Genomic DNA, 72,089 nt, shown 5'->3' with positions numbered 1-72,089 from the left:
GTAGCGTTGTTGTAGTTAAATATAGCTTCTGATGTTTCAGAATTTGGTTGTTGTCTCAATAGCAATTAATTCATTTGCACATTGATCTTTTTGAGAAGATATGTCATAATTACCTGTTTCTTCAGTTTTTCAAAATAAGTATTGGTGATTTTCTATGTTGCCATAAACCCATTTCCCCTACAATTGTTATTGATCTAGTTTGAAATATTATAGGATGAAAAGAAGTGTTCTTACTTGGAGTGGGTTGATCAAGAGCGGCCATAGTCTTTGAAGATGTGCCTACCAAAGCGCTGGAGCATGTATGAGGAAGAGAACAGAGGTAGGCTTAGAGAAAGTGTTGGCAACGCTGAAGAATATTTGAAGATGCAGGATAAAAAGAGGAAGGTGGAGAATGAGCTCAGATTTTTTAAATCATACTTTGCTAAGATGGTGTTGGCGAAGGAGGAGACACTTTCCCAGTTCGACAGTGCAAAACAGGTTCTTACTGAACTGAAAGCAGAGGTGGATAAGACGTGCGTGGATGATCTCGATTAGGGAAATGTATATATTGTTCTAATATTGTTCTGATGAAGTTGAACTAGCTATATGTTGTACTGTGCTGTTTTCAGGTAGCTATCAGACTGTGATGTTAAAATATATTTATGTGCCTGATATGAAATTGGCAAACAGCTGTCTGATATGAAATGTGAATTTGCCTAATACTAGAATTATTAATGGTAAACTAATAAACCTGTTAAATAGGTCATTGGACTTTCCAAACGGTTCTAGCAGTAAAAACGCTTGTGATGGATAGCCCAATACCACAAAGTTTTCTTCATCACATCGTGTGTGATGTAGTTGATAAAAGCAAAAGGTTAAAAAAGGCAGAGCGTGTGTGATAGTTACACCTTTCACACACGAGCCTATACATAAAACTTTGTGGGATGTACATACGAACAGAAACATTTTCCCTGGATTGACTATGTGGGGTGTACATAAGAACGGAAACGTATTCCTTGGATTGACTGTCCGTGATATACATATGAACGGAAATATTTTTCTGGGATTCACCGTGTGGGATGTACATACGAACGGAAACGATCGGGTTTGATGCCTTGCCCAATCACACATGAGCTCATTTTGCCCCAGCTTGTGTGCCAGGAGGGCTTATCGCCGACGGTTTTTGGGTCGTGTGGGAAGGACTCCCCAATCGCCCACACTCACTTGGCGACGGTTCCAAATGCCGTCGCGGAAAGGGTTTAAAAACCATTTGTATAGCATCGATGTGTACTAGTGTCTCACCCTTCCACCATTGCTAGCCTCTCTAGTACCGTGCAACTTTCGCCGGTACCAAAAACCCACCATATACCTTCCTCAAAACAGCCACCATACCTACCTATTATGGCATTTCCATGGCCATTCCGAGATATATTGCCATGCAACTTTCCACCGTTCTGTTTATTATGACAGACATCATCATTGTCATATTGCTTTGCATGATCTTGTAGTTGACATCGTAATTACATGTCGCTCTTGAGTCATTGCACATCCCGATGCACCGCCGGAGGCATTCATATAGAGTCATATTTTGTTCTAAGTATCGAATTCTTGAGTTGTAAGTAAATAAAAGTGTGATGATCTTCATTATTAGAGCATTGTCCCATGTGAGGAAAGGATGATGGAGACTATGATTACCCCACAAGTCAGGACGAGACTCCGGACGAAAAATAAAATAAAAAAAGAGGCCAAAAAATTCGAGAAGGACCAAATAAAAAAATGAGACAAAAGAGAGAAGGGGAAATGTTACTATCCTTTTACCACACTTGTGCTTCAAAGTAGCACCATGATCTTCATGATAAAGAGTCTCCTATATTGTCACTTTCATATACTAGTGGGAATTTTTCATTATAGAACTTGGCTTGTATTTTCCAATGATGGGCTTCCTTAAATTGCCCTAGGTATTCGTGAGCAAGCAAGTTGGATGCACACCCACTTAGTTTCTTTTTTGAGCTCTCATAAACTTATAGCTCTAGTGCATCCGTTGCATGGTAATTCCTACTCACTCATATTGATATCTATCGATGGGCATCTCCCTAGCCCGTGGATACGCCTAGTTGATGTGATACTATCTCCTTCTTTTTGTCTTCTCCACAACCACCTTCTATTCCACCTATAGTGCTATGTCCATGGCTCACGCTCGTGTATTGCGTGAAAGTTGAAAAGGTTTGAGAACATCAAAAGTATGAAACAATTGCTTGGCTTGTCATCGGGGTCGTGCATAATTTAAATATTTTGTGTGATGAAAATGGAGCATAGCCATACTATATGATTTTGTAGGAATAAGCTTTCTTTGGCCATTTTATTTTGAGAAGAAATAATTGCCTTGTTAGTATGCTTGAAGTATTATTGTTTTTATGTCAATATTAAACTTTTGTTTTGAATCTTATGGATCTGAACATTCATGCCACAATAAAGAAGTATTACGTGGATAAATATGGTAGGTAGCATTCCACATCAAATATTCTGTTTTTCTCATTTTGATGCCGCTTGAAGCTATGTCGGTATTTCCCCAAAGAGGAAGTGATGATGTAGCACAGCGGCGGTATGTATTTCCCTCGGATATGAAACCAAGGTTATCGAACCAGTAGGAGATCCAAGCAACACAACGTAAACATCACCTACACACAAATAACAACTACTCGCAAGCCGATGTAAGAGGGTTTGTCAATCCCTTTCGGGTAGCGGCGCCCCAAGATAGGCAAACGGACATGAGATAAATTGTAGTAGATTGATAGATTGAATGCCAAATAAAATAAATAAGAATAAATTGCAGAAAGGTATTTTTGTATTTTTGGGATTAATAGATCTGAAAATAAAAGCAAAGGAAAGTAGATCGCAAAGGCAAATAATATGAAAAAGAGACCCGATGGTCGTAGGTTTCACTAGTGGCTTCTCTCGAGAAAAATAACAAACGATGGGTGAACAAATTACTGTTGGGCAATTGATAGATCTTAAAATACTCATGGCGATATCCAGGCAATGATCATTACATAGGCATCACGTCCAAGATTAGTAGACCGACTCCTGCCTGCATCTACTACTATTACTCCACAAATCAACCACTATCCAGCATGCATCTTGTGTATTAAGTTCATGGAGAAATGGAGTAATGCAATAAGAACGATGACATGATGTAGACAAGATCTATCTATGTAGAGATAGACCCCATCGTTTTATCCGTAGTAGCAACGATACATACGTGTCGGTTCCCCATCTGTCACTGGGATCAAGCACCATAAGATCGAACCCACTATAAAGCACCTGATCTTCCCATTGCAAGATAAATAGATCAAATTGGCCAAACAAATCCCAAGTATTGGAGAAGAAATACGAGTCTATAAGAGATCATGCATAAAAGAGATCGAAGAAACTGAAATACTTTCATGGATATAAAAAGATAGATCTGATCATAAACTCAAAGTTCATCGATCCCAACAAACACACCACAAAAGAGTTACATCATACGGATCTCGAAGAGACCATTGTATTGAGAATCAGGAGAGAGAGGAAGCCATCTAGCTACTAACAACGGACCTGAAGGTCTACAAATAACTATTCACGCATCATCGGAGAGGCACCAATGGAGGTGGTGAACCCCATCCGAGATGGTGTCTAGATTGGATCTGGTGGTTCTGGACTCTGCGGCGGCTGGATCAATATTTCATCGACTCCCCTAGGGTTTTGGGAATATTGGGGTATTTATAGAGCAAAGAGACTGTCCGGGGGCACCCGAGGTGGGCACAACCCACCAGGGCGCGCCTGGGCCTCCTAGCATGCCCTAGTGTGTTGTCCTCTCCTCGGAGCACCCCCCAGGCGCAGCCAGGGCCCATTATGTGTCTTCTGGTCCTTAAAAAATCTCCGTAAAGTTTCATGGCATTTGGACTCCATTTGATATTGATTTTCTGCGATGTAAAAAACATGGAAAAAATAGCAACTGGCACATGGCACTATGTCAATAGGTTAGTACCAAAAATGATATAAAATGACTATAAAATGATTATAAAACATCCAAGATTCATAATATAACACCATGGAACAATCAAAAATTATGGATATGTTGGAGACGTATCAGCATCCCCAAGCTTAACTCCTACTCGTCCTCGAGTAGGTAAGTGATAAAAACAGAATTTTTGATGTGGAATGTTGCCTAACATGTCATATCATATTCTTTTCTTTATAGGATGGACATTTGGACTTTTATATTGTTCAAAGCAATAGTCTATTTTTGACATGATAATTTAAATACTCAAGCATATCAACAAGCAACCGTGTATTTCAAAATATCAATGCTAAAATAAGCTATCCCTAGCCCATCATGCTCAACCATTGATCCATTCATGAAACACACTCGCATATTAACTACACGCAATACTCAAGTACGATGATATTTGCCTCCTAGTTGGTGCTTTTATAAGAGAAGATGGAGACTCACATTAAAAAATAAAAATTGCATGAAGTAAAATAAAGACCCTTCGCAGAGGGAAGCAGGGATTTGTAGAGGTGCCAGAGCTCAAAGCGAAAAATTAGATATAAAACATTTTGGGAGGTGTATCCATCCCACCAACGAAAACGACTTAAGAGTTCCCAACACTTTCCATGCTTAGATATATCATAGGCGGTTCCCAAACAAAAAATAAAGTGTATTCCTTTTTCCACCATACTTTCACTTTCCATGGCTAGCCGTATCCACGGTTGCCTTCCATACCAACACTTTCCAAGGAATTTATTATTTGACAACATAAAGTAAATTCATTTTTCATTTCGGGATTGGGCATCCCTAATACCTTTTCCTTACTCTCGTGCAATAACAAGTGAAAACACTCATCATGAGAATAACACATCTAGCATGGAAACTATTAGCCACCCCTCTGCCAGGACCCCAATCCTAAGTCACACCGATCTAGCATATAACACATCATATCGCTTTGCAGCCTCACACACGGTATCCCCATGGGTGCCACCTTACTTGGCCCATGACCGTTTGCGCCTTCTGACTCACATATACGATAGCGTCGCTAGCATCCATATGACAGAGAACTTGGGCCGACATGTCTATCGTAAACCCAAGGTGGCACTAACTTACAGGGACAGGCATACATGACCTAGCAATGAACGTGTCTGTCGATCATCAACGTATGAACCCAAGTCGTAGCAAGCTACAAGGACATAAAGGAACAACACGTGACATTTCCCCGAAGGGACAGACACAGGAATGAAGAAGGACACATGCCGGCCAGCCTAAGTGTTTCGGAGTAGTAGCAAGCTACCATGGCTTAATGGAAGCACTAGGAGACATTTCCTCATAAGAAAGGCTACCAAGAATAAAAAACTAGGTTGTCGGATCCCACACATACCAAGCATTTCAATAACATACACATAATATGCTCGATATGACATGGCATCACAACAAAACTCTATGATTCAAAGTATTTATTCATTAGGCTTCGAAGAGCCAGATATTACAAAATGGGTCTGATGACCCAGCATTCAAGTCATACAAGCAACAAGCATAGGAGGAAGCATAAACATGTATGAGTACAAACATCTGAAAAGAGAGAAGGCTAGTAAGCCTATCTATCTACAAGATCGTAGCTGAGGTAACAAGCTAAATGTCAAAGTCCACGCAGAACAACTAGTGAGACTGAAGTCTCTCTGCAAAAACATAAATTAAGTAGACGTGAGTATAAATGTACCCAACAAGACTTACATCAGAACTAGCTACATATGCGTTTGTATCAACAAAGGGGGTGGTGGAGTTTAACTACAGCAAGCCAGCTTTGACTCGGTGGCTATCCTGTACGACGACTGCTGGTAATTCTTTTGAGGTGGTGCACACGAGTCCACATATTCACCATATCAATACACCACTATGGGTCCGCTCCCGTCTCCATACGAGAAGGCCCTCCATAACACTCACGCTTATCTTGTGCATTTTAGAGTATACACTTACACTTGTCTATGGACTACATAATCAACCAAGTAATCCTTTACCGAGGACGTGGTTATTCGAATAGATGATATTAACGCTGCTGGGGTGTACTTCTTCACACATGCTCTCTCCACTTACCGCCATGTACACATCATGTATCTCGGCAACCTTCAAGGGGAAGCCTGGCGAGGGTGTCGGCCATGACCTGACTAACCACACAAGTCCCTAGTCCAGGTTTATTGCCTATTCAGGTTCCATATGCAGGGAGTCCGGCCGAGGATTCCACTACGGCCCCGAACGATGTTTGCATGGTTCCCGAGGCACAAAACGGGCGTCCCGGTACACCGTGCCATGTGCCTACCGCATCACAGCCCACCCCTCGGGTCAGCACTGTGCACGGCCTCCAGCAGACTACAAACACCAGAAACTACTTGTAACTCCTGGACAGAGGACAGGGGCGGTTAATAAGTCGAGAGGGTCCATTGGTTTTGGGCCCAACGTGTGGTAGTAGATGATCTTAAATCACATACACAGATCTCAGTTCCTATGGATGGTTCCAATGAAACAACCCACCATGAACTCCTACATGGCCTCTCATCGATACCTTTACCAAAACATGTTCACACACAGTAGGACATGTTCATCACCATTCCAATTCATCCCCGATGAATTGGACCTGACTCAACTCTAAGTAGTAGCAGGTATGACAAACAAGCATGAATGAGTAGGCACATCAGGGCTCAGAAAACTCCCACTCATGCTAGTGGGTTTCATCTATTTACTGTGGCAATGACAGGTCATGTAGAGGAAAGGGGTTTAACTACCGCAGCATGTAGCAGTTGAATCGTTGTTGTCCTAATGCAGTAAAAGAGAGCAGGAGTGAGAGAATGGGATTGTATCGGAATGAACAAGGGGGTTTTGCTTCCCTCGCACTTCTGAAGATAGTTATAGCTCTTCATCGGTGTCATCGATCACATCGTCGAAGCAACGTCCACTGAGAGGGGACAATCACCAGCAACAGAGAGGAAACACAATCAATGCGATTTAACAATATGATGCATGAATGTGACATGGCAATATGCTGTGATTTGAGCTAATGCAGCTAACAATGATTTAATTGGAGTTGGCTTGAGCACTAGATTCAAATTCAAACTCCACATAAGACATTTCAAATGCCATTAGTTCAAAATGTCTTATACAGGAACTTTAAGTTGTTCAAACATGCATGAAAAGGCCATAAACAGATTCTTTCGGATTTTTTTGATAATTTTTCATATATAAATTATTTCATTCTCAGCTACGATTCTTTTTCTATGAATTTTAGAAGTTTTAGGCATTTCCTAAAATAAATGAATCATTTATGATTTATTTAAAACTCCAGAAAACAATTACTGCGTCAGCATTACGTCAGGCTGAGGTCAGTAGGTCAACTGACCAGGTCTAGGTCAAACCTGACATGCGGGTCCTACTTGTCATTGACATTGTGGCTAAATGGTGATTAATTAAACCTAACAAAACTAATTAAGAGGCACTGGGGCCCATTGTCAGTGGCCTAATGTTAAACCAACGAGGTAATTGGCCTAAGCTAATCACTGCCACATCGGTAGTCGCCGGAGTTAGGCCGGCGATGACCAAAAACATGGCAGAGGTCATCCGGATTTCGCTACGGCCCACGGTTTGAGGCAGGGTTTGGCTCGTTGGAACACCCGCAGCGCGCCACGTCCAACGGTGGTTGTGGCCGGAGCTGAGGTGCTCTGTAGCGGTAGTGGCAACGATAAGTGTGGTGGCTGGAGTTCGGCCAACAGCGGTTTGGGCAATGCGGGGCACGGAAGGAGCCGTGGATGGTCGTGTTCGACTCGCGGGAGTGCGGTGAGTGCAGCCATGAGCTCGGACGCGAGCTTGCGCGGCCGTAGCCATGGTGGTGACATGGGCAGCGGCAGGGAGAACTCGGGCTCGACGGTGGGCTAGCTAGGGTGCGCTATCTAAGAAGGGGACAGGGGAAAAGCAATCAGGCTCACTAGGGGGCAGAGGAGAAGGTTAGCGGGCTCGGGGACGCGTCGGAGAGGGAGCACGGTCGCCGGCGATCTTGGTGACCCGAGGAGGAAGAAGATGTCGGGGACGGCACACTTGGGCTCTTCTCATCGTGTGGCTCGCTGGAGACGACGTATGGGTCGACGGTGGAGCTCGAGGTCAGGTCGGAGAGGTACGGGGAGGCTGTGGTCGCGGTGGTGCTCGTCGGCGGTCTCGGCGCCCATGGACAAAGAGAAGGGAGGGAGCAGAGGAGGGGATGAGGAAGAGCGACAAGCGAGAGGGACCGGGGTGGCGCGTGGCGGCTCCTGGAGCCTCTGCTGCGTCGGCAGAAGGAGGAGGTGGCTTCGCGCGTGGACGCGCGCGGCGAGCACGCGCCCCTCATCCTCCTGGCGGGAGGTTAGGGATGACTGGCTGCTGCTGGTGGGCTGGGCCGCCAGGTGGCTGGACTACCAGGTGGGCTGCACAGGAGGTAAGCCCGGGTAGGTTTCCTTTCTCTCTCTCTCTCTGTCGGTGTACTAGAATAGGGGTACCCTAGTACCCCGAACTTGTGCATGGGCATTTGCAGCACCCCGCGGCAAAGGCTTGCCGGGCGAACGCCAAGATCCACCAAGGTTCCCTTGGAGCCATCCAAGAACAAAGTATTTAAGCTAAGGAGACAAGACCCCGGCAAGAGGAGCTTGCCGGGAAGGCCAACCAAGGCGCTCCAAGGAACTTGCCGCGACGCGCCACGCGCTCCGGCAAGGCAGCAAGGCCCCGGCAAGAGGAGCTTTCCGGGAAGACTAAACAAGGTACACCGAGGCCTGGTGAGCGACGAGCTTCTGGGCCCGGCGAAGATAACGACAGCGGCAAGGTGCTTGCCGCGGCAGGCGGCCACTCTGCGTCCACGCTCCAGCGCATCCACCAACGTGTCGCTCTGGGGGCCTCTCCGAGCATGCGTGGCGGGAGGCTGTGCAGCCAGCGGTGCGTAGTGGCCTGCGAAGCTGACAAGATCGCCATCGTGGCGAACGGTGGCGCCCCTAACGGTCCTTTTCTGCACTGTTCGGGCGACTCAGACGGGCATTGAATGCCCTTGTCCCCTGCCGTCAGGGTTAGGTAGGGTGCACTGTACAAGCAACTGTATCAACTACCTCGGTTTTTACGTTTTTACCCTCCTCTGCGTTGCCACCTGTCGGTGACCCCTTTAGTGTATAAAAGGAGGCCCATGCGCATCGTAGAGGGGGTTCGGTTCGGAGCCTCGGACAATCGGCTTCGATTCATTCGTAGCCCAGAAAACATCACACTCTCTCTGTGGAGAGCAAGAACACTAGATAATACAACCAGACAAGCAGCAGTAGGAGTGTTATCTCTCCGGAGAGCTCCGAAGCTGGGTAAACTACTCGTGTGCCTCGCCTCGATCTGCTGTTCGTGCGACCTCCGCCCCCCGCCAAACCGAAAGGGGCCCGGTCTGCCGGCCCCATAGGTGTTCGTGGATCAGTTCTCCCCGACATCTTTGGCACGCTAGGTAGGGGGTGTTGAGATTGTGTGAACCAGATCCGGCGTTCACACAAGCTAGATCCTTATTCCCTTCATCAACATGCCACCGAAGAAGAAGACTTCGGCGGCGGCCGCTCCATCCACGTCACTTCCGCCACCGTTGGAGCAAACGAGTGGTGGGATGGACGCCGGCGGAAGAAAGGACGTCAACGAGGAAGCCCATGATGCCGCCAGGTCCAAGAACAAGGCTGCACAAACCTCGGCAACTGTACATGTTCCACGCCACTCTCAGGAGGCGCAAGATCAATAGCGTCATGGCACTAGCAGCGCCATACGCATGATAGCCCAAGACCAAGCTGGTGGATCTCGGGGCGCTCAAGACCAGCATGCACGCCAGCGTGCTGGCACGAGCGGGGCACGGTCGCCTAGATGGGATACTGCTCCTTCTAACATAGTTAGAAGTTCGAGCACGTCCCGCTCCTCGCATCGTCCGCCACTGCTACCCACCACTCCAGCAGAAGCTTTGGCACGAGCTCAACTTCTCCTAGATTACCCTCCGACGTCGGACAAGATCGACGAATGGAGGGCCACCATTCAGAGTCTCATCGGCTTCGCCAACGGTGAAACTCCACGGAGGCCAAGCACGTCTCCGCCGCGGCAGGACCGCCGGACGCGAGCCGGTGGCGACGAAACGGGCGGAGGTGCAACTACCATGCAATCACCACCCCGAAGGCCAAGATCGCCGACTCACCGGATCCACCTCGACAACGACTCCACTGCATCATCGGATCCACGAGCTCGTCGTGATCAGCGCCAAGTTCTTCATGATCGACAACAAGAAGACGCTCGAACCTGCATCGAGCGCCGAAGAGAAGCGCGACGTCAATCCGATAAGCGCGCTGGGCCCTCTGTTGACATGCATGCGCCAGGGGAACCAGGCGATCTGCCGTACGCGGTAGGTTGTCCTGCGTTCACTCGTGAGCTGCGGCAAGTCCAGTGGCCCAGCACAAAGTACTTCAAGCCAGATGTACCGGAGAAATATGACGGCAAGACGCATCCGTCAGAGTTCCTCAGCATCTACACCATTGCGGTACAAGCTGCCGGGGGACGAGATGACAAGATCCTTGCCAACTACTTCCCGCTGGTGCTCAAGCCCAACGTCAGATCCTGGCTCATGCACTTGCCGGACAACTCCATATCCTCTTCGGCTGATCTGTGCCATCAGTTTGTCGGCGCCTTTACCGGCAGACACAAGCCTCATGGCCAGGAGAGTGATCTTCATCTTCTCGCCCAGAAGGAAGGAGATCCCCTGCGCAAGTACATTCAGAGATTCAGTAGCATGCAGCACAACATCCCAGACGTCCACCCTGCCGCGGTGATCAGCGCGTTCCATCAGAACGTGCGGAACCGCAGGATGCGGGAGGAAATGGCGATGTGCAAGATCAGGGACGTCAGTGAGTTATATGCACTGGCCGACAAGTGTGCGCGTGCTGAGGAAGGGAGGAGACTCCCCGGAGAAAATATAGGAGCGGGAGGATCTGACAGTGAAGATGCTGCCCCGACAAGGAAAAACCGGCGGCGGAACAACAGGAGGAGGAAAGGCAAAGAAGTGCTAGTTGTTGAGCAGTCCGGCAACGGTGGCGGCGCCAAGGAAGCCAAAGCTGGTGAATCTGATAAGGAGGTTGCCGCGGAGGCAGCAGTCGCCGACAAGCAGGACGGCCCCAACAAGCAATATTGCAAGATCCACCGCACCAAGGGCCATGATCTCCAGAACTGTAAGAAAGTCGAACAGCTTGTTGAGCAACAGAAAGCTGAATACGAGCAGCGCGACAAGGAGAAGGCCCAGGAAGGAGCCGGTGGATCCGGCAAGAAACGTCCCGGCCGAGGAGGACGCCGCGGCAAGGCCAAGCAGCGGCAAGGAGACAGACCTCCTCGCGGCCACGACAAGGATGAAGATGACGGCAACGATGAAGATATTGATGATGAGGAGACTGATGAGCAGGAGTTCCAGAAAGCCACAGAGGTCCTGTGCGTTGACGGTGGTGCTTCTCTGCATGCCTCGCACCGCCAGCTCAAATAGTGGGTGCGGGAGGTTAATGCAGCAGAACCACCCGTCGAGTCACGCAAGCCTCTGAAATGGTCTGGCACGCCTATCATCTTTGATATTGAGGACCACCCGGATCGCATAACTGCGGTCGGGTGCTTGCCGATGTTGGTTTCACCAACAATCCGCAACCTCAAGGTCACTAAGATGCTAGTTGATGGCGGGGCCGGCTTGAACCTGATCTCCTCCGCGGTGCTCCAGAAGCTCCAGATCCCTGACAGCAAGCTCGAAGAGACCGGCACATTTCAAGGAATCAACCCGCGAAGGAGCAAGCCAAAGGGAAAGATCACGTTGCCGGTAACATTTGGCAGTGAGCTGAACTTCAGGACCGAGAGGGTCACGTTTGACGTTGCTGACTTTCCATTACCTTACAATGGAATCCTTGGCCGTCCGGCACTCGCCAAGTTCATGGCAGCCTCTCACTATGCGTACAACATACTGAAAATGCCAGGCCCAATAAGTGTCATCTCTGTCCCTGGCGACAAGAAGGATGCTCTTATCTGTGCCGACAAGATCTACCGGGAAGCCGCAGCCACAGCAGAACAAAGGACACTTGCCGCTGAAGCTCCCGGGGGGAAGAAGAAGACCAAGACCGGAAAGAGCTCTGATGCCCACTCCGGCAAGCGCACTTCTTCGGAGTGCTGCGCTACCGTCGAGGACGCACCATCGAGCTCCACCGGCAAGTGTAAGAAGGCAATGGCAGCTCCACCTGAGACTAAGAAGGTGTCCGCCAAGGAGGATGGCACTGGTGGTACCTTCACCATCAGCGCCACTCTTGACCCCAAATAGGAAAGCGCGCTCGTTGCTTTCCTGCAGGCGAATGTCGACGTGTTTGCGTGGCAACCGTCTGATATCCCCGATGTTCCCAGGAAAGTGATTGAGCACCACCTTGCCGTCTATCCTCATGCGCGGCCCGTCAAGCAGAGAGTCAGGAAGCAGGCAGTAGAGCGCCAAGAATTCATCACAGAAGAAATCAAGAAGTTGGAAGCAGTAGGCCTTGTCAGAGGAGTACTCCATCCCACGTGGTTGGCCAATCCTGTTGTTGTGCGCAAAGCTAACGGGAAATGGAGACTTTGTATTGACTTCACTGATGTTAATAAAGCTTGTCCCAAAAGACCCATTTCCCTTGCCGCGTATTGACCAGATTGTTGACTCCACAGCCGGATGTGATTTTCTTTCATTTCTTGATGCATACTCAGGATACCATCAGATCTTCATGGCAGAAGAAGATGAAGAGAAAACTGCATTTATCACCCCGTGTGGCACGTACTGCTTCGTATGGATGCCTTTCGGTTTGAAGAATGCTGGTTCAACATTCGCAAGGGTAGTCCACCATGCTTTTGAGCCACAAATACACAGAAATGTGGAAGCTTACATGGATGACATAGTGGTCAAGAGCAAGAACAAGGCGACCCTGATTCAAGATTTAGACGAAACATTTGCAAACCTGCGCAAGATCAACCTCAAGCTTAACCCCGAGAAGTGCGTGTTTGGAGTCCCTTTCGGCAAGCTTCTCGGGTTCTTCGTGTCTCAGCGGGGAATTGAAGCCAATCCCGACAAGATCAAAGCCATTGAGCAGATCAATGCACCAAAGCGCGTCAAGGATGTACGAAGGCTTGCCGGTTGCGTGGCTGCTCTCAGCAGGTTTATCTCTAGATCTGCTGAGCGCGCCCTGCCATTTTTCAAAATTTTGAAAAAGGCAGGTCCAATGAAATGGACTTCGGAAGCGGAGGCTGCGCTGCGGGACTTGAAGTGATACCTGTCCTCCACTCCAACGCTTGTCGCACCTAAGCCGCAAGAGAAGTTGCTGTTGTATATAGCGGCAACCAATCAAGTGGTTAGTGCTGCGTTAGTGGCGGAGAGGGAGGCGGATGATGAGCCAGCAACCATGGCAGATCCATCCAGCGACAAGTAGGGGGCTTCGTCGACAAGCTCTGGTCCCGACAAACATGGGTTTGCACAGGAACATGATAAGATGCCAAGGAAAATGGTGCAGCGCCCAGTTTACCTTGTCAGTTCTCTTCTGCAGGGGGCTAGATCAAGGTACTCTGGTGTGCAGAATTTGCTTTTCGGCCTCCTCATGGCCTCGAGAAAGCTGTGCCATTACTTCCAAGCACATGAGATCACAATCGTCACTCGCTTTCCGCTAAAGAGGATACTGCAAAATCCAGAAGCAACGGGCAGGATTGTCGAGTGGGCGCTAGAACTGTCAAGCTTTGGTCTCAAATTTGAGAGCACTTCAACTATCCAAAGTAGAGCATTGGCAGAGTTCATAGCAGAGTGGACGCCAACCCCAGATGAAGAAATTTCGGAAACGAGCATCCCCGTCAAAGAGGCAAACAAAGAGTGGCTGATATACTTTGATGGTGCCTTCTCGCTGCAAGGCGCCAGTGCAGGCGTGCTGCTTGTCGCACCCACCGGAGAGCACCTCAAGTACGTAGTCCAGATGCACTTTCCCAAAGAGCAAGCAACCAACAATACTGCAGAGTATGAAGGATTACTTGCCGGTCTCAGAATCGCAGCAGACCTTGGGATTAAGAAGCTCATTGTCAGGGGTGACTCACAGCTTGTCGTCCAACAAGTGAACAAGAACTACCAGAGTCCGTTGATGGAAGCGTATGTTGATGAAGTGAGGAAGCTAGAAGAGCACTTTGACGGCCTACAAATGGAGCATATCCCAAGAGCTCAGAATGATATTGCTGATGGCCTGTCAAAGTGCGCCGCACTAAAGTTACCTATGGAACCAGGGATCTTTGTGCTTAAGTTGACTCAACCATCCGTAACGCCCTCAACTGGACAAAGCAAGAAGAGGAAGTTGGTTTCCGGCGACTACTTTCCGGCAGAGCTCCTTGAAGCCGCCGCCAAGAAAGTCCCCAAGATCAACACCAAGGATGCTGAGGGGCAGTCTGCTCCGGCAAGCCTTATGGTTTGTTCCGTTGAAGCAGACGCTCCCGACAAGTTTTGCTCCGGCAAGCTTGCCGGGGAACATCAAGCTCCGGCAGGACCACAAGTCCTTGCCATGGAAGCGGATGTTCCCGCAGCAGCAGATGCGCCCTTAGTCCTTGTTGTCGAGCCACAAGCTCCAGCATGGGCACAGCGGATTGTCCACTTCCTTCAAACAGGAGAACTTCCCTAAGAACAAGAAGAAGCGGAAAGAGTAGCCCGGCAGTCAAGTATGTACCAGTTTGTCGATAGCATACTGTACAGAAGAAGACTCAACGGTGTGAAATTGAAGTGTATTCGCCGGGAAGATGGGCAAAAGCTGTTGGCGAAGATACATGGAGGCATATGTGGCCACCACATTGGCGCAAGAGCTCTTGCCGGCAAAGCTTTCCGGCAAGGTTTCTTTTGGCCGACAGCCCTCCAGGATGCAACTGCACAAGTAACCAAGTGTGAAGCATGCCAGTTCCACTCCAAACAGATACACCAGCCAGCTCAAGCTCTCCAGACAATCCCTTTATCCTGGACATTTTCGGTCTGGGGGCTCGATATCCTCGGCCCTTTCCCCCGAGCTGTCGGGGGCTTTGAATACTTGTATGTCGCAACCGACAAGTTCACAAAGTGGCCGGAAGTGCAGCCAGTGAGGAAGGTGACAGCACAGTCAGCAGTGAAGTTCTTCAGGTCGATTGTTTGCCATTTCGGGATCCCTAACAGGATCATCACCGACAACGGCACGCAATTCATGAGCCGCACCTTCATGCAGTACGTCCAAGACCTTGGTGCCAAGATCTGCTTCGCTTCTGTTGCTCATCCAAGAAGCAACGGTCAAGCAGAGAGGGCAAATGCTGAAGTGCTGCGTGGGCTCAAGACCAGAACTTTCGACAGGCTGCACAGGTGCGGAAGGAACTGGATCGAGGAGCTGCCGGTGGTTCTTTGGTCGATCAGAACGACCCCATATCGAGCCACTGGCCAGACACCTTTCGCTCTAGTCTATGGAGCAGAGGCAGTTCTCCCCACGGAACTCGTATACAGATCACCGCGAGTGCTCGCTTATGATGAGCTTGAGCAAGAACAGTTGCGGCAAGACGACGCGCTGCTCCTTGAGGAAGATCGTATTCAGGCTGCTGTACGAGCTGCTCGATACCAGCAAGCTTTGCGCCGCTATCATAGCCGCAAAGTTAAAGCCAGAAGCTTCGAGGAAGGCGACCTTGTTCTTCGGCGCGTTTAGACCGCCAAGAATTCCAACAAGTTGATGCCGAAGTGGGAAGGCCCTTATCGGGTGAGACGAGTCACGAGGCCTGGTGCGGTCCGCCTTGAGACCGAAGATGGCATTCCAGTGAACAACTCCTGGAACATAGAACATCTTCGTAAGTTTTTCCCATAAGGCGCGGTTGCCGGAACCCATTCCGGCAACCACCTTTTGTACAAGTCTTGCCGCTGTTGCATGTAATCCTTTGTACAAAGCCGGGCGCAGATCCCGTGCATAAGTAAAACCCCATGTGCTCTGCACAGCTTGTCCATTTCATGCGTTAGTTCCTTTCTTGCATGTGATTATCTGACACTTTGTGCAGCACCTACATCCGGTAAGCAGTAACGAGCCGAAGAGCTCCATATTATTATTTGCTCTTCTTTCTTTTTCTTTTAAAGGAAAAGAAGGTTCTCTCGCACACAAGTTTGCCTGGGGGGAGGAGAAGATTGTGGTATGGGCCAGGCGTCGTTCAAGCAAAGACTTGCCTTACCGGGAAGCAAATGACAGAAAAGCTAAGTTGCCAAAGTTTGAGCGATCACTTTTTTAAATTTTTGAGTTATCTTCCTCGAACGACCCTACTTTGTATGGAAAACCTATGCGCGGAGGAACCAACTCGTGGCTAGTTGCGCCCTTACTTTGTTTCGAGTCCGCTCAACAGCTTAAGCATGCTGCATCTAGTCGCGACAAGGTTTCTTGTCGGAAGTAGCGCCGCCAGCAGGCTGCTGAAGTTCCGCACTCAGCGCTCGCGGCTCGGGCGCCTGCGCCGACAAGTTCCCTAGAAATGTAGGGTAAAAACATACAAAGGAAGGAATCTAGTAGAGGAAATAACATTGCAATTGATAACAGAAATAAAGTTATATTACAAGATAACTTGTCGCAGCTCTAACAGACTGTTTTCATAACATGATTAGCAGCGACAAGGGAAAAGAAGAAATGGGCGGCCTAATCTACGCGTCCGCCCTCGACTCTCTTGATCTCGCTCACCTTGTCCACAATGGGTGCGACAAGGGCCTTGAGTGCGTCCAGATCGGCGTCAGGCGGCAAGGACCTGAGGACGTTGGTGAAGCTGAGGCCTGGGTTGCGGAAGGCCACCTTCATCAACACCTTCTGGAGAACCCCAGCGCAGATTTTGCACGACTCGTCGGCCAGCTGCTTCGGGATCCTCTCCCGGAGCCGCTGGAGTGCCGTCGCCACGCCCTTGAAGAACAGGCTGAGCTTGGCGCTAGGTTGAAGACTCTCGTCGGAAGGATACCCAAAGTCCTCCATCCCCAGCTGCGCCAGCTCCTCGTTGATGACCGCGGCAATGTTCACCAGACCCTCAGTCCAGTGCTCCAAAGTGTCTCTGAACGAGTTCTGGGTAACTGCAATGCTCTCTAGCAGCGCCGCGTCGGCCTTGACCTTCTCCGACAAGGTCTTCTCCCGCTCTTTGGTGGCCTCCAGCGTCTGCGTCAGCGTGGCCAGCTTCAGCTCCAGGTCTGCTTTGGAATCCTTGGCGGCGCTGAGCTCCTTGCCCCTCTCAGCGAGAAGGCCTTGCAGCTCACCGTGGGCGGCAGCATCCTTCTCGCGCTCACGCTTGAGCGCGGCAAGCTCCTCGCCGCTCTTCCCAATATCGGCCTCCAGCTGCGCCACCTTCTCCTCTGGCTCTTTATTGGCGGCCTCTGCAGTTGCCGCGGTGTCCTTTGCCTCCTTGAGCGCCCCGCCAAGTGCTCGCTCGCGCTCGGCAAGCTCTTCCTCGTAGCTGTCGAGGTGGGCCTTCCGCTGCACTAGTTCACCTTCCCGCGCGGACTGCTTCTCGGCGGCCAGCCTTTGTTCCTCCTCAGCCTCGGCCTTCTCGAGAAGAAAGGCCGTGCGCTCCTCGTCGACTCGCTCCCGCTCCTGCGCCAGGGACCGGAGAGCTTCTTGATTTTGGCCGCGGAGCTCCTCCGCGCGCTTTTCCATGTCAACTCCCGCCTTCGCGACAAGCGCTTCCCGGGAAGCCAGCTTGGCTTGCCGGGTGCGGTAGAGTGACAGCAGCTTCCGCAGCAGCTGCTCCTCCTAAGCCTCGCCGCTGCTGCTGCCGGGCGCGTCATCCAATGACAGTCCAGCAGAGGCGAGCACCTCCCCGTCAAAAGTCTCCCCCTCGACCGGCGCCCTGGAGCTCGACGCCTAGGGTAGCTTGATGAAGATATTGTCACCGGCCTGCAAGTAGGCACCGGGCTGGGGCTCCTCGGAGCCCGGCTCCGCAGAAGCGGCAGAGGGTTCAGCGGTCAGCGCAGCGCCCGGCGATCCTGCGGCCTCAGGGTCGTCAGTGCGATCACCCGACCCCTCGCCGGCTTCCGCAGCAGCAGCCCCGGCGGCCTCCTCGCCGGCGGTCTCATCAGCACCGGCACCTTCCTCGCCGGCGCCCTCGGTCTCCATTGGCTCAGCCGAAGATGGGTCTGAAGAACGAAGAAGGGAAGAAAATCAATCAAAAATCCAAGAAAGAAAAAACAGAAGAAGCAGAACCCAAGGGAAAGTTTCTGGGCAAGTGAATTACCTGCGCCAAGATCTTCAGTTGCGGCCTCGGTCGCCGCAGGATCAGCAGTGCCGTCCCTTGCCGGAGAGTCCCCCCTTGCCGGAGAGCGCTCCCTTGCCGGGGACTCCTCCCTGGGCAGCGCAGTCGAAGCAGGTGGCACTTCGGGACCGGCCTCCGGGCGCTCCTGATGAGGCTGCTCTGCTCCTGCACAAGTCAACAAGCAAGATATCAACAAAGGAAAAAGCACTCAAGCGCGCCCGGCAGCAGAAGGCTAAATTATGAACTTACGCTGGGGGCTGCGTTGGGGGCTGCTCTGAGGGGTAATTGCCGGGTCCGTCAAGGTGATCTCGGGCCCACCTCCTGCTGACACGATGGGGTCATCCTCGATGACGATCACCGCGGCCTGGGCCAGTGTTCTGAAAAGAAAAGAGTCCAGATTGGATCAAGTAAGATACAAGATATAAACAGCAAGATTGAAGGATTATAAGAGCACCAAAGAAACTCACTCTTCTTCCTCCTCGTCGGAGCTGAGCACGGAAAGATCGAAGTCCGGCCCTCCTCCGGTGCGGCGAGGTGGAGGAGTAGGATCCCTTGCCCGCTTGGCAGGGGTAGTGGCGGTGGCCTGGGAAGATCCCGCTCCAGTTGCCGCTGTTGCGTGAGGCGCTCCCGCGGCAACATTTCTTGCCGCGGTGGAGCGCGTCGCGCGGCTCGGTGGCTGTGGAGCCGGCTGCCGCCCCGCTGCGTCCCCGGCCCTGCGAAGGCGCCTCCTTGGCGGGGCCGGGGGCTCCGCCTGCGGCAAGTTCTCTGAAGGCTCAGCCTCCACCTCACCGGCCTCGCTCGACTCGGCTTCGGAACCGGCAGGCTCCTCCTCGCCCATGAACTCCGCGCGTTCGGCAAGGTTTGCCGCCTCTGCAGCCTCCGCCTCTTCCACAGTAAACCCAAACACACCAGCAGCAGCTGCGGCCGCAGCCTCTTCCGCCCTAGTAGCGATGAGCTGCAGCTCCTCGTCGGTGGTGTCACGGGTGAGGCTCTTCTGCTCGTCAGCACGGACCGGCACTTCCTCCAAGGTGTTGAAGAATGCTCGCACAACGTCATCCGCAGGCTCTTGCCAAGTTGGGACGATGCCGTGTGAATCGCACAACGGCATCATGGCGCGGATCCGGTCAAGCGAAGAGTTATTGCACAAAGGAACTACGCCCCTCGGCAGTGTGAATGGGTGCTGGGGGTCGCGTTTGAATAATTAAAAGAGCATTGCGTCCAACTCCAAGACAGTGAAGTTGTAGTTGAGGCCCGGCCGCAGCCTCATGATATCCGCCGAATTCTTGAATTCCCAGGCGGGCCTCCCCCTCTCCTGCAGGGGGGCAATGCGGCGACGGAGGAAATATGCCCCGACAGCACCTATGGTGAGCCCGGCAAGCCTGAGGCAAAGAATCCTAGTGATGGCGATCTTCAGCCTCTCGTCTTCCGGGGCCACGTTGCTCCAGTCATTGCCGCGCACTATTGGACTTTGGCGCACAGCGGTGAAGGACTGCGGATTCTCCTCAACGATCCAGCACCACTCCGCTCTCCACTCCTCCCACTTGCTGCGGAGCTCACCCTCCAAGTACGCCTCTTTCTTGCCGACTCTCGAAACCCAGGCAATCCCTCCGGCAAGCAGCTCTCCTCTCTCTACTCGAGGTATGAAGAAGTGGCGGAAAAGGGCAACACTAGGGTGGACTCCGACAAAGTTTTCGCACAAGTGTGCGAAAACTGCCATGGTCAGGATAGCATTGGGGGTGAAGTCAAGGAGGCGGAAGCCATATGTGTTCATAATGTCACAAAAGAACTCCGAGAAGGGCGGGCAGAGCCCGCAGTAGAAGAATAGCGGGAAGAACGGGTACCCGTTTGAAGCCAACTCCGAGGCAGCGGCTGGGAGTACCCTCGTGCGCGGATGCGCACGCGTCTCCGTCGCCCAAAAGAGGTAGAAGTACTCCCTCAGCTCCTGCACGCCGAGCTGGGGGGTGAAGATCGCCCGCTCCTTCCGTAGCGCCGCAAGCCACTGTGCCTCGGCCGACTTCACACCCTTTCCCTTGTCGGCTTTCGGGGCCATGGCGGAGGTGGTGGGGAAGGTCGACGGCGTGGTGATGCTGGTGGCAATGAGGGGGACGGAACGCTGCTCTCTCGGCTTCGAGAAGAAGGGGGGAGCGGCGGAGTTTGTGAAGAAGGAGTAGCAGCAACCAGCGAGGGGGAACGAACTGCCCCTGTTTCCTCTGCTTATAAAAAGGGACGGGGTGGACGTTTCGGCCTTCCAAATAAACAACCACCCACGATCTCTCCCACGATGCCGCATTCAACGCGTGCCATTATGGGAGAGTGCGGTGGATACGGAACAAGATTTGGCATGGCCCAGCCCGCGTGTGCCCGTGCCCTGTCTTGGGCCTGGCCCAACAGCGCTCGGCACCGTGTCTGGCCCAGGCCCGGGGGCTCCTGTCGGTGTACTAGAATAGGGGTACCCTAGTACCCCGAACTTGTGCACGGGCAGTTGCAGCACCCCGCGGCAAAGGCTTGCCGGGCGAACGCCAAGATCCACCAAGGTTCCCTTGGAACCATCCAAGAACAAAGTATTTAAGCTAAGGAGACAAGACCCCGGGAAGAGGAGCTTGCCGGGAAGGCCAACCAAGGCGCTCCAAGGAACTTGCAGTGACGCGCCACGCGCTCCGGCAAGGTAGCAAGGCCCCGACAAGAGGAGCTTGCCGGGAAGACTAAACAAGGTACACCGAGGCCCGGTGAGTGACGAACTTCTAGGCCCGGCGAAGATAACGACAGAGGCAAGGCGCTTGCCGCGGCAGGCGGCCACTCTGCGTCCACGCTCCAGCGCATCCACCAACGTGTCGCTCTGGGGGCCTCTCCGAGCACGCGTGGCGGGAGGCTGTGCAGCCAGCGGTGCGCAGTGGCATGCGAAGCTGACAAGATCGCCATCGTGGCGAACGGTGGCGCCCCTAACGGTCCTTTTCTGCACTGTTCGGGCGACTCAGACGGGCATTGAATGCCCTTGTCCCTTGCCGTCAGGGTTAGGTAGGGTGCACTGTACAAGCAACTGTATCAACTACCTCGCTTTTTATGTTTTTACCCTCCTCTGCGTTGCCACCTGTCGGTGACCCCTTTAGCATATAAAAGGAGGCCCATGCGCAACGTAGAGGGGGGTCGGTTCGGAGCCTCAGACAGTCGGCTTCGATTCATTCGTAGCCCAGAAAACATCACACTCTCTCTCTGGAGAGCAAGAACACCAGATAATACAACCAGACAAGCAGCAGTAGGAGTGTTATCTCTCCGGAGAGCTCCGAAGCTGGGTAAACTGCTCGTGTGCCTCGCCTCGATCTGCTCTTCGTGCGACCTCCGCCCCCCGCCGAACCGAAAGGGGCCCGGTCTGCCGGCCCCATAGGTGTTCGTGGATCAGTTCTCCCTGACACTCTCTCTTTTCTTTTTGTTTCGGTTTTACTATTTCTTTTATTCTGTTTTGAATTAGTAAAAATACTAATTCATTTTTAAAACTTCTGAGACAAATTGTGCACACTATTTGGATTATTCTAAAAGCTCACAACTGATTCCAGAATACTTGGAGCATTTAATATATTTATAGAATTCAAATGCCCCAATTCAAACATAATATGGATTAATTCCAAAATCCATAAATGTCCAAGAAATATTCTCATCATTTTTGGCAGAGGTTTTCACCTTTATCAGAAATTATGAACATTTGCAAAGGCATTTTGGGTTCATTGAAAAAGATTTTATTTGAACCTATTTGAGTTCTTTCTGGTGCTAGGGTTTGATCAGTCCCCATTTCAACTTTAACAAATTGAAACATGATGCATGATGCTAATGCAAAGATAGGCAGGGTTAAAGCTAGGGCTGTGACACCCTCACAGCTCCGCGAGCGAAACAAACACACAAAAGATAAGTTTATTTTGAAAATTAGAGATGGCACATACAAATTTGCTTAGAATGGCAAAAGAATACTGCATATAGGTAGATATAGCGGGCTCATGTGGCAAAACTGGTTTAAAGGTTTTTGGATGCACAAGTAGAGATCATACTTCGTGCAAAATGAAGGCTAGCAAAAGATTAACAAGCGACCAACCAAGAAATGAATAATCTCATAAGCGAGCATTAAGCATAATTAACACCGAATAATGCACCACAAGTAGGATATAATTTCATTGCATAACTATTAACTTTCATTCTTGCATAGGGAATCACAAACCTTAACACCAATATTCTTACTAAAGCATGATTACTCATCAACATAACTCACATATCACATCATCATATCTCAAAACTATTACTAAGAATCAAGTTTGTTTTGTCAAACGATCTTCATGAAACTTTTATAATATCTTTCTTGGATATCTATCACTTTGGGACTAATTTTCATGTGTTGCTTTTCATAAGCTCAAACAAATATAAGTGAAGATCATGAGCATAATATTTCTTTCTCTCAACTTAATTAAAGTGAAGCAAGTGAGATTTCTTGAAAATTTTACTAACTCTCAAATAAATATAAGTGAAGTAAGAGAGCATTTCTTCAAAAATACTAAGCACACCGTGCTCAAAAAGATATAAGTGAAGCACTAGAGGAAGTCCATAGCTCATAAAAATTTAAGTGAAGCAAAGAGAGCAATTCTAACAAGTCATGACATAATTTTGGATCTCTCAAATAGGTGTGTCCAGCAAGGGATCAATACTTAAAACACAAAATAAAACAAGCAAAGACTCATATCATACAAGACGCTCCAACAAAACACATAGTATGTGACGAATAAAAATATAGCTTCGAGTAAAATACCGATGGTCGTTAGAAGAAAGAGGGGATGCCGGGGCATCCCCAAGCTTAGTTTCTTGCTCTCTTTTGGATAATAGCGTGGGATGTCGGGGCATCCCCAAGCTTAGGCTCTTCTTACTCCCTATTCCTTCACCCATCGTAAGATAACCCAAAACTTGAAAACTTCAATCACACAAAACTCAACAAAACCTTCGTGAGATCCGTTAGTATAAGAAAATAAATCACTACTATCAGTGTTGTATCAAACCAATTCATATTTTGTTCTTGCATTATATCTACTGTATTCCAACTTATCTATGGAAAAACTCATCAAAGAAAACCATAGAGCCATCAAAATAAGCACATAACGCAAAGAAAACAGAATCTGTCAAAACAGAACAGTATGTAGCAATCTGACTATTTCAAATACTTCTTTAACTCCAAAAGTTCTAAAAAATTTAGGACAACCTAAGAAATTTGTATGTTTATCTACTACAAAAGGAGTGGCTATTCTATCGCTCTCTGGTTAAAAATGAGAATATTATCGCGAGCGCACACGTTTCTATTTTTTCAGGAAGATCAAACAACTAACACCCAAGAAGATCCTAAAGGCTTTACTTGGCACAAACACTAATTAAAACACAAAAAACACAATCAAAACAGTAGAATAATTGTGCTAACACTCAAGAATAGGAAGCAAAAAGCAAAAATAAATTTTATTCATTGGCTTGCCTCCCAACAAGCGCTATAGTTTTACGCCCTTAGCAAGGCATAAAGCAAGGATCTATGTTTTGTCATCTTTGGTTTGAGATCCATAAGATGCTCTCATGATTGATTCATCAGGTGGCCTAATTCTTGTTCTAGGAAAGTGTTCCTTACCCTTACTCAAAGGAAATTGGAACTTAATATTGCCTTCTTTCATATTAATCACGACAACGATAGTGCATAAAAACGGTCTACCAAGAATAATTGGATAAGACGGATTGCAATCAATAAAAAGAAAAATAAAATCTACGGGCACATAATTCCTATTTGCAAGAATAAGAACATCATTAATTCTTCTTATAGGCTTTTTAATATTAGAATTCGCCAAGTGCAAATTTAAAGAGCATTCTTCAAAATCGGTAAGACCAAGCACATCACATAAAGATTTCAGAATGGTAGAAACACTAGCACCCAAGTCACACAAAGCAAAACACTCATAATTTTTAATCTTGACTTTGATAGTAGGTTCCCATTCATCATGCAATTTTCTAGGAACTGAAATTTCTAACTCCAACTTTTCTTCTAAAGCTTTCATCATAGCATCAACAATATGTTTAGTAAAAGTTTTATTTTGTTCATAGGCATGGGGTGAATTTATCATGGATTGCAACAAAGAAATAAAATCAATCAAAGAGCAACTATCATAATTAAAGGTCTTTGTAATCCAAAAGAGTGGGCACATCACTAGCTAAAGTTTTGACCTCTTCAAACCCACTTTTATCAATTTTCTCAACAAGATTTTCACCCTCCGAAATATTGGGACGCCTTCTAGCTAAAGTTGACTCTTCTCCAGTCCCTTTTTCATCAATCTTAACTTTACTAAACAAGGAATCAATAGAAGAAACACCAATCATTTTAAGATCTTCATCATTTTTATCTTCTAATGATATTGGTTTAGAGGTTACTTGATTTAGTAAGGTGGCTTGTGCATCGGACATTTTTCCTAGCAAACTTTCAGCAAAAGCATACTTAGATTGGAGATTGCAAACTTCTCTACTAATATCATCAAGTTGTTTTCTGATAGCATCCAGCACAACAGAATTCTCCTTAAGTTCTTCCTAAAATACTTATTATGCTCAAATTGTGTAGTCATATACTCCTTAGTACTTTTCTCATCAACCAAACTATTGGGGTAAGGAACAACATAATATTTTCTTTGAGGCATCATGACTACGCAAACAAGAACGCACACAAAAACAGATCCGGCAAGGAAACGGAAAACGGAAAAAGAGGGGGCAAATAAAATGACAAATTTTTGTGAAGTGGGCGAGAGGAAAAAGAGAGGCAAATGGCAAATAATGTAAACTGCGAGGAGATGAGATTTGTTATTAGGAACTTGGTATATGTTGAAGATCCTCCCTGGCAACGGCGCCAGAAATTCCTTTTGATGTCGGTTGAAGCTACGTTGGTATTTCCCCAGAGAGGAAGGGATGATGCAGCACAGCGGCGTTAGGTATTTCCCTCAGATATGAAACCAAGGTTATCGAACCAGTAGGAGAACCAGGCAACACAATGTAAATAGCACCTTCACACAAATAACAACTACTCGCAACCCGACGTGTAGAAGGGGTTGTCAATCCCTTTCGGGTAGCGGCGCCCAAGATAGGCAAACGGATGTGAGATAAATTGTAGTAGATTGATAGCGAACGCCAAATAAAATAAATAACAATAAATTGTAGCAAGGTATTTTTGTATTTTTGGGATTAATAGATCTGAAAATAAAAGCAAAGGAAAGTAGATCGCAAAGGCAAATAATATGAAAAGGAGACCCAGGGGTCGCAGGTTTCACTAGTGGCTTCTATCGAGAAAAATAGCAAACGATGGGCGAACAAATTACTATTGGGCAATTGATAGAACTTCAAATACTCATGACGATATCCAGGCAACCATCATTACATAGGCATCACGTCCAAGATTAGTAGACCGACTCCTGCCTGCATCTACTACTATTACTCCACACATCGACCACTATCTAGCATGCATCTATTGTATTAAGTTCATGGAGAAACGGAGTAATGCAATAAGAATGATCACATGACGTAGCAACGATACATACATGTTGGTTCCCCTTCTGTTACTAGGATCAAGCACCGTAAGATCGAACCCACTATAAAGCACCTCTTCCCATAGCAAGATAAATAGATCAAGTTGGCCAAACAAAACCCAAATATCGGAGAAGAAATATGAGGCTATAAGAGATCATGCATAAAAGAGATCAAAGAAACTCAAATACTTTCATGGATATAAAAAGATAGATCTGATCATAAACTCAGAGTTCATCGATCCCAACAAACACACCGCAAAAGAGTTACATCGTATGGATCTCCAAGAGAACATTGTATTGAGAATCAAGAGAGAGAGAGGAAACCGTCTAGCTACTAACTACGGACCGAATGGTCTACAAAGAACTACTCACACATCATCGAGCAGGCACCAATGTAGGTGGTGAACCCCATCCGAGATACTGTCTTGATTGGATCTGGTTGTTCTGGTCTCTGTGGCGGCTGGACCAATATTTCGTCGACTCCCCTAGGGTTTTGGGAATATTGGGGTATTTATAGAGCAAAGAGGCGGTCCAGGGGGCACCCGAGGTGGGCACAACCCACCAAGGCGCGTCTGGGCCTCCTACCGTGCCTGGTGGGTTGTGCTCTCCTTGGATCACCCCCAAGTCACAGCCAGGGCCCATTACGTGTCTTCTGGTCAGAAAAAAAATCTTCGTAAAGTTTCATGGCATTTGGTCTCCGTTTGATATTGATTTTCTGTGATGTAAAAAACATGGGAAAACAGCAACTGGCACTTGGCACTATGTCAATAGGTTAGTACCAAAAAATGATATAAAATGATTATAAAACATCCAAGATTGATAATATAACAGCATGGAACAATCAAAAATTATGGATATGTTGGTGACGTATCACATTTCCCTACTCGAGGACGAGCAGGAATTAAGCTTGGGGATGCTTGATACGTCTCCAACATATCTATAATTTTTGATTGTTCCATGCTATTATATTATATGTTTTGGATGTTTTATATGCATTGATATGCTATTTTATATTATTTTTGGCACTAACCTATTAACCTAGAGCCCAGTGCTAGTTCCTGTTTTTCCCTGTTTTCGACTTTCGCAGAAAAGGAATACCAAACAGAGTCCAAACGGAATAAAACCTTCGCGATGATTTTTCTTGGACCAGAAGACAACCTGGAGACTTGGAGATGAAGTCGGAGGAGCGACAAGGCGGCCACAAGGACGAAGGGCGCGACTACGAGGTAGGGCATGCCCCCTACCCTTGTGGGCCCCTCGTGCACCTCCTAGCCTAATTCTTTCACCTATATATACTCTTATATCCCGAAACCACCAGACCAAGCCATGAAACACTTCTCCACCACCGCAACCTTCTGCACCTGTGAGATCCCATCTAGGGACCTTTTCCGGCGTCTTGCTGGTGGGGGATTCAATCACGGAGGGCTTCTACATCAATTCTATTGCCCTTCCGATGAAGTGTGAGTAGTTTACCTTAGACCTACGGGTGCATATATAGCTACTAGCTAGATGGCTTCTTATCGCTCTTTGATTCTGAATACGATGTTCTCCTCGATGTTCTTGGAGATCTATTCGATGTAATACTCTTTTGCAGTGTGTTTGCCGAGATCCAATGAATTGTGGATTTATGATCAGCTTATCTATGAATATTATTTGAATCTCCTATGAATTGTTTTATGCATGATTTCATATCTTTGTAATTATCTTCGAACTATCGATTTGGTTTGGCTAACTAGATTGTTTTTTCTTGCAATGGGAGAAGTGCTTAGCTTGGGGTTCAATCTTGAAGTGTCCTTTCCCAGTGACAGTAGGGGCAGCGAGGCACGTATTGTATTGTTGCCATCGAGGATAAAAAAAGATGGGGTTTTCATCATATTGCTTGAGTTAATTCCTCTACATCATGTCATCTTTCTTAATGTGTTACTCTGTTCTTTGTGAACTTAATACTCTAGATGCATGCTGGATAGCGGTCAATATGTGGAGTAATAGTAGTAGATGCATAATCGTCTTGGTCTACTTGACACGGACGTGATGCCTATATTCATGATCATTGCCTTAGATATCGTCATAATTTTGCGTTTTTCTATCAATTGCTTGGCAGTAATTTGTTCACCCACCGTATTATTTGCTACCTTGAGAGAAGCCTCTAGTGAAACCTGTGGCACCCCGGGTCTATTTTCCATCATATAAGTTCTATTTTCCATCATATTAGTTTCCAGTCTACTATTTTGCAATCTTTTACTTTCCGATCTATAAATGAAAAATACCAAAAATATTTAGTTTAATGTTTATCTATCTCTATCAGATCTCACTTTTGCAAGTAACCGTGAAGGGATTGACAACCCCTTTATCGCGTTGGGTGCAAGTTGTTGTTTGTCTCCTACTGGATTGATACCTTGGTTCTCAAACTAAGGGAAATACTTATCTCTACTTTGCTGCAACACCCTTTCCTCTTCAAGGAAAAAACAAACACAAGCTCAAGAAGTAGCACACAACAGCTGTCTGTTTTGTAGCGGCAGCCTTAGCCTTGATGGAGGCCGCCCACGACCATGTCAAGGCCGCCCACGCCTAGCTCGTGGCGGTCACTGCACAAATCGAACTAAGCTTCTCCGACAACGGTCGGCAACCCACGGCTGAAGAGTTGGCAATCACCAGGAGCGTTCAAGCAACCATCCGTTCCTCCACTACATACCTTGCCACGACGGAGCCTGTCCAAGCCCAGATCGCGGCCGCCCACGCCCAGCTCATGGCGGCCTTTTTTCCAAAGAGATGGCGGACGTGGATGGCGAGATGCTTGCCGAGTATGGTGCGATGGATGCCATGGAGCCCCTTCCCCAGGAGAGCGTCGGGCGCGAGCTGGACATGGAGGAGGTGGCAGAGATTGACGAGCACCAGCCATAGTAGTACTCTTTGTTTTGTTTAATTAAGAGTGTCAGTCTTTAATTTGTTACAGTAATGTTTAGGTCAGCTAGCTCTGTTTAATTGGTGAACTTGCTCGATTAAGAAGTGTGGGTGTGCTGTAGTCTCCTTTGTGTACCCAAATTATGCAATGACATGGATGACCACTGTAACCAGAGAAATTCAAACAAAAATTGCTGGTTAGAAGACACTGGAGGTCACCAAATGATGATAATCTTTGTGTTATATGTAATGCATATGTCCATGAAGATAGAGCACACTTGTTTTTTCAGTGTAACTTCCGCTGCAGGGTGTGGAATTATCTCCAGATTGATTGGACACAAGGGTCTGATATCCAACAATGTATATTTCATGCCAAATCCAGCTTTGGGCATCCTTTCTTCTTTGAGGTGATGCTCACAGTAGCATGGAACATCTGGATCTTAAGGAATGGGAGGACCTTCAGAGGGGAGCAAGCTCGTTTTGCCACATGGAAATGTAAATTTGTTCATGATATTCTTTTGTTAGCTCATAGGCTTAGTGATAGCATTATAAGACAACTCATAGCTTGGGTCAATGCCCTTTTGTAAGTATAGGTAAGTCTAAGGTAGGTCTTTTTTCTTGAACTTTGGCACTCTCTCAGTGCTTGTAGAATGTTGGAGTGTTTTATATTCTTTTAAAATAATAAAGGGATGCGGGGTTTTACTTGACAGTAAGTATTCAAAAGAAATCGAACCAAAATTTTTGACGTTCAAACTCATCACACACGAGTTAAGCTATATGAATCGTTTGTGATGTTCACATACCGTACACAGTGTTGAATAAGGGACAGTGCCTGATGACACTTTGTGCGCCAGTTTTTTCACTGAATCGATTCAAAATTTTCGGTTCCGCAGAAATGTCTAACTCCTTGCCCCCTCCTCCTTACCAAAAGCCACATTTCCCTGTTTCCGCCTTCCTTTCCATGTTGAAACCTTCACTCCTTGCTTGCAGCGTTGTCTCCTTGCCGGTGACCCTCCTTCATGCTGCTCGGCCTTGTCTATCCAGGCAGGTAATCCACAACCAACCCCCATCCTCCTCCTCCTTCCACATCCCACATGCCCCGACTGCCAGCGCGACACCTTCCACCCAAATCACCGACCCCTCCACCAAATAAGCTCCGCCCTAAGCCATGGTGCATGCAGTATAGGCAGGAGCTCAAGGAGCATTAGGCAGCGGAGAAGCAAATCGCAGCCGCACGCGTGGGCAAGGTCATGATGGCTGCCATTCGTGTCGACCCCCAGATCTTGGAGGAGCACTTTGGCATTTTCTAGCTGCGTCGGTTAAGCATGCTCAGTTTACCCGTTTCATGTGCTGCTCCTGCCTTTCCTTAACAAATTCTAGTGAATTGTGCTATCTAATTTTACCATGCAATCTGTTGCTCTAGTGTATATGTTCTATATGTTGTGCAATGTGGTGCTCACTTATTAAATGTTTGGTTAATTAGTTGTCATCTTCAGTTAACTATTTGGTTCAATTCTGCAAATGTGTTGTTCAATTGCTTAGGCTGCAATTTTGCGTTGTCTTCCATGTGAGAAATAAATTAAATTTATCTTTACAAAATATATGATAAACTAATACAATTGCTATATTTCCAAGTTGTCAAGCATGCTTGGTTTGGTTAACTGTCTGATCTTCTAGTATGTTATACATTGTGCATTGTGGCGCTTAGTTAACGTTTGGTTCATTTGTTGTGGTGTTTAGTTAACTGTTTGGTTCAATTCTACAATGCGATGTTCAATTGTTGTGGGTGCATTCTATTATTATATACCATGTGAGAAATAAATCAAATTTGGTTGTACTAAATACATGAGAAACAAATACAATTGCCATATTTCCAAGTTGTTAGGCATGCTTGGTTTGTTTAACTGTCTAATCTTCTATTAGGAGTATGTTATATTATGCAATGTGGTGCTCAATTAATGTTTGGTTCATTTGTTGTGGTGTTTAGTTAATTGTTTGGTTCAATTCTACAATGCGATGTTCAATTGTTGTGGGTGCATTCTATAATTGTATACCATGTGAGAAATAAATTGAATTTAGTTGTACTAAATACATGAGAAACAAATACAATTGAGATATTTCCAAGTTGTTAAGAATGCTTGGTTTGGTTAACTGTCTGATCTTCTATTAGGAGTATGTTACATTGTGCAATGTGGTGCTCTGTTAATGTTTGGTTCATTTGTTGTGGTGTTTAGTTAACTGCTTTGTTCAATTCTGCAATGCGATGTCCAATTATCATGGGTAGAATTTTATATTGTTGTGCATATGAGGAATAAATCGAATATGGTTGCACTTAATACATGAGAAACATATACAACTATTATATTTCCTAATTCTTAATCATGCTTGGTTTGGATAAATGGGTTTCCATGTGGCTTGAATTAATATGATGAATCTGCCATGTTCTTATTTTCATCAACATATTTTACTGATAGAATGCGAACCCTCACTTAACCTGATTACTAACTACCTTATATGTGTCGCAGGGAAACAATGGGAAGCACTAAGGTTTACAATCGAGGTTAGCACATGCATGGTCCTTTGTCTAATAGCACATTATTGTGCAATGGCAGGAACCATTCTAATATTGAGGTTTTTAACAATTTGGTCTTGTACATGTAGGTCCTGCTATCAGAGGTTTTGACACACTGTTCGACCCTTATTGCATATGGGGAAATGAGTTGTCTAGGAATATCGGTCAAGTCAATAAACTCGGAAAGATTGTTAGGATAAAGGAATTAGCAACAAAAAACAACAAGATCTTTGTCTGCACAATGAAGAAGACATCAGTTCACTACAAGATGCTACAAACTATTATACCTTGCCTTTTTTTATTCCTTTGTCCCATTTCCAATATAGAGAAGATATTTATGCACATCCTTGTTTTCAGGCCTTTCCAAAGCAGTTCACTAATGATTACCTCTCAAACCACCTCTATGGTCAGGAGGCGAGGAAGGTTTTCATACAACACCCATGGTTCAATATTGAAGTGTTCCTGAAGAGGATGAAGGATGGATGGTCAATCATCCACAGGCACTGGCCTAAAGTTGCAAAGACCTTCAACATCAATGATGGCTCAATATTCGCCTTCCACTTCAACAGTTTTCCAGATGCGATGCATTTGTCTGTGTACCGTCTATGATGCTAATTTTGAAAGGTTCTAGATGTTGCATGTGAAACTTGGTGTTGGTGCAGTTGTGTAATGGGGTAGATAAGTGCTGAAGCTATATGATGTTGTACTTTGATGTATTTCAATTATGAGATACTACTTCCTTAATATGGAACTGAAATATATTGTGCGCTCATTATGAAATGTCAATTATATTAATAAATGGATTATTAATAATAGGGAAATTAGCCTGCTAATGGCCAATTAGCTTGCTAATTGGGTTTTTCTATTGCAAACGGTTATTGAGAAAAGACTGTGGGCGATGACCTCAGGCAATGCACATAGTTTCTAGGAATAAACTGTGTTGGATCAATGAACAATCACACACGACATTGTTTTGAAAATTGTTTGCATTAGGCCACCTTACGCAAATGTTTGCCACATAAAAAGTGTCTGTGATGGACAACCTTTGCCACCCAGTTTCTTCTACGCACCGTGTGTGTTGCATTCAATAACACAAACGATAAAATTGTTAATATTTTGTGCAATGGCAACGCTATCACAAACGATTTAATGGGGAAAATTGTGTGTGATGTAACTGCGAACGGAAACGTTCTCCTTGGAGCGACTGTGTGGGATGTATATATGAACGGAAACATACTTCTTGGATTAACTATGTGGGATGTACATACTAATAAAAACGTATTCCTTGGGTTGACTGCGTGGAATGTACAAACAAATGGAAATGTTTAGCAGGGACTGACTGTGTGGGATGTACTTACGACCGGAAATGATTTTGCATGTATAATTGTAATTTTTTTAGCACTACTGTATGTATAACCATATTTGATCACTCGCTGGTCGCACACAACCTCATTTTTCCGAGAGTGTGTGCCAGGAGGGCATATCCCCGACGGTTTCTGGATCATGTGCAAAGGACCCCCCCGATCGTAGTCACTCACTAGGCAACGATTCATAACACCATCGCCGAAAGGGGTTAAAAACCATTTGTATAGCACCTCATTGTAATAGTGAATGCCATCATCATTCCCTTCCTCGAAGATAAGTGTGATGTACCTCCTACTCACCAATACCTTCGTGCAAAGCTTTCACTTTTATCCTAGGAAGGAACCACCCATTGTAGAATTTAACCTTTATGATGTACCTAAGGAAATGACACTATATGATTTTTGCAATGTTTGCAAAATACCTTATGAGGTCAGTCATAGTGATCCACGTCCTAGAGACATGGAGGAATTTATCTTTAAAACTATTGTGGGGGAAGACAGAGGAGTGTCAGAAGCGAGATTGGCTAGTCTACATTTTCCCTTTTTACATTACTATGCATTATTTGTCGGGAGATGTTTGACTGGTCGATGGGAGATTGGAACGCTAAGTGCTCCTGACCTTGCTATTTTGGGCCATGCTTTATATGCTGATAGAACTTTTAGTTTGGGCACTACGGATGCTCGACCCTTACATAAAAACCGTTCAAAGGGTGTTATTTATGGTGGTATCTATGCCTCCTGCCTCGCTGCACATTTTGAGATCCCTATTAGACATGATGAGGCAGAGGAGATGCTACTACCTACTCAATATTTAGACTATGCTAGTATGGTGGCGCATCATTTTATTGACAACAATAAGCACATTCGACTTCGTTACAACTTAGTATTTAGCCAGGGGACTCATGAGATTATTACTTTGCCTGCACCTTCTTTATTCGAGCTTTATTCAGGAAGGTACACTATTATGTCCGAGGACATATATGCATACTGGGGTCTGACACAACACCTAGTACTTGAGCCATATTTGGAGCCTTTTTATTAGTGGAAGCCACAGGAGCTCTCCAACTAGTGGAACCCTTAGGACCCCCCTGTACTATCCAGGGGAGGGTTACTTCGAGCCTTGGCCATAGACCAACCTAGGCCAAAAGCCTATGCTTGGGGGAGTATGTATTTCTCACCGAGATTGCATTCATGTTCACACATTCATTCCAGTTGTCTGTGTTCATCCATTTTCATTATATAATCCATGTTAGTTTTATTTTGCTTTCTTCTCATGTGTTTGAAAAAATTGTGAAAATCCAAAAATATTTCTCGCTTCTTTTTGGTTTTTCTTTCTAGTTTAAATTAGTAGTAGTATTAAAAGAAAACCCAAAAAATCCCATTCTTCTTTTGCTTGTTGGGAGCTTTCCCTTGTATACAGTTTTTCTCATTTTCGTTTTTTATTTTGTTGTGCTTCCTTCAGAGAAAACAAAAACTCCTAAAATGTTTCAGTGTTTATTTGAAATTCTTTTCTTTTCTTTGGGTCGTCGTAAGGAGAAGACCATGATGAAAATGTTGAGAGGCTCTCATATGCATTATTGTTGATCTAACAAAGAGCCCAAATTACCTTGTCTTCTCCTTTGAATAAATGTTTGCAGATTCCATCTTAGTACATGGCACGTGCACTCTTATTATTATTCACATCATTCGGTCGTGCAAGTTAAAGGAAATAATGATGAAATTTAATGAATTGATTGAGGTGAAGAAAAGCTGGTACGAACTCAACCTATTTTGTTTTTGTAAATATGATTAGCTTGTCGTTCTTTATTCAGCCTATTATGAATAAACATGTTTGCAATGAGAATTAGAGATCATAGTTACTCGTGCCATGCTTAAATAGATAGGAATGGATAATGGTTTATCTTGTGTGTCAACATGCATTTAAAATGGTTACGATGTAGTATGATAGGATGATATCCTCCTCTGAATGATTCAAGTCGCTTGACATGGCGCATGTTCACGCATGTGGTTGAATCAGAACCAACATAGCCTCCACGATATTTATGTTCATGGTGATTTATGTCCTACTCATACTTGTACCCAATATTGATTAATCTCAATGCATGTTTATGACTGTCGTCGCTCTCTAGTTGGTTGCTCCTCAATCTATTTGTTGCACTTCACTTGTACTAAGCAGGAATACTGCTTGTGCATCCACTTCCTTAAACCCAAAGTATCCCAAGTACATTTGCATGTGCCAAACTCTAAATCTTTAAATAATATATGTTTTGTATGCCCGAATCACTCGTGAAGCGATAGGGGCGGTCATTATCTTCCATGCTAGGTGGATTATTCTCATGCTGAGTGTTTATTCGCTTTTCATTCATGAAAAAGTGGCTGGTAATCAGGATGCCCATTCCTATGATCAAAATCACAATCAAAATATAATAATGAAACAAAACTCCCCCATATAGTTGTTGGTATGGAGGGCACCCGAGGATTCGGCTAGCCATGCGTTGTGTTTGTTGGTGGAGGGGGAGTAAAAACTTACCTTTTGTTTGGGAACCGCCTATAATGTGTCTTGCATGGATGATGTTGGGAACTCTTGATCGCTACGTTGACAATGAAAGCATGCCTCCCAAAATTATATCCATCTCTATTTTAAAAGCTTCGAGCTCTGGCACCTCAGCAAATCCCTGCTTCCCTCTACGAAGGTTCTATCTATTTACTTTTATTGTTGAGTCATTATCTTCTTATTAAAGCACCTGCTGGAGATAAATTGGTTGTTTATATGCTTTGTGTTTAGTTGATGTTTAGTATGAGTGTGACTGGATCTCTTTTACCATGAATTACTATGTCTAGTCAGTGATTGAACTTCAGAGGTGCTCTGTGTTTATGTTTTGTGGTCTCAGAAAGGGCTAGCGAGATACCATTATGTCATATTACACTACGAGGGAAAACCTTATACACAGAAGCTTACCAGTAGCATTGGTCAAAAAAATACGCTACTGGTACCTACCAGTAGCACGGTGTATACAAGCCCGCTACTACTATATATGTAGCAGTAGCGCAGCCTAGATAAAAAGCGCTACTACTATAACTGCCACACCATTTCCGGCAGGCTGGGTATAGTAGTAGCGCTAGTCCGCAGTCAACGCTACTGCTATTGGTCTTAGGATTAGCGCTCTGCTTGACACCGCGCTACTGCTATGGGTGCCTGTCGGTGTCAAAACCGGCGGTTCTCGGGTAGGGGGTCCCGAACTGTGTGTCAAGGCTGGATGGTAACAGGAGGCAGGGGACACGATGTTTTACCCAAGTTCGGGCCCTCTCGATGGAGGTAAAACCCTACGTCCTGCTTGATTAATATTGATGATAAGGGTAGTACAAGAGTAGATCTACCATGAGATCGGAGAGGATAAACCCTAGAAGCTAACCTATGGTATGATTGTATGTTGTGATTGTTGTCCTACGGACTAAAACCCTTCGGTTTATATAGACACCAGAGAGGGTTAGGGTTACACAAGGTAGGTTACAAAGGAGGAGATATCCATATACGTATTGCCTAGCTTGCCTTCCACGCCAATAGAGTCCCATCCGGACACGAGACGAATTCTTCAATCTTGTATCTTCATAGTCTAATAGTCCGGCCAATGGAGATAGTCCAGCTGCCCGGAGACCCCCTAATCCAGGACTCCCTCAGTAGCCCCTGAACTAGGCTTCAATGACGATGAGCCGGCGCACTGTATTGTCTTCGGCATTGCAAGGCGGGTTCCTTCTCCGAATACATCACAGAAGAATTTGAATACGAGGATAGTGTCCGACCCTGCAAAATAAGTTCCACATTCCATCGTAGAGAGAATAATATTTCCGCAGATCTAATTTGCTGGCTTGTTTTGGCAGCATGACGCTATGTCATGGCCCGGTGATTATTCGAACCATTTCCTTTAACCAGCCCCGCACATAACGCGAGGCAGTTTTTCGACACGTCTTGTCAAAGCAGAGATCGTGTCCCCTTATTACGGGATTCTCATCAATACGGGCGTGGGTAACCCAACCACGCCATCAATTGCGGCGTTTGGGGGATAAGCGAGTTTTACCAGGCAAGTGGGGACGCTTAGCTTCGTCCGCCCATATAAAGGGATAAGGATTTACCTTACTATCCACGCCTTCTTCCTCCCTTGCCCATCCGTTTTCGCACACTCGAGCTCTAGCGCCCAAGTCCGCACTTCCACCTCAACCTTCTCCAACCATGTCCGGAGCGGGAAGCAAGTGGATGGTCTCCTCCGTCACGGAGGGAGACATCAAGAAACTGAGGAGAGCCGGATACCTGCCCGACGACATCGCACATCGGCTCCCAGATGAGGGGCAGCTCATCCCCACCCCCAGGCCCCATGAGAGGGTAGTATTCCTCACCCATTTCCTCCGTGGACTGGGATTCCCTCTCCATCCATTCATTCGGGGGCTCATGTTCTATTACGGCCTGGATTTCCACGATCTAGCCCCGAACTTCGTCCACAACATCTCGGCGTTTATCGTCATGTGCGAGGCCTTCCTCCGCATCAAGCCCCACTTCGGCTAATGGATGAAGACCTTCAATGTCAAGCCGAAGGCGGTGGGCGGCCGCCAGGCGGAGTGCGGAGGTGGCATGGTGGGCAAGATGCCCAACATAACATGGCTCGAGGGCTCCTTTGTGGAAACCATAAAGGGGTGGCAATCGGGGTGATTCTATATCACCGAGCCGCGCGACCCTGCATGGGCAGCAGCCCCCGAGTTCCGTTCTGGCATCCCCACATGGCTCACCTCCTGGAAAGAGAAGGGTCTGTCCTGGGGTAGTTCGAAAGAGCTGACCGGACTCCAAACATGTATTCAAAACATGGTGGACAAGAAGCTCAAGCTTGTCAACATAGTCCATGTTATGCTCATCCGCCGGATACTCCCGTGCCAACAACGGGAGTTCAACTTGTGGGAGTTCAATCCGGCGCAGCACCGAACTCTGAACAGGCTCTTCGACATGACTCATGAAGACGCCTGGAGGGTGCTGTTCAAAAGTGCCGAGGTCCCCCCCCCCCTATTAGTGAGGATCGCGGATTCAGCGTGAGGCGCCAAGCCAGTGCTGTAAGCTGCTTTAAATATTTTGTGTGATGAAAATGGAGCATAGCCATACTATATGATTTTGTAGGAATAAGCTTTCTTTGGCCATTTTATTTTGAGAAGAAATAATTGCCTTGTTAGTATGCTTGAAGTATTATTGTTTTTATGTCAATATTAAACTTTTGTTTTGAATCTTATGGATCTGAACATTCATGCCACAATAAAGAAGTATTACGTGGATAAATATGGTAGGTAGCATTCCACATCAAATATTCTATTTTTCTCATTTTGATGCCGCTTGAAGCTATGTCGGTATTTCCCCAAAGAGGAAGGGATGATGTAGCATAGCGGCGGTATGTATTTCCCTCGGATATGAAACCAAGGTTATCAAACCAGTAGGAGATCCAAGCAACAAAACGTAAACAACACCTACACACAAATAACAACTACTCGCAAGCCGACGTGTAAAAGGGTTTGTCAATCCCTTTCGGGTAGCGGCGCCCCAAGATAGGCAAACGGACATGAGATAAATTGTAGTAGATTGATAGATCGAATGCCAAATAAAATAAATAAGAATAAATTGCAGAAAGGTATTTTTGTATTTTTGGGATTAATAGATCTGAAAATAAAAGCAAAGGAAAGTAGATCGCAAAGGCATTCAATATGCAAAGCAAGAATGTGAAGATGAAATATCGTTTACTAACCCGGATTCAGAGTTCTCCAGGGGCTTTTACTGATCTGCCGCGCATTGTGGCTGACGCTGCAGAATTCTTTCGAGCCGAAGAAGAGAGCTCTGCGGAAGCTGTTCTGGTCGCAATATCTTGTGCCAGAACATCCGGTGTCCTTCAGCGATCAGCTAAAACAGCTGGTTGAGCTTCATAGGGTGGCTGAACTGGCCATGATGGACTTAATAATCCGATTGTGGCCAGCCAAAGCTATTCCCGGCAGTTACTTCGGCCTCATGAAGCGAATAATGGATGCATGTCCTTGGCTATACGTCGTCAAGCGGTATGTCTGCATCGAGGGCGCACGTCTGGCCTTCTCCTATTGCAAGGTGTGGTGGGTGAAGCTTGACGCTGTCAAACAAGCGACCGGGGGGCCGACGGAGGGCAAGGAGCACCGCACACCCGAGCGATACTTCAGCGATGTCTTGGAGGGGTCCCACATTGTTGTCGATCATTGTGCGGAAGACACTATCTTTGAATGAATGTATTCGAGCTCCCTCTACCTTGTATGATAAAACAAAGTGACTGTGCAATATAATGCATGTTATGTTTTTAAATTTTTACTTCCTGTGCGGCCATGTTGTATGAAATCTGAGGGTTAACCAGTCGTCGGCTTCTGCCCCCACGTAGGTAGTACGGGGGTGTTCGGGATGGAATCTAAACAATCTTGATCCAATTAGATGGTCCTTGAAGGATTTGTTTAGCGCAACAAACCAGGCAACCAGACGATGCGGTTGTAACACCCTCACTTAGCCATAGGAGTTCGACAATAAAAACATGGGCGCAACCCCTAGTATCCGAACTAGTGTGATATGAGCGTCTGATCGGGAAGTACCAATCCTTCGCTTAATGCGGAAGAAATCTCCAACGATTCGTAACCTCCGAACAGCTCACCGGCCCTCGCCGCATCATGACAGTCATTTTTCGGCTTTCTCTACTGACTTGCTCCTTTGGATAAACCAAGGCACAATCGCAGTAGTTCTCCCTTTACTACCTTAGCCGATATAGCGGAACGTAAGGTAGGAAGCACACGAGTCGGGCAACCCAACTATTGACCAAAGACATGATTCGGAGCCAATGCATATAATGCTAAATTCGGGGTGCCGAATTATACTTATAAAAAGTGTTCGGACTTTTGTTGCCGTAAGGTGCTATGAAGCCCTGGCAAACATCAAACGTACCAAAGTGTGGGGGTGCTACCTGATAGGGGTATCCACAGGGGAGCCAAAAAAGAGGAAGAAAACAGAAAAGGTACAAAGGTAAAAAGTTGGGGTCCTAAAGCTCCAGCCGCAAACTGTTCTCATTGTATTTTAATTAGTACGTAAAGGCACATTGATACAGGCAGTGTGATAAGCCACTGGCTATTTGACATGCTGAAACCAAGGGAGAGATGCATGCGGGTCCTGAAAAATAGGTAGAGTTATCGTTAACTGAATCACCTTAAAAGTCCCCATATGTCTGCGTTTCTCGCCGTCTTGGTGTGTTTATCCTTCAAGACGGCCGATGACCTGTCCACCAGATGGGGCCTGTGGGATTGAGACCTGCAAAGGAAACAAGTAAAATTGAAAGTATGTGTGTATCCGATGTCAGTTGAGCCGTACTATGGACCACAAGCTAGTTATGCCTCCATCAATGCCCATGGGATTTTAAGTGCGTAGTTATGTACGCGCGGCATGAATGCTGCCACCTTATCGGGACTGACACGGAGGCCCGATTGCTAGTCGAGCTCCTGATGACTCGAGCTCTCCTACTGCAGAGTAGTTCGGACCCTCTTAACGGTGTCCGTGGGCTCGGCAGCCGAATTAAGCTTCTACTTGAGAAGGCCTCTCTGTACTTCTACTGCTAAGGCAGCTGTGTGCTCTTCTGTATGGAGGAAGCGTTCCGTATTTCCATTCACCGTTATGACGCCACGCGGATCGATCATCTTGAGCTTGAGGTAAGCATAGTGTGGTATTGCATTGAATCAAGCAAACGCAGTTCATTTGAGCAGTGTGTGATAGCAGCTGCAGAAGGGGATGATATCAAAGATTAACTCCTCTCTTTGGAAGTTGTCCGGAGATCCAAAGACAACCTTTAGTGTGATTGAGCCCGTACAATGGGCTTCTACACTGGGTATGACTCCTTTGAAGGTAGTCCTGGCAGGCTTGATCCGTGATGGGTTAATGCCCATTTTTCGCGATGTATCCTGATAGAGAAGATTGAGGCTGCTGCCTCCGTCCATAAGGACGCGAGTCAGGTGGAACCCATCAATTACTGGGTCTAGGACCAGTGCGTCTGAACCACCATGACGAATACTGGTCGGATGATCCCGCGATCAAAATTGATCGGGCATGACGACCATGGATTAAATTTTGGGGTGACTAGGTCTATCGTGTAGACGTCCCTGAACGCGCGCTTGTGCTCCCTCTTGGGGATGTGGGTAGCGTATATCATGTTCACTGTTTTGACCTGAGGGGGGAACTTATTTTGTCCCCCTGTGTTCGGTTGCCAGGGATCTTTGTCATCATCCTTGCTTTGCGATCCCTTTACCCTGTTCTCGGTGTTTAATTTGCCCGGCTGTTTAAAAACCCAGCAATCTCTATTTGTATGATTGTGTGGTTTGTCCGGGGTGCCATGAATCTGGCACGAACGATCAAGTATGCGGTCCAAGCTGGATGGGCCCAAATTGTTCTTTTGGAATGGCTTCTTCCACTGACCGGACTTAGAGCCACTGAATCTGGTGTTGACCGTCGTATCCTCGGTGTTATCACTGTTGTTTCGACGCTTGTATCTGTTGCATCGAGACTTGTCCTTGTTATTTTTAACTTCAGGGGTGCCGGCGTCGCCTGCATTGTTTTTGCTACGGGCCAACCAACTATCCTCGCCCGCACAAAAGCGGGTCATGAGTGTCGTGAGGGCCGCCATGGATTTTGGCTTTTCTTGGCTGAGGTGGCGAGTGAGCCATTCGTCGCGGATGCTGTGTTTGAAGGCTGCTAGGGCTTCGGCATCCGGACAATCAATGATTTGGTTCTTTTTAGTTAAGAACCTAGTCCAAAATTTCCTGGCGGACTCTCCAGGTGATTGAACTATGTGGCTTAAGTCATCAGCGTCTGGCAGCTGGACATATGTACCTTGGAAGTTGTCAAGGAAGGCTTCTTCCAAGTCCTCCCAGCTGCCGATAGAATTTTCACGCAGGATGTTTAACCAGTGCTGAGCTGGCCCCTTGAGTTTTAAAGGGAGGTATTTGATGGCGTGGAGGTCATCGTCGCGGGCCATATGAATGTGGAGAATGAAGTCTTTGATCCACACCGTAGGGTCCGTGGTTCCATCGTATGATTCTATATTCACGGGTTTGAACCCTTCTGGGAACTCATGATCCATGACCTCATCAGTGAAGCAATGATGGTGTGCGGTGCCTCTATATCGGGCCGTATCATGGCGTAGCTCTGATGGATTCCGTCTGTGGTTTTCAGTCTGCGCATGACTAAGTTTGTCACGTCCGAATAGGTGGCCGTTGTCACGTCTCGAGGCACGTCCTCGAGATCCGTAGATTGATCTGGTATGTCCTGCTTTATTGTTCAGGTTTTGCCGGAGGTCATATGTATGGCCGTGGGCTAATTTACCCCTACCTGTGCGATGAGGCGGGGCGGGCTGGTGTTCGGCATGAGTTGTCGTTTTGTCCCGACCACATGGTGGTCGGTCAGCCACATTGTACGATGGTGGTATGTATTCCGGCGCCTCCTCGTCAAACTAAGGTAGCAATTTGCGCTTTGGGTAACTTTCGGTTGGGCGCTTGAGGCCGTATTCTTCGGCTTCTAGGACATTGGTCCATTTATCATTGAGGAGATCTTGATCAGCTTGAAGCTGTTGTTTCTTATTTTTTTTAGGCTCCTTGCAGTGCCTACGAGATGGCGCTTGAAGCGCTCCTGCTCCAGAGATTCGACAGACATGATAAATCGTCGGTGCCGAGGCTCACCTCATCCTCGGAGAGCGGAAGATAGCTTCCATCCTCTGAGTCTTCCTGCGTGGCCTGTTTACCAAGGCTAACCGGCCCATCTTCCTGTTCATCTTTTTCATTAGTTGTTTCAACGGGGCCTTCGTTGTCTTCAGCACCTTCTAGAGTATGATCTTCTCCTGTGCCGGTGTTGCTGTCTTTACTGCGGTGTGACTTAGAGCAGCGCCGCTGACGCTGGCGCTTGGGTTGTATTTCGGAAGGTTTATCCTCAGCTGGATCTTCCTTGTCATCGCCGTTGTTTTCCTTTGGTGCATCCACCATGTATACATCATACGACGAAGTGGCCATCCAGCGTCCGGTGAACGGCGGGTTCTGGGCCTCTTCTTCTCTGGCATCGTCGTCCATACCATCGATGTCCTCGGAGTCGTAATCAAGTGTGTCGGTTAAATCCTCGACCGTGGCTATGAAGTGGGTGGCGGGTGGGGAGCAAAATTCATCAGCCCCTAGTTCGAACCGGATATAGTTCGGCTGTGAGTCCTCCGCCAAGGACAGGATTTTTAATGAGTTTAGCATGTCGCCCAAAGGTGAGTGCTGGAAGATGTCCGCGGCGCTGAATTCGAAGATCGATAAACGATCAAGTTCGGCGTCCGCGGGCTCACATAGTTCGGAACTTGCGTCCGGAAACGAGTCCGGAGTTCTGGTGGCACGGGTATCGTGCGAGATCAAGTCTATGTGCGGCTCCAACGCCATGGAATCTGTGGCCTCCGTGGTGGGGTCGATCCTCCCGTCCTCGGATGGCGCAGTCTGCTTTAGATCTAAGGCCAGAGCAGTTATGGGAGTTGTCCCCTGGATGTAGTCCGATGACAGATTTAGGTCATGTCTCTCGGGGTGGCCAGGAGTGGTAGCCGCGGTCTCGAATCCGGCGAAGATCAAGTCCCCACGGATGTCTGTGACGTAGTTCAAGCTCCCAAATCTGACCTGTTGGCTAGGGGCGTAGCTTTCGATCTGCTCCAGATGGCCAAGCGAGTTGGCTCGCAGAGCGAAACCGCCGAACACGAAGATCTGTCCGGGGAGAAAAACTCCCCCTTGGGCAGCATCGTTGTAGATGCCACTACAACAAGAACCCCCCTTTAGCAATGCATCAATGCGTTGTCGTTTGTCCATATAAGCGTTGGTAAGCTCTACACCAACGAATTCATATGTGTTGTTGTTGGTGGCATTGCTAACGTCTTCAACAACATATATAGATCCATTGGAAACCTGCAAAATAATGCGTTGCAAGGCAACAATAGATTCATACAACGCTTTTATGCGTTGGTGCTTGCGAAATAGAATAACCACCATATATAATCCGTTTATAACAGCATGTTGTTCCAATGGCAGTACAAGGTACACCCTTCCTGATACACCTCCGTTCTTAAATATAAGACACCCTCTGTTCTTAAATATAAGACGTTTTGGCAGTTTAAACTATCAAAACATCTTACATTTAGAACAGGGGTAGTATAACTTTATTAAAAATCGATGGAGTAGAAATGAAACTGATATATTGATTTAATGGAACAATCTGTTACATTACATTGCAAGTATCATCAATTAGGAGTACATCACTTAGAAAAAAATAGAATACAAATTTCTAAACAGTCATATAACTGTCTTCTTTCTCCTCCAAGTACCAAGAATCGGCATATATTCTTCAAAGGATCCAAGTAATCATCTAGTATTGAAATTCTCAACCTACAAAGAAAAATCATAATGCTATTAGGCATAAATTCAAAATCACCAAGTGTGCAAGAAAAGATCGGGGGCATAAGCTATGTATAACTGATAAATAACTTCATAGGCGTACATATTAGAACACTGATCATGTTTGACCAATCGGGTGTACCTGCACAATGTGAACAAGCATCAATATGCATTCACTACTAACAATTATCCAAAGCTTATATTATATCAACGATGAGAAGAATTCAGCTAAATGAATAATTATTTGTCATTACATACCCAGTTTCAAGAAACACTACCCATGTGCCTTCATTGTCAATGTGGCATATCATATAATCAATTGAATTTCATCTTTGGTCACTACTCAGCTCCCTAAATCATGTACTCCCTCCGTACCAAAATACTTGTTGTGGTTTTAGTTCAAATTTTTGAACTAAAAAAACCACGACAAGTATTCCGGAATGGAGGGAGTATCATTTGTCATGTCACTGAATAACTAAATACCAATATAAATCTACAAAATATGGGACTGGACAAAAGTTAAGACCAGAAAATATAGACATATATGGGCACACTTAAATAAAAAAGACTCGATGGACCAGTTAGTGTAAAATTTAAAGCTATGGAATAAATAAGAGTGCTACGTCATGAGAAGATGTGGAAACGGACACCTTAGTGGCCTGAACAAGGGGACGATATTCAAGGAAGCGACTGGGTTGCCTCACATTCTGCGATGAGGTAGTAAGCCATACATATCCATCTGCCCCTGAAGCTGCATGACATTAAAGAAGTTAATTCCTTACACAATCCGCCAAAATAATAAAGATTTCAACATAATCTTATATGTTTACGCGTCTATCGTCAACAGTTTGAATCTTGACCTGTAATGTAGGACAGTTTCTTGTAAACATCACGGTTATTGCATAAACTAAGAATAAAGCATGTGAGACTGGGTATCTCCATTGTCAGTCTGCTCCACATTGGTCAGCTCTTGTCTCTATGTGGACTACAAGTCTACAACCCTACTTTTTAAACTTATTCATGGCTCCCACTTAAATTGAACTTGTTTACACGATGAGGCATCATTCTTGAACACCACGAATTCCAGTTGGATCAAACTAAAAACACATAAGTACAAATCACATAGTTAGTACCTACCAGAAATACATACAAGATTGTCAAACAATAATACAATAGCAAAAGTCTGTGCTTGGAGTTACATCAGCAAGGCAGTGTGCCACTTCAAGGATATTCATGATTTGATCATATAAAATCTACTCCCTCCGTTCCAAATTACACGTCGCAGAAATGGATGTATATAGAACTAAAATACATCTAGATACATCCATACCTGCGACAACTAATTCGGAACGGAGGGAGTAGTACTCATGTTATACGATGGTGTACCTCAGGTGGAGCACAGGCGGCCAGCGCTGAAATCCTACTTTCCTTTTGTCAAAAATATTTTCTCTGCAATTTGAAGCGAGACACATAAAGCAAACAATTGTAAGGAAAAGGGACCATGGAATCAATAAGGAGCTAGATGGTTCCATGATTTTTACTGACCACATTAATTATATGTGTATTGAGTATTTTTTGCAATAGAGCACAAAAGAGAATCTGATCAAGAGAAAGTTTAGAGAAGAGATAACAAGTAGTTGGCTCAGTTCACAATTTTCAAACATACAAATCATCTTCTATTTATTTTCTTTGGGAATGCAGATCATCTTCTATCTACTGTATTAGTACTAAATAGCAGAAAAATGAGTAGCAGTAGCAATAGCAATCAGCGACAAAAGCAATAGCAGACAATGGTGGTTGCAAACAATCAGTGTCATGAAGGGTTGTAATATCCATCAGCACACACACACATCAGGCACATGCACGCGAGCCAGGAATCAGAACAGGACCATGAAGGGCACCAAAATAAATATAAAAGGAGCCACATCGCCACCACCGAAGGCTTTGCGAGCCGCAGGAACCACCAACAGAGGTGGGATCCCATTGGTAATTGAGGAATGCCGACGAGGCTCCAGCCCGAGCTCCTCCTACCTCGAACCTGTCTCCACTACCAGCCAGCACCGAGAGAAGGGAGCAGCACCCTACATTGCAAATTGTTTCAGATCCAACCTGCAATCCTGATTGACCATCGACACAAGGTAACCGAGGCGGAGCAGCACCGTCATGCCCAAGCCGGTAGCAGCGCATGCTGAGACGCTGGGTGGTGGCCCTCCAAACCAGAGGGGTGGGAGCTGCGCCGGGCACCGGCAACGCATGGTGATTATGGTTGCCATAGAGATGCGTGCAGGGACGCAGAGGGCGTCGCCACGGTGGAATATATGAGGAGAGTACTAGGAGGTTGGGGTGCTGGCCTATGACCTATGACGCGATACATCACCGGATCTAGCCAGAATCCGAGGTGGTAGCCGCTGGTCATGGAAGTCGGGAGAGAGAGAGAGAGGAATCTTGGGAGATAGATGGCGGATAGAAATTTTTTGTTGCGTGATATTTGGGTGGAGGAGGCATCGATGGAGGTACCGGTTAGCTCGAAGTGCGGGAGGTGGGATGTGGGAGGTGGGACAAACAACACATCTTTTAAATCGTTGGTACACATCTGTTGGTATAGGGAGGTTTTTGTTGTAGTGTCGTTGAAGGAGCCATCGAACCTCTTGATGACGGCACAGTGGAACTCTCAATGAAAGTACTAATGTCGGTGTCAAAACTGGCGGATCTCGGGTAGGAGGTCCCGAAATGTGCGTCTAAGGTCGATGGTAACAGGAGACAGGGGACACAATGTTTTACCTAGGTTCGGGCCCTCTTTATGGAGGTAATACCCTACATCCTACTTGATTGATCTTGATGAATATGAGTATTCCAAGAGTTGATCTACCACGAGATTGTAATGGCTAAATCCTAGAGGTCTAGCTTGTATGGCTATGATAATGTCTGTCCTCCGGAGTAAGTCCTCCGGTTTATATAGACACCGGGAGGATCTGGGGTTACACAAGGTTGGGTACAAAGAAAGGAATCTTCATATTTAGTCGCCAAGCTTGCCTTCCACGCCAAGGAGAGTCCCATCCGGACACGGGTGTAGTCTTCGATCTTCGTATCTTCACAGCCCATCAGTCCGGCCCATGGCTAACAGGCCGGACGCCCGAGGACCCCTTAATCCAGGACTCCCTCATCGACCCCTTAAGATATCTAGGTGAGAACTTCCAAATAATAATGTGTTGTAAATGTCGATGATGAAAATGTTAGTGCTAGTTGCCATGTCGTCGATGTCGATGATGATGCATTCTGAATATAGAGGGTGTCTTGGTGTTCTTGTTTGCAATGTGCCTCTGAATGGCCTATGTTTTTCCGTAATGTTGATTCGTTTCTGTCCCGGCAAATTTTAGGCTCTTGATATGTCATGTCTTTAGAAAAGGTTATGCCGGATTTTTTCATGAATTTTAGCATGATTTGTGCTACAATGTAGGGCATATCGAGTGCTTGTGATTTGCCAGAACGGGAATTCAACGATATTTCGGCAAAACATAGGGCATTTTTTCTATATGGAATGAGTTGACTTTAGGTTTGTTTTGGCTCCTTGTGTGTCTTTGAGTGAGGGAGAGTGTCCATCATATATATATTTGAGAGAGGAAGAATGTCGACTGTTGTCGTGGGGGTCGTTTCTCCTTCTTCTCTTTGTGCTAGACCTTTGTTATGCACTAGGGGAGAAGGAGTAGCGACCATCATCAATGATCGAAAAATCGGTGAGGGAGTGTCCACCATATATCAGAGAATAAGAATGCCGACTGTTGTAATGCGTGTCGCTTCTCCTTCTTTTCCTTGTGCTAGATATTTGTAATGCACTAGGGAAAGGAGGAGTAGCGACCATCATCGATGGTCGCAATATCAGAGAGGGAATGGTAACCATATAGGTGAGATGAGAGTTTAGGAAGGAAGACTCGACAGCCCTAAAGTCAACCCGTTGCATATTGAGTAATAGTGATATGTGTGTTGAGTTTCCTGGTAGTTGACTTTGATCGATTTTCAATTAATGTTTCAACTATGAACATAGGAAATGTCTGACAATGAAAGGGAATTCGTTATGTGTGAATACTGCGAAGATGAGCGCGGCCTCTGCGACAGGCCTCACCTAGTTGGTGGTAAGCGCTTCGAAGTGGATACAGTAAGTCGGAACGACAAGTCTTCTTTGTAATTAAGCATGACTTCTGCTTCTTTTACTTCAACTTATAATTTTAATTTTTTACAATTCTACTAGCATATCCCCTGCCATGCAAGAATGTATGTCTTGCATAAGATTGGTTTCAGTACTATGGAAAGTATGGAGGTAAAGAGAGTTCACTTGACGACCGAGCATGGTTATATACTTTTGCCGTAAAATTATACAATGCAGACACCTACTCCTATTTTGAATGCAAAAATTGAAGAGCATTGTGCAAGGCTTATGAATTTGAGCCTAATATGGTTATCACCTCTGATATTCGTCCGGAAGATGAAATTGAAGGTAATATCGACATCTGGGTGCAGACACCTCCAGTTCTACCATTATGTGAGTTTCTCAACCATATTTATCAAGTAATCTATATTGTATATTTAAAAATAGTTGAAAACTAATTTCTATTGACAACTTATTTCCATTCAAGCAAACCTATCCAGCGCTTGGTAGACAGCACCTACTACTGTCCCGGGGCTAAACTAAACTGCCAGGAGATAGGTCATTATGTTTCATGGCTTGAGGATCTTGATACTGTCAAGACAGGTTATTTTCCTGGACTTCGAGATATTAGTACTCAAAACGTGCGACCACTAGTGTGCGTATTGAATTACGGTCACATCTATTTAGGAAAGATGGTAAGATTTTTACTATTTGTCCTTAGTACATATTTTGCATACATTACTTTCTAAGCTAAACTTCATTGCTAAGTATGTTACTATGATGTTCTTCAACAGGGACTCCCGATAAGTGTTGTGCCTCGTTGGATCGAGCCTAAAGGTCTCATGACAATGGTTAGCTTATAGCCAAGATATCCTGCATTGCACATGAGTGCATTCATCATTTCTCAAAGCGAGCAAGTCTTAATAGTCAAATACTGGAGCAAAATTGTGAAGGATCGCAGTAGAAGTAGTAGGAGGCAACAATCAGAAGCGCAACCCACAATTAGGAGACAGGTTCATCTGCATGCTCCAATATGATGAAGCAGGAGTGCTACACATGTTTTATGCTATTTTACCTAAGAGAGAGAGCAGCAGGAGTGATTAGCTAGCTAGAATGAGTTTGAAGATGATGATGTGCTACACAATGACTATGATGATTAAATAGCTAGTGTTGGTGGTAATGACTCTGATGATTACTATGAGCTAGTGTTGGTGGTAATGACTATGATGATTATTAGCTAGTGTTGTTGATGATGATATGATGCAAGAGTTTTTATATTAATATGATGATGATGTTGATCACGATAATCATTATGATTTGTTATTATGATCATGATTAGTTATTATATCATTAGTGGAAGGAACGCGGATTAGATTCATGTGGATGGATCAAAAGTGACCAAAAGTTGAATTAGTAGGATCGTCATCCTAATTCAACTTTTGATTCATCCAAATGAATCTAAACCATGTTTCTTCCTCACAATGATATATTAATTCATCATTGACGTAATGATATACCTCTTAATTGGTACTGTATCAAAATTTGTATAACGGCGTATAAATATACTAAAAATGAAAAACGAAAAATAGAATAGTAGTAGCGCTGGACAGGAAAAACACTACTACTAGTTAGATTAGTAGTAGCGCTTGTACGGAGAGCGCTACTGCTAAGTAGCTATAACAGTAGCGCGGGAAGGAACGTGCTACTCCTAAGTGTTAGCTGTAGCGCCATATCAGTAGCGCGGTACCCCGCGCTACTGATAGCCCTCAGACCCGCGCTACTGCTAGGCTTTTTCCTAGTAGTGTTATATCATGATTGTTTTCAAAAAAAAGTGTTGTCATCCGAGATATCTTATTATTGCTCACTAGTTGGTTATCCTATTGATATGAGTAAATGTGATACCTAAGTGTTATCGTGAATATGGTTAGTTCATAATCTTTGCTGGAACCCTGAACATTGGACAGCTGTTTGCAACAAGATCAAACAGACTTTGTAATAGTTTTTATTTGTCACTTTCAGTTTGTGAACTGAATTTCTTAAGGAGAAGCAATGAGTTAAGCTTGGGGGAGTTGATATTTCTCCACCGCATCTACCTTTCCAAACACTTATGCTCTTGTTTTGGACTCTAATTGGCATGATTTGAATGAAAGTAACCCAGACTGAAGTTGTTTTCAGCGGAATTGCCATTGTGTTGTTTTTGTGCAGAAATCAAAGTTCTCGGATTGACCAAAAAATTTACGGAGAATACTTATGGAATATATAAAAATATTGGTGGAAGAATATACCAAAGGGGGGCCACCCAGGAGACACAAGCTCTGGGGGCGCGCCCACCCCGCCAGGGCACGCCCTGCGAGGTTGTGGTCTCCCTGGACCTCCGGCAACCCTAAATCCAACTCCATATATACCGATTTGCCAAGAAAAAAATTGGAGAGAAGGATTCATCGCGTTTTACGATACGAAGTCGCCACCACCTCCTGTTCTTCATCAGGAGGGCTGATCTGGAATCCCTTTGGGGCTACAGAGGGTGGGATCTGTTGCCATCGTCGTCATCAACCTTCCTTCACTGCCAATTTCATGATGCTCACCGCCGGGAGTGAGTAATTCCTTCGTAGGTTTGCTGGACTATGATGGGTTGGATGAGATTTATCATGTAATCGAGTTAGTATTCTTAGGGCTTGATCCCTAGTATCGACTATGTTCTGAGATTGATGTTGCTATGACACTACTAGGGAAAATCTTATACACAGAATCTTAGCAGCAGCGCGGCAGAAAAAGAGGAGCTGCTGCTAATTAGTAGTAGCGAAGTTACGAAAAGCGCGCTACTGATGTAAATTTAGCGGTAGCGCGTCATATCTAAACTGCACTACTACAAAAATCCACCGACAGAACACAACGACCTAAGTTTACTAGCAGCGCGGCATCGCGAAGCGTGCTACTGCTAATGCAATAGTAGTAGCGCGCTTTTTAGTCACGTCGCTGCTGCTAATTTTGAAATTGTCCACACAGTTGGCTCGTTTAGCAGTAGCGCGTGGTGGGAAAACGCGATGCTGCTACACTCTTAGCAGCAGCGCATTTTTCCTCTCGCGCTACTGCTAAGACGCAGGACCCACCACCTTTCTCCACCTCCCCTCTCCTCACCTCTCCTCCCTTTCCCCTACCTCCCACATCCTCCCTCTCTCACTCTTCTTCTTCCTCAATACTTCTCCCCCGTTACTCTCCCTCTTCTACCTACCTTTCTCTCTCTTCATTACACCTAGCTGACTGCACCACCTCCATTAATGCATCTCCTTTCTCTTTTTCCTTCCCCCTCCACTAGTTGAAGTTGTCTCCTCCCAAATTAGCTAGCTAGGTAGATGTAGCATTTAGTTAAGTGACCTATTTGCCCCTAACTAGATCTTTATTTGTCAAGAAGAGCTTTGTGCACTTTTGATCTCCGCAAATCATCATCTCCACCGTGTGCTCGATCTCGAGATAAAGGTGATTAAAATTTCATGCTTTTGCAAAATGGAAATATGTGTATGTGTGTGTGATATGATAATTGGGCAATATGATGGAAATTGTGTGTGTGGCATGTGTTGACGCCAAATTGTGCTTTTGAGTTGCCTATGTTTTGCCAAAATGTCGATTTATTTCCGTTTCGGTGAATTCCGGGCAAACTCTCTAGATCTACATATGTCCTATTTTTAGGGAAGGTCATGCTGAATTTTTGTATGACTTTGATGCATGCATGCATTTTTATAACCAATTTGTTTATTATTACCGGACGTTCGTGATGGTCAGTGGAACGATGGTGGACAGGTGGTTGCGGTCATAGGTGCAGGACATGAAAGAAAACAACCGGACAGAGGTTTTATGTCCATGTCGAAAATGCAAAGGAATAGTTTGGCTCGGCCCCTATGACGATGGTCGTGTTGAAGCGCACCTGCTCATGACTGGTTTCATGGATGGCTATACTTAGTGGATAATTGAAGATGAGGATGACGATGTTGAGGACGCTGATGGGGCAGGCAATGATGACCCGGGGCAAGACGAAGAGATGATCGATAATGGAGGCGGGGAAGAGGCCGGACATGGTGGCGGAGAAGGGGCCGGACATGGCGGAGTAGAAGGGGCCGGACATGGCGGCAGAGAGAATGTGCATGTGACGCCCGGGTAATCAAGCTACAGTAACCCTCTGGTAATGATGCCACGTCACCTCGATTATTGTTGATAATCTCGCGTTAGTTCAGAACCGATTCAAATTCAAACCTGAATTAAAGTTAAAACAATTAAAGTTTTCAAAAGTCAAAACTAAATTGTTCCTAACGTGTCAAAAAAAACCCGTAACAAATGTTGGTGAAGAAATCATATTCTAATAAAAAACTTAAATACATTTAATAAACTAGAACAGCGATAAAACAATTATCTAAAATGCTTTTAAAATAATAAGCACATGCAATACACTTTATTTAAAGTGCCAGAATATCTGGGGCTGTGACCTATTTAATAACACCAAATTAGTTGTCGCTCCTAAATATTTTAAAACTAAAATAAAAGAAAACTGAAAAGAAATAGAAAAACAAAAAAGAAGAAAGGAAAAGAAAACAAACCCCCCCACTGGGCCACAAACCAGCTGGCCTCTGGGCCAACCAGGCCGGCCCAGCCGGCGCCTATAGCCCCCTTGGGGCGACCGAACCCTAGCTACCCGATCCCCACTCCCCCACTTCCCCCCTCTCGCTCTCCCTCCCCTCTCGATCCAGATCGGGGGCGCGACCCCGCGGCACTCCCGACGACGCCTCCGTTGCCGACCACCGACCCCATCGCGTCGCTGCTTGCCTCCTGGACTCCCGCTCGCCCTCCTCTCCTTCGTGCGACACCCGCCAGACGTTGCGGCCTCGCCTGTTGACCCGACGCCGTCGCCCGTCGTCACCACCACCCCGTCGTCAACCGTCGTCGCCCCGAGCTCCGGCGCCTCCCCGACTCCTCCTCGCGCACACTATTGCACACCTGCAGGGCCCGGTGAGGCCCCTCCTCTGCTTTCCCCCTCTTCTTTCCCTCCCGTCGCAGTAGGTCGCCCCCGCCGTCACGCCCGAGCTCCCGAGGAGCTCGCGGTTGCCGCGCCCGTGTAACCCGTCGTCGTGCACTGGTCGCACCTCCCCTGACCTGCTAGCTCCCGCCACGGTCTCTCCCCTTGCCGTATGCACGCACGCCGTGGTGGCCGGCTCGCCCCCCAGCTACAGCGGCGCCTGCCCGTGCGTGTGCGCCGCCGCGCCCGCACCACGCCACAATCCCTACCTCCGCCCGTTCCCGACGAGCCCCGCGTTGGGCCGCTACGCACCCGTGCGGCTGCGTGCGTTGTGCCTCTGGCCACCGGCGCATTGTCGCCGGCCTCCGCCTCGCACCCGGGTGGGTTCGGTCTCCGCCCGGGCAGCGCCCGTGCCCGTTGCGCCCGAACCCGCTAACACCAACGCCCGCTAAGGTCCCTAGGGCCTATGACATGTGGGGCCCATGCCCCAGAACTTTATTTAAAAAAAAGAATTAAAAATAAATAAATAAATAAATAAATAATAATTACATTAATTAATTAATCAATAAGTGAATTAATTAAGTTAATTAATCATGTTTAATTAAGCTAATTAACCAGTTAGTTTAATTAAATAGTACTTAGTTTAACTAAGGCCTAATTAACCTAAACAGAGTATGACAGGTGGGTCCCACTGGACCCACTGGTCAGGTTGACCAAGTCAACTCTGTTGACTGTTGATGTCAGCATGACATCATGCTGATGTCATAATTCCATTTTCGAATTAATTTAAATAATTAATTAAATTCCAGAAATTAATAAAATCTTTAGAAAATCATATCTTTTAATCCGTAACTCGGATTAAAATATTTTCAACATGAAAGTTGCTTAGAACGACGAGACGAATCCGGATACGCAACCCGTTCGTCCGCCACACACCCCTAACATATCAAACTCGCAACTTTCCCCCTCCGGCTCCTGTGCCCGAAAACACGGAACACCGAGAATACTTTCCCGGATGTTTTCCCCCTTCGCCGGCATCACCTCATACTGTGTTAGGACACACCTAGCACCGCTCTTTGTCATGTCTTGCATCGTCTTGCTTATATTTGCACTGTATTTATTGTTTCTTCCCCCTCTTCTCTTCGGTAGACTACGAGATCGACGTTGCTGCTGCCCAGTTCGACTACGGAGTTGACGACCCCTCTCTCTTGCCAGAGCAACCAGGCAAGCCCCCCCCCCTGATCACCAGATATCGCCTATTCTCCTCTATACTGCTTGCATTAGATTAGTGTAGCATGTTACTGCTTTCCGTTAATCCTATTCTGATGCATAGTCTGACATTGTTGCTACATCTATTGATACCTTACCTGCAATCCTAAATACTTAGTATAGGATGCTAGTTTATCATCATTGGCCCTACATTCTTGTCAGTCTGCCTTGCTATACTATTGGGCCGTGATCACTCGGGAGGTGATCACGGGTATATACTATACATACATACATACATACTATACAGATGGTGACTAAAGTCGGGTCAGCTCGTTGAGTACCCGCAAGTGATTCTGATGAGGGGGCTGAAAGGACAGGTGGCTCCATCCCGGTAGAGGTGGGCCTGGGTTCCCGACGGCCCCCGACTGTTACTTTGTGGCGGAGCGACAGGGCAGGTTGAGACCACCTAGGAGCTAGGTGGGCCTCGCCCTGTTCGGCATTCGCGGATACTTAACACGCTTAACGAGATCTTGGTATTTGATCTGAGTCTGGCCATTTGGTCTATACGCACTAACCATCTACGCGGGAGTATTTATGGGTATCCCGGCGTCGTGGTATCAGCCGAAGCCTTCGTGACGTCAGCGACTGAGCGATGCGCGCCGGGTTGGACTGCGTTAATGCAACTTCCTTTGTAATGGAGGTTGCTAGGTCTGCTCACCGGCCGCGTACGCAACGTGCAGGTGTGCTAAGGGCGATGGGCCCAGACCCCTGTGCGCTTAGGTTTAGACCGGCGTGCTGACCTCTCTGTTGTGCCTAGGTGGGGCTGCGACGTGTTGATCTTCCGAGGCCGGGCATGACCCAGGAAAGTGTGTCCGGCCAAATGGGATCAAGCGTGTTGGGTTATGTGGTGCACCCCTGCAGGGAAGTTAATCTATTCGAATAGCCGTGATCTTCGGTAAACGACTTGGAGTTGTACCTTGACCTTATGACAACTAGAACCGGATACTTAATAAAACACACCCTTCCAAGTTCCACAGACAACTCGGTCATCGCTTTTCCACAGGGCGACAAGGGGAGGATCGCCGGGTAGGATTATGCTATGCGATGCTATTGGAGATGCTACTTGGAGATGCTACGTGGAGGACTTCAATCTACTCTCTTCTGTTGGGTAACGTAGCAGAAATTCAAAATTTTCCTACGTGCTACCAAGATCTATCTATGGAGAAACCAGCAACGAGGGGAAGGAGAGTGCATCTACATACCCTTGTAGATCGCTAAGCGGAAGTGTTCAAGAGAACGGGTTGAAGGAGTCGTACTCGTTGTGATCCAAATCACCGGAGATCCTAGTGCCGAACGGACGGCACCTCCGCGTTCAACACACGTACAGCCCGGTGACGTCTCCCACGCCTTGATCCAGCAAGGAGAGAGGGAGAGGTTGAGGAAGACTCCATCCAGCAGCAGCACAACGGCGTGGTGGTGATGGAGGAGCGTGGCAATCCTGCAGGGCTTCGCCAAGCACCACGGGAGAGGAGGAGTAGGGAGAGAGGTAGGGCTGCACCAAGAGGGAGAGGTTCTCATGTGTATGACAGCCCAAAACCTCAAGTATATATAGGGGGAAAGGGGGGGTTGTGCCCCCTTTAGGGTTTCCCACCCCAAGGGGTGCGGCCAGCCCTAGATGGGACTTGGGGGGGCGGCTAAGAGGGGGAGAGAGGGGAGGCGCGCCTGGGGTGGGCCTTAGGGCCCATCTGCCCTAGGGTTTGCCCTCTCCCCTCCTAGTTGCGCCTTGGGCAAGGGTGGGAGGCGCACCAGCCCACTCTGGGGCTGGTCCCTTTCCACTCTAGGCCCATACAAGCCTCCGGGGCCGGTGGCCCCACTTGGTGGACCCACGGGACCCTCCCGGTGGTCCCGGTACGTTACCGATAAAACCCGAAACTTTTCCGGTGACCAAAACAGGACTTCCCATATATAAATCTGTACCTCCGGAACTCCTCTGACGTCCGGGATCTCATCCGGGACACCGAACAACATTCGGTAACCACATACAAACTTCCTTTATAACCCTAGCGTCATCGAACCTTAAGTGTATAGACCCTACGGGTTCGGGAGACATGCAGACATGACCGAGACGTTCTCCGGTCAATAACCAACAGCGGGATCTGGATACCCATGTTGGCTCCCACATGTTCCACGATGATCTCATCGGATGAACCACGATGTCAAGGACTCAATCAATCCCGTATACAATTCCCTTTGTCTAGCGGTATTGTACTTGCTCGAGATTCGATCGTCGGTATACCGATACCTTGTTCAATCTCGTTACCGGCAAGTCTCTTTACTCGTTCCGTAACACATCATCCCGTGATCAACCCCTTGGTCACATTGTGCACATTATGATGATGTCCTACCGAGTGGGCCCAGAGATACCTCTCCGTTTACACGGAGTGACAAATCCCAGTCTCGATTCGTGCCAACCCAACAGACACTTTCGGAGATACCTGTAATGCACCTTTATAGCCACCTAGTTACGTTGTGACATTTGGTACACCCAAAGCATTTCTACGGTATCCGGGAGTTGCACAATCTCATGGTCTAAGGAAAAGATACTTGACATTAGAAAAGCTTTAGCATACGAACTACATGATCTTTGTGCTAGGCTTAGGATTGGGTCTTGTCCATCACATCATTCTCCTAATGACGCGATCCCATTATCAACGACATCCAATGTCCATGGTCAGGAAACCGTAACCATCTATTGATCAACGAGCTAGTCAACTAGAGGCTTACTAGGGACATGGTGTTGTCTATATATACACACATGTATCTGAGTTTCCTATCAATACAATTATAGCATGGACAATAAACGATTATCATGAACAAGGAAATATAATAATAACCAATTTATTATTGTCTCTAGGGCATATTTCCAACAGTCTCCCACTTGCACTAGAGTCAATAATCTAGTTCACATCGCCATGTGATTAACACTCACAGGTCACATCGCCATATAACCAACATCCAAAGAGTTTACTAGAGTCAATAATCTAGTTCACATCACTATGTGATTAACACTCAATGAGTTCTTGGTTTGATCATGTTGCTTGTGAGAGAGGTTTTATTCAACGGGACTGAACCTTCCAGATCCGTGTGTGCTTTACAAATCTTTATGTCATCTCCTAGATGCAGCTACCACGCTCTATTTGGAGCTATTCCAAATAACTGTTCTACTTGGAGCTATTCTAAATTGTTTCTCCATTATACATATCCGGTATCTCTACTCAGAGCTATCCGGATAGGTGTTAAGCTTGCATCGTCGTAACTCTTTACGTCGAACTCTTTATCACCTCCATAACCGAGAAAATTCCTTAGTCCACTAGTTACTAAGGATAACTTTGACCGTTGTACTGTGATCTATTCTTGGATCACTCTTGTACCCCTTGACTGACTCATGGCAAGGCACACTTCAGGTGCGGTACACAGCATAGCATACTGTAGAGCCTACGTCTAAAGCAAAGGGGACGACCTTCGTCCTTTCTCTCTTTTCTGCCGAGGTCGAGCTTTAAGTCTTAACTTCGTACCTTACAACTCAGGCAAGAACTTCTTCTTTGACTGATCCATCTTGAACACCTTCAAGATCATGTCAAGGTATGTGCTCATTTGAAAGTATTATTAAGCATTTTGATGTATCCTTATAGATCTTGATGCTCAATGTTCAAGTAGCTTAATCCAGGTTTTCTATTGAAAAACACCTTTCAAATAACCCTATATGCTTTCTAGAAAATCTACGTCATCTCTGATCTATGATATGTCGACAACAATATTCATCAGAAATTCTATAGTGCTCCCACTCACTTCTTTGGAAATACAAGTTTCTCATGAACTTTGTATAAACCCAAAACCTTTGATCATTTCATCAAAGCGCACATTCCAACTCCGAGATGCTTTACTCCAGTCCTTAGAAGGATTGCTGGAGCTAGCATACCTTTTAGCATCCTTAGGATCGAAAAAACCTTTCTGATTGTATCACATACAACCTTTCCTTACGAAAGTTGGTAAGGAAACTCGTTTTGACATCCATCTGCCAGATTTCATAAATGCTGCTTATGCTAACATGATTCCGACGGACTTAAGCATTGTTACGGATGAGAAAAACTCATCGTAGTCAACTCCTTGAACTTGTGAAAAACTCTTCGCCACAAGTCGAGCTTCATAGATGGTGACATTACCATCCACGTCCGTCTTCTTCTTAAAAGATCCATTTATCAAATGGCTTGCCGATCATTGGGCAAGTCCGCCAAAGTCCATGCTTTGTTCTGATACATGGATCCTATCTCGGATTTCATGGTTTCTTAACCATTTGTCGGAATTTGGGCCCACCATTGCTTCCCCATAGCTCGTAGGTTCATTGTTGTCTAGCAACATGACCTTCAAGACAGGATCACCGTACCACTCTGAAGTAGTACGCATCCTTGTCACCCTACGAGGTACGGTAGTGACTTGATCCGAAACTTCATGATCACTATCATAAGCTTCTACTTCAATTGGTGTAGGTGCCACATGAACAACTTCCTGTGCCCTGATACACACTGGTTGAAGTGACGGTTCAATAACCACATCAAGTCTCCACCATCCTCCCACTCAACTTTTCGAGAGAAACCTTTCCTCGAGAAAGGACCCGATTCAAGAAACAATCCATTTTGCTTTCGGATCTGAATTAGGAGGTATACCCAACTGTTTTGGGTGTCCTATGAAGATGCATTTTATCTGCTCTGGGTTCGATCTTATCAACCTGAAACTTTTTCACATAAGCTTCGCAGCCCCAAACCTTTAAGAAATGACAGCATAGGTTTCTCTAAACCGGTGTCATCTCAACGGAATTACGTGGTACCCTATTAAAGTGAGTGCGGATGTCTCTAATGCCTAACCCATGAACGATAGTGGTAATTCAATAAGAGACATCATGGTACCCACCATATCCAATAGGGTGCAACTATGATGTTCGGACACACCATCACACTATGGTGTTCCAGGCGGTATTAATTGTAAAACAATTTCCACAATGTCTTAATTGCGTGCCAAAACTCGTAACTCAGATATTCATCTCTATGATCATATCATAGACATTTTATCCTCTTGTCACAATGATCTTCTACTTCACTCTGAAATTACTTGAACCATTCAATAATTCAGACTTGTGTTTCATCAAGAAAATATTCTCAACATCTACTCGAATCATCTGTGAAGTAAGAACATAACGATATTCACTGCATGCCTCAGCACTCATTGGACTGCACACATCAAAATGTGTTACTTCCAACGAGTTGCTATCTTGTTCCGTCTTACTAAAACGAGGCTTTCAGTCATCTTGCCCATGTGGTATGATTTGCATGTCTCAAGTGATTCAAAATCAAGTGAGTTCAAACGGTCCATTTGCATGGAGTTTCTTCATGCATATACACCAATAGACATGGTTCGCATGTCTCAAACTTTTCAAAAATGAGTGAGTCCAAAGATCCATCAACATGGAGCTTCTTCATGCATTTTATACCGATATGACTTACGTAGCAGTGCCACAAGTAGGTGGTACTATCATTACTATCTTTTGGCATGAACATGTGTATCACTACGATCGAGATTTCAATGAACCATTCATTTTAGGTGCAAGACCATTGAAGGTATTATTCAAATAAATAGAGTAACCATTATTCTCTTTAAATGAATAACCGTATTGCGATAGACATAATCCAATCATGTCTATGCTCAACGCAAACACACAATGACAGTTATTCAGGTTTAATAATAATCTTGATGGTAGAGGGAGCGTGCGATGTTTGATCACATCAAACATGGAAACACTTCCAACACATATCGTCAGCTCACCTTTAGCTAGTCTCCGTTTATTCCGTAGCTCTTTTATTTCGAGTTACTAACACTTAGCAACCGAACCGGTATCTAATACCCTGGTGCTACTAGGAGTACTAGTAAAGTACACATTAACATAATGTATATCCAATATACTTCTATCGACCTTGCCAGCCTTCTCATCTACCAAGTATCTAGGGTAATTCTGCTCCAGTGGTTATTCCCCTTATTACAGAAGCACTTAGTCTCGGGTTTGGGTTCAACCTTGGGTTTCTTCACTAGAGCAGCAGCTGATTTGCCGTTTCATGAAGTATCCCTTCTTGCCCTTGCCCTTCTTGAAACTAGTGGTTTCACCAACCATCAACAATTGATGCTCCTTCTTGATTCCTACTTTCGCGGTGTCAAACATCGTGAATACCTCAAGGATCATCATATCTATCCTTGATATGTTATAGTTCATCACGAAGCTCTAGCAGCTTGGTGGCAATGACTTTGGAGAAACATCACCATCTTATTGGAAGATTAACTCCCACTCGATTCAAGTGATTGTTGCACTCAGAAAATCTGAGCACAAGCTCAACGATTGAGCTTTTCTCCCTTAGTTTGCAGGCTAAGAAAATCGTCGGAGGTCTCATACCTCTTGACGTGGGCACGAGCCTGAAATCCCAATTTCAGCCCTTGAAACATCTCATATGTTCCGCGATGTTTTGAAAACGTCTTTAGTGCCTCAACTCTAAACCGTTTAACTGAACTATCACGTAGTTATCAAAACGTGTATGTCCGATTTTCGCAACATCCACAAACGACGTTTGGGGTTCGGCACACTGAGCAGGTCATTAAGGACATAAGCTTTCTACTGTCCGCATAATTGCTACTTTCAACTTTCAACTATATTTTGTTTAGGAACATATCTAAAACAGTAGAACTAAAGCGCGAGCTACGACATAATTTGCAAAATCCTTTTGACTATGTTTAGATAATTAAGTTCATCTTATGAACTCCCACTCAGATAGACATCCCTCTAGTCATCTAAGTGATTACATGATCCGAGTCAACTAGGCCATGTCCGATCATCACGTGAGACGGACTAGTCATCATCGGTGAACATCTTCATGTTGATCGTATCTACTATACGACTCATGCTCGACCTTTCGGTCTCCGTGTTCCGAGGCCATGTCCGTACATGCTAGGCTCGTCAAGTCAACCCTAAGTGTATTGCATGTGTAAATCTGTCTTACACCCATTGTATGTGAACGTAAGGATCTATCACACCCGATCATCACGTGGTGCTTCGAAGCGACGAACTTTAGCAACGGTGCACAGTCAGGGGAGAACACTTCTTGAAATTGGTGTAAAGGATCATCTTATTTACTACCGTCGTTCTAAGTAAACAAGATGCATAAACATAATAAACATCACATGCAATTATATAGTAGTGACATGATATGGCCAATATCATATAGCTCCATTGATCTCCATCTTCGGGGTTCCATGATCATCATCGTCACCGGCATGACACCATGATCTCCATCATCATGATCTCCATCATCGCGTCTTCATGAAGTTGTCTCGCCAACTATTACTTCTACTACTATGGCTACCGGTTAGCAATAAAGTAAAGTAATTACATGGCGTTGTTCAATGACACGCAGGTCATACAATAAATAAAGACAACTCCTATGGCTCATGCCGGTTGTCATACTCATCGACATGCAAGTCGTGAATCCTATTACAAGAACATGATCAATCTCATACATCACATATCATTCATCACATTCTTCTTGGCCATATCACATCACATAGCATACCCTGCAAAAGCAAGTTAGACGTCCTCTAATTGTTGTTTGCATGTTTTACGTGGCTGCTATGGGTTTCTAGCAAGAACGTTTCTTACCTACGCAAAACCACAACGTGATATGCCAATTGCTATTTACCCTTCATAAGGACCCTTTTCATCGAATCCGTTCCGACTAAAGTGGGAGAGACTGGCACCCGCTAGCCACCTTATGCACCAAGTGCATGTCAGTCGGTGGAACCTGTCTCACGTAAGAGTACGTGTAAGGTCGGTCCGGGACGCTTCATCCCACAATACCGTCGAAACAAGATTGGACTAGTAACGGTAAGCATTTTGAACTAAATCAACGCCCACAACTACTTTGTGTTCTATTCGTGCAAAGAATCTACGCAATAGACCTAGCTCATGATGCCACTGTTGGGTAACGTAGCAGAAATTCAAAATTTTCCTGGTTTGCCCTCTCCCCTCCTAGTTGCGCCTTGGGCAAGGGTGGGAGGCGCACCAGCCCACTCTGGGGCTGGTCCCTTTCCACTCAAGGCCCATGCAAGCCTCCGGGGCCGGTGGCCCCACTTGGTGGACCCCCGGGACCCTCCCGGTGGTCCCGGTATGTTACTGATAAAACCCGAAACTTTTCTGGTGACCAAAACAGGACTTCCCATATATAAATCTGTACCTCCGGACCATTCCGGAACTCCTCGTGACGTTCGGGATCTCATCCGGGACTCTGAACAACATTCGGTAACCACATACAAATTTCCTTTATAACCCTAGCGTCATCGAACCTTAAGTGTGTAGACCCTACGGGTTCGGGAGACATGCAGACATGACCGAGACGTTCTCCGGTCAATAACCAACAGCGGGATCTGGATACCCATGTTGGCTCCCACATGTTCCACGATGATCTCATCGGATGAACCACGATGTCAAGGACTCAATCAATCCCGTATACAATTCCCTTTCTCTAGCGGTATTGTACTTGCCCGAGATTCGATCGTCGGTATACCGATACCTTGTTCAATCTTGTTACCAGCAAGTCTCTTTACTCGTTCCCTAACACATCATCCCGTGATCAACCCCTTGGTCACATTGTGCACATTATGATGATGTCCTACCGAGTGGGCCCAGAGATACCTCTCCGTTTACACGGAGTGACAAATCCCAGTCTCGATTCGTGCCAACCCAACAGACACTTTTGGAGATACCTGTAATGCACCTTTATAGCCACCCAGTTACATTGTGACATTTGGTACACCCAAAGCATTCCTACGGTATCCGGGAGTTGCACAATCTCATGGTCTAAGGAAAAGATACTTGACATTAGAAAAGCTTTAGCATACGAACTACACGATCTTTGTTCTAGGCTTAGGATTGGGTCTTGTCCATCACATCATTCTCCTAATGACGTGATCCCGTTATCAACGACATCCAATGTCCATGGTTAGGAAACCGTAACCATCTATTGATCAACGAGCTAATCAACTAGAGGCTTACTAGGGACATGGTGTTGTCTATATATCCACACATGTATCTGAGTTTCCTATCAATACAATTATAGCATGGAGAATAAACGATTATCATGAACAAGGAAATATAATAATAACCAATTTATTATTGTCTCTAGGGCATACTTCCAACATCTTCTACATGCTGCAAGACGGAGGCTGCCAGAAGCGTAGTCTTCGACAGGATTAGCTATCCCCCTCTTATTCTGGCATTCTGCAGTTCAGTCCACCGATATGGCCCTTTACACATATACCCATGCATATGTAGTGTAGCTCCTTGCTTGCGAGTACTTTGGATGAGTACTCACGTTTGCTTTTGTCCCTCTTTTCCCCTTTCCCTTCTACCTGGTTGTCGCAACCAGATGCTGGAGCCCTGGAGCCAGACGCCACCATCGACGATGATTCCTACTACACTGGAGGTGCCTACTACTACGTGCAGGCCGCTGACGACGACCAAGAGTAGTTAGGAGGATCCCAGGCAGGAGGCCTGCGCCTCTTTCGATCTGTATCCCAGTTTGTGCTAGCCATCTTATGACAACTTGTTTAACTTATGTCTGTACTCGGATATTGTTGCTTCCGCTGACTCGTCTATGATCGAGCACTTGTATTCGAGCCCTCGAGGCCCCTGGCTTGTATTCTGATGCTTGTATGACTTATTTATGTTTTAGAGTTGTGTTGTGATATCTTCCCGTGAGTCCCTGATCTTGATCGTACACATTTGCGTGCATGATTAGTGTACGATTGAATCAGGGGCGTCACAAGTTGGTATCAGAGCCGACTGCCTGTAGGAACCCCCTTCCACACTCCTTGGCCGAAGTCGAGTCTAGACTTTTCAAAACTTTTACTAATATGGCTGTGCGGCCCATGGGCCCACGTCGCCATTGGGTGGTATTAGGATTTTTTACTCCTCGACCTTTACTCTGGGACTCTGATCTCTCTTCTATTCGAGTTAAATGAATTTTGCTAAATCTAACATTAGGATCTCGTTATCACTTTCACCCGGAGAGCCCCTTATTACTGATGATCGTCTGCTGCACCAGAAGACCCTGAAGATACTCTCCGCTGTTAACCCGAGAACTTGTGTTCATCGCGTTTGCAATTCCCCTTCCACCGCAACCCTTATGGATAACTACTTGCAGTTGTTATTCTTACATTCATCCCCAGTTGGTCTTGTTATTACAGGATACCCTGAAAAAAAACTCGTCGTTGTTTCGATAATCCTTTGAGCTTACTGCCTTGCTGTTCTTTGTCACCTGAATACCCCTACGGTTAATTCTCGCACTTATCGAGTATCCGCCCATCCCCCAGTTAATCATGTGTTACACAAAAGTCTTCGAAATACCATTCGGTATTCCGAAAATCCTCAGCAACCTATTGCTCTGGAATTTCTTGTTTGCTTTCATTATGATTAATCCCATAAGTATAGTAGTCATATTGGCATCCTTTGTCACCATCATTTTTGCGTCTGTTGATTCAATACGTTGTGAATGTTCACAATCATCGGTTGATCCTTTTAAATTATCCTTCCGGCTCAGATGTCATTTTGAACATGAGCTGGATCTCGACCAATCAAATTACCATCGATGGTATCCCTAAGCCTACTCAACTTATCCATCCTTAAATCAGAGCATTTTCTTCTGATCCCTTGATTTGAAAATCATAATCCCTTTGTTATTTAAACATTGAATTATTCAGATGTTCTATAAACCGATGCATTTGCATTCTTCCTTCCTCTGATTGGGTATCGATACTCACATCAGCTCCATTGTGGATCGCCATATCCACTGTTGGATTATTATCCAACAATGTCCTTTATAATTAATCACCTTGTGAGTTCTTTCCCCTGATACATAATGCCTTTGGTACATTGTATCCTCTGCTTGACCAACCATGCTCTGCTTTCGAGCTGGTGGTATTTACTATTGAAGCTTGTGGTATATGTTTCCACGATACCCTGACGGGTTGAACCTATGCCTTCCTTTATATGTGTGAACTCGGAAGTTTTCACGAGTCATACTCATCTGGTATTTCAGCAGGTAAAACTTTCAACACTAATGCCTTTATCAAAGCGAGAAGTGAATGGAAGGTTATACATTGAAGAAGTGGGAGTCGACCTTGAACCCTGTGTTCATGCCCATGGACATGATGTATACCTGATCATGGAAGCTTCTCTTAAAATAATTATCCCCTTGTTATAAGATCATCTTGTATCTGTGGTCGTGGTTCCGACCATGTTTCTCCTTGATTCCATTTCTCATGCAAGTTTGATCACTTGTCTTCTGCAAAGCAATACCCTAGTCCAAACTCTACCTTGATCTGACGTCGAGTGTTACCCCCTGGTATCTCGAGATTATCATGGAACTGCATAACTTCTTATGAGTTCTTCATCAAGTGCTACATTCTCATCGATTCCAATTTTTCACGGTCTCCGAGTTATTAAACACTCGAAGACACCGATAACTGAACCGAGTCCGCATTACGGCTCAAAAACTCCTACTGATATTCTTTACTTACGAGTTTGTACCCGATCATGTCATTCCTAGCCTGACCGGCTATATCATTATTGTGCTAAATCTTAACTGTGCTACCTGGTCCTTCTTCCCGGAACACACTTTTTGACGCTGAGCTAAGCTTACATTGATCTTCCTTGTCATATATTATTGTCTTGAACAACAACACTTGATTCCGAGGTTGTGTCGTATCTGTGGTTCCAGTGGTCTTTTGCTTCACCATTCCTTTTGCTTGATGTCGTCGTTATTCAATGGCAGCCTCATGGAATCTTCCGACAAAGGTGTCGTGATCATCAACATTCTGCGCTCTTCCAAAATATCTATTGAATTCTTGATGGGGAATACCATCCTTGCCCCTCGATGGTTTGTATTATCATCGGCAACGTTAATGCCCTCCCTCCAACACAAACTTGCTCATGTTTTGTGTATTACCTTGAGTCCCTTTCTACCCAGCTTGTGTCATGTTCTACCTTGGAATATTGCCATCTTTTATGTCAAGGATGTCGTGGGAATTTCACCAATTCTTGACAATTCTTGATTTAAGTGATACTTATCACCATCACCATTCTTTTCTTGGCCCCCTGTTGTTCCTAACAGTAATACCGACAAATGGACTAGTAATTTTAAAAACTTCTAGCAACCTTATTGCTTTGAAGTTAATGGTCGACATTTCATTCTTAGACTGTTGATTATTGAATCACCATTCTAACATTGGTCGTGCAACCCAACCCATATTTCGGGTGCACCTTTCAACCAATATTTAATTATGTATGTTTTCCTCGAGCATACCTCATTATATCACTTGATCTGACAAATGTTATGTCCTTGTTCTCATAATTGTGGCAATCCATCTTTTTCGAAATATCAATGAATGGTCGCTAAGTCCATCATCCTCTCGTTGGTTTACTGATGAACTCTTGTTTCGGAACTCGCTTCCATAGTACAATTCCCGAGAATCTTACAATGTCATTCAACAATTTGTGTTGCACCTTTTCTTCACAGACATCCTGAGTCTGAGTTATCCTGACACCAATCGGATCTGAATCTCGGTCAGATATGGTGGTTGGGACAACTTTCCAGGAGTTATGAAGTTGGTCCTTTGATGACCCGGTAATATGATGTCATGTCTAGCACCCCCCCCCCTCGGCTGGAGGACCTGTCATTATAATTTCTTTTGCAAAGATAACCATTCTTCTTGGAGAGAATTGTAAGACTTATTTTATAAGTTGCTCCTGATGGATCATTTGCGTATCCGAAGACTGACCCTTGATTGAAACACCATATCATTGCTACCTCGAAGCATGACTATGATACCCCGCTCATCAACAAGAACATTGGAGGCGTGATGCTAAATGTTCCTTGGTCAGATATCCAAACACCATTGTATGGGTAACATCTGGATTAATCACTGCCTCTTTATTTGAATGGTTGGGTACTTGCTCTCCTACCCTGTATGTCATGTTCGGCTTGTATATGGGAAGGATATACTCCTAATAGTTGTGTGTAATCACAATTTTCCTTTCCATTGTTCTGTTTAATCTGATAATCACGTTTTCCTTTCCATTCTTTTGTTTAACCTTTCCTATAATCTGACTTAACTGAGCAGAGATAATTCCCTGCTTCGGTAAGCACCTTGTTGTACCACTCTGTCTGTAAGACCCTGTTACTATTGTTGATGACATCCCGATAACCACCGATGGACGAGAACTTTGCCTATTGGTCCGCCTCGTTCAACGAGCAAGAAATGGTTCTCTTCATCCCTTGCCCTTGGTATCGCTGTTGTTGCCGACATAACTGACAGGCTACCCTCTGACATACCTTGCTTGCATGATCACGCAAGACGTCTTCACCATCCCTACTTTTAACCCACATGGTGGGCCCATAACCCACAGTTCCACAGGATCAAAACCTGACTCTCCTGTACACCCCCTGTTCCCAAGGTTGTTCCTCGCGCGTGGCCTCGCATGTAATTCACGAGCCACCTTCAGGTCTGATATCGGACACAATACTTATTCCCGTTGCTTTGACACTTTCACGCCCTATAACAGGCATCGAACGATTGCCTGCCCGCTCGAAACTTCTTAGCATACCTCCTTACTTTGCTCTCTATATTTTCTTCAGTTTCGATTCGAGAGTTACTTTCCGCCACCTTCCTCGATGTTGTCGACCCTATAGTCAACCTTGCCGAGGTCCGTTCTCCCAGAATGCCCACCCTTTATTCTTTCGTAAGTACGATGGAGTTCCTAAAGAAAGGACGCTAACTTCATCATGATGACCTGAAGCAGAGAAATGAAGACATTAACGAAAGGGATCAACCTCTTCGAAAGAGCAACCAAAGACGAGAAGACCCGTTAGAATTTCGTAACCTGAATTTTCCCCTTAGTCCCCCTCTTAAATCTCGGGACGAGATTTCTTGTAGTGGAGGAGAATTGTGACACCCGGGTAATCAAGCTACAGTAACCCTCTGGTAATGATGCCACGTCACCTCGATTATTGTTGATAATCTCGCGTTAGTTCAGAACCGATTCAAATTCAAATCTGAATTAAAGTTAAAACAATTAAAGTTTTCAAAAGTCAAAACTAAATTGTTCCTAACGTGTCAAAAAAAACCCGTAACAAATGTTGGTGAAGAAATCATATTCTAATAAAAAACTTAAATACATTTAATAAACTAGAACAGCGATAAAACAATTATCTAAAATGCTTTTAAAATAATAAGCACATGCAATACACTTTATTTAAAGTGCCAGAATATCTGGGGCTGTGACCTATTTAATAACACCAAATTAGTTGTCGCTCCTAAATATTTTAAAAATAAAATAAAAGAAAACTGAAAAGAAATAGAAAAACAAAAAAGAAGAAAGGAAAAGAAAACAAACCCCCCCACTGGGCCACAAACCAGCTGGCCTCTGGGCCAACCAGGCCGTCCCAGCCAGCGCCTATAGCCCCCCAGGGGCGACCGAACCCTAGCTACCTGATCCCCACTCCCCCACTTCCCCCCTCTCGCTCTCCCTCCCCTCTCGATCCAGATCGGGGGCGCGACCCCGCGGCACTCCCGACGACGCCTCCGTTGCCGACCGCCGACCCCATCGCGTCGCTGCTTGCCTCCTGGACTCCCCCTCGCCCTCCTCTCCTTCGCGCGACACCCGCCAGACGCTGCGGCCTTGCCTGTTCACCTGACGCCGTCGCCCGTCGTCACCACCACCCCGTCGTCAACCGTCGTCGCCCCGAGCTCCGGCGCCTCCCCGACTCCTCCTCGCGCACACTATTGCACACCTGCAGGGCCCGGTGAGGCCCCTCCTCTGCTTTCCCCCTCTTCTTTCCCTCCCGTCGCAGTAGGTCGCCCCCGTCGTCACGCCCGAGCTCCCGAGGAGCTCGCGGTTGCCGCGCCCGTGTAACCCGCCGTCGTGCACTGGTCGCACCTCCCCTGACCTGCTAGCTCCCGCCACGGTCTCTCCCCTTGCCGTATGCACGCACGCCGTGGTGGCCGGCTCGCCCCCCAACTGTAGCGGCGCCTGCCCGTGCGTGTGCGCCGCCGCGCCCGCACCACGCCGCAATCCCTGCCTCCGCCCGTTCCCGACGAGCCCCGCGTTGGGCCGCTACGCACCCGTGCGGCTGCGTGCGCTGTGCCTCTGGCCACCGGCGCATTGTCGCCGGCCTCCGCCTCGCACCCGGGTGGGTTCGGTCTCCGCCCGGGCAGCGCCCGTGCCCGTTGCGCCCGAACCCGCTAACACCAACGCCCGCTAAGGTCCCTAGGGCCTATGACATGTGGGGCCCATGCCCCAGAACTTTATTTTAAAAAATAATTAAAATAAATAAATAAATAATAATTACATTAATTAATTAATCAATAAGTGAATTAATTAAGTTAATTAATCATGTTTAATTAAGCTAATTAACCAGTTAGTTTAATTAAATAGTACTTAGTTTAACTAAGGCCTAATTAACCTAAACAGAGTATGACAGGTGGGTCCCATTGGACCCACTGGTCAGGTTGACCAAGTCAACTCTGTTGACTGTTGACGTCAGCATGACATCATGCTGATGTCATAATTCCATTTTTGAATTAATTTAAATAATTAATTAAATTCCAGAAATTAATAAAATCTTTAGAAAATCATATCTTTTAATCCGTAACTCGGATTAAAATATTTTCAACATGAAAGTTTCTTAGAACGACGAGACGAATCCGGATACGCAGCCCGTTCGTCCGCCACACACCCCTAACATATCAAACTCGCAACTTTCCCCCTCCGGCTCCTGTGCCCGAAAACACGGAACACCGGGAATACTTTCCCGGATGTTTTCCCCCTTCGCCGGCATCACCTCATACTGTGTTAGGACACACCTAGCACCACTCTTTGTCATGTCTTGCGTCGTCTTGCTTATGTTTGCACTATATTTATTGTTTCTTCCCCCTCTTCTCTTCGGTAGACTACGAGACCGATGCTGCTGCTGCCCAGTTCGACTACGGAGTTGACGACCCCTCTCTCTTGCCAGAGCAACCAGGCAAGCCCCCCCCCTTGATCACCAGATATCGCCTATTCTCCTCTATACTTCTTGCATTAGAGTAGTGTAGCATGTTGCTGCTTTCCGTTAATCCTATTCTGATGCATAGCCTGACATTGTTGCTACATCTGTTGATACCTTACCTGCAATCCTAAATAATTAGTATAGGATGCTAGTTTATCATCATTGGCCCTGCATTCTTGTCAGTCTGCCTTGCTATACTATTGGGCCGTGATCACTCGGGAGGTGATCACGGGTATATACTATACATACATACATACATACTATACAGATGGTGACTAAAGTCGGGTCAGCTCGTTGAGTACCCGCAAGTGATTCTGATGAGGGGGCTGAAAGGACAGGTGGCTCCATCCCGGTAGAGGTGGGCCTGGGTTCCCGACGGCCCCCGACTGTTACTTTGTGGCGGAGCGACAGGGCAGGTTGAGACCACCTAGGAGCCAGGTGGGCCTGGCCCTGTTCGGCGTTCGCGGATACTTAACACGCTTAACGAGATCTTGGTATTTGATCTGAGTCTGGCCATTTGGTCTATACGCACTAACCATCTACGCGGGAGTAGTTATGGGTATCCCGGCGTCGTGGTATCAGCCGAAGCCTTCGTGACGTCAGCGACTGAGCGGCGCGCACCGGCTTGGACTGCGTTAACGCAACTTCCTTTGTAATGGAGGTTGCTAGGTCTGCTCACCGGCCGCGTACGCAACGTGCAGGTGTGCTAAGGGCGATGGGCCCAGACCCTTGTGCGCTTAGGTTTAGACCGGCGTGCTGACCTCTCTGTTGTGCCTAGGTGGGGCTGCGACGTCTTGATCTTCCGAGGCCGGGCATGACCCAGGAAAGTGTGTCCGGCCAAATGGGATCAAGCGTGTTGGGTTATGTGGTGCACCCCTGTAGGGAAGTTAATCTATTCGAATAGCCGTGATCTTCGGTAACAGGACGACTTGGAGTTGTACCTTGACCTTATGACAACTAGAACCGGATACTTAATAAAACACACCCTTCCAAGTTCCACAGACAACTCGGTGATCGCTTTTCCACAGGGCGACAAGGGGAGGATCGCCGGGTAGGATTATGCTATGCGATGCTACTGGAGATGCTACTTGGAGATGCTACGTGGAGGACTTCAATCTACTCTCTTCTACATGCTGCAAGACGGAGGCTGCCAGAAGCGTAGTCTTCGACAGGATTAGCTATCCCCCTCTTATTCTGGCATTCTGCAGTTCAGTCCACCGATATGGCCCTTTACACATATACCCATGCATATGTAGTGTAGCTCCTTGCTTGCAAGTACTTTGGATGAGTACTCACGGTTGCTTTTCTCCCTCTTTTCCCCTTTCCCTTCTACCTGGTTGTCGCAACCAGG

Source organism: Triticum dicoccoides, chromosome 2A (genome assembly GCF_002162155.2).
Source record: "Triticum dicoccoides isolate Atlit2015 ecotype Zavitan chromosome 2A, WEW_v2.0, whole genome shotgun sequence".
Taxonomy (NCBI): Eukaryota; Viridiplantae; Streptophyta; class Magnoliopsida; order Poales; family Poaceae; genus Triticum; species Triticum dicoccoides.
This window is presented reverse-complemented; position numbering follows the sequence as displayed.